At 43.7% G+C, this 72089-nt stretch overlaps 2 protein-coding genes and 1 non-coding gene across 5 annotated transcripts; all 3 read left to right on the top strand.

Moving 5' to 3' along the window:
- The first annotated feature begins 4566 nt into the window (after positions 1-4566).
- LOC120029544 (metastasis-associated protein MTA3-like) lies at positions 4567-13343 on the top strand. Its single transcript, XM_038974812.1, has 14 exons — positions 4567-4829; positions 6347-6414; positions 8021-8114; positions 8293-8431; positions 8603-8666; positions 8767-8884; positions 8970-9072; positions 9159-9258; positions 9386-9574; positions 9769-9843; positions 9986-10044; positions 12244-12362; positions 12537-12694; positions 12855-13343. The coding sequence occupies exons 1-14, from the start codon at positions 4802-4804 to the stop codon at positions 13098-13100; spliced, it is 1560 nt and encodes a 519-aa protein (XP_038830740.1). The 5' UTR covers positions 4567-4801; the 3' UTR covers positions 13101-13343.
- An 11973-nt stretch (positions 13344-25316) lies between these two features.
- trnai-uau lies at positions 25317-25411 on the top strand. Its single transcript has 2 exons — positions 25317-25354; positions 25376-25411. It is a non-coding gene; the product is annotated as a tRNA-Ile (tRNA).
- An 8612-nt stretch (positions 25412-34023) lies between these two features.
- On the top strand, positions 34024-64981 carry LOC120030013 (protein phosphatase 1B-like). Of its 3 annotated transcripts, none has more exons than XM_038975330.1 (8): positions 34024-34356; positions 50810-51301; positions 58387-58560; positions 58690-58863; positions 58957-59074; positions 59308-59419; positions 59597-59654; positions 61856-64981. In XM_038975330.1, exons 2-8 carry the CDS (start codon positions 50819-50821, stop codon positions 61877-61879), a joined length of 1143 nt encoding a protein of 380 aa, XP_038831258.1. In that variant the 5' UTR covers positions 34024-34356; positions 50810-50818; the 3' UTR covers positions 61880-64981. The 3 variants fall into 3 exon arrangements, with proteins under 3 accessions (XP_038831258.1, XP_038831256.1, XP_038831257.1); XM_038975328.1 differs by lacking the exon at positions 61856-64981 and adding an exon at positions 60173-61400; XM_038975329.1 differs by lacking the exon at positions 61856-64981 and adding an exon at positions 60173-61400 and having other exon boundaries at positions 50807-51301.
- Positions 64982-72089: the final 7108 nt, after the last annotated feature.

The raw sequence follows: 72089 nt of genomic DNA, 5'->3' as shown, positions 1-72089 counted from the left end.
TACTAACCTTCTAAAAGTTGCCCGTGTCAAATTCTTGCCAATCCGTTATTCGACTACCAAATATGACTGAGTGTGAGGCATGTTTTCCATAATGTACATTTCATGTATATACCGTACATTCAAACAAAGAACACCATCACATTTAGTGTTTCACCGTTTATTGAGCAAGGGGACAAATAGCAAAGGTGTCTCAGGCAGTGTTTGTGTCTAAATATTGTGTAACCTTCAGAAATTATTCATACCCCTTGACTTATTCCACATGTTGTTGTGTTACAGCCTGAATTCAAAATGGATTACTTTTTTCTTCTCACCCATCTATACACAATAACCCACAATGACATAGGCATTCACACCCCTGAGTCAATACTATGTAGAAGCCTGTTTAGCAGTGATTACAGCTGTGAGTCTATCTGGGTAAGTCACACCTTGCCACACCTGGATTGCGCAACATTTGTCCATTAAACTTTTCATAATTCTTCAAGCTTTGTCAAATTAATTGTTGATCATCTAGACAACCATTTTCATGTCTTGCCATACATTTTCAAGTAGATTTAAGTCAAAACTATAACATAGCCACTCAGGAACATTCACTTCTTCATAAGCAATTCCAGTGTAGATTTGGCGTTGTGTTTTAAGTTATTGTCCTGCTGAAAGGTGAATTCATCTCCAAGTGTCTGGTGGAAAGAAGACTGAAAGAGGTTTTCTTCTAGGACGGGTGTCAAACTCATTCCACGGAGGACCGAGTGTCTGCAGGTTTTTGGATTTTCCTTTCAATTAAGACCTAAACAACCAGGTGAGGGGAGTCACTAATTAGTGACCTTAAATCTTAGTTGAAGAATCTATGGCAGCGTTTTGTATAGGCAAACCTGTAACATCCCGTAATGGATAACAACAATCTTTGGTTATATCACATTATCAGGTGTAGCTACAATCTGTAGCTAACTCCAACTAGGCCTATTGACAGGGATAATGTGGCATTTCTTATTTGTCAGTATAAATACAATTTGTGAGTCCTGTCTTGATGGACACTTGACTATACTTGACTGTATGAGCTATACAATACTTTTCCTATAGATTTTTGCAGTCTTAAATTATTACTTGGAATAATGATAGCTAAAGCTCCCTGTCCCGGAATGACATGCTAATAATAAAGCCAGATAGAACAATGAGCAAGATCTGCTCGGTGTTTCCACTCACTACTAAATATGGTAGTGAGAGGAAGCCCAGTGGCCGGTAGTGGGAAAAGATTGAAGGAGATGGATTTTGGCCGTCATTCTGCAACTTCTCAGCGATGAAACATTTGATCTCAATACAGTTTTCTGTTACCAATAGTAGAATCTGTTATATAAACATAGTGGACTAAGTTTTGTAGACTTTACCCATTGCTCTATATCTTTAATGACGTTGTACTCTTTAAACTCATTTCCTGCATTCCCTTCTCCCTCATACTAGATGTCAGCCTCTCTCTTTCCCTCTGATACTGCCCACACTGTAGCAATACGTGCTCCACGGTCTCTGTTCCCTGGCAATAATCACACTTTCCTGTTGGATGCTTTCCTAACACATTTAAAGTATTACTCAAACGGCTGTGTCTCACCCTCAACCTTGTAAAAATAGCCTCCTCTCTACTGTCCCTTCCTGCCGTACTCCCCTCCCCGACTTTCCTCTGTACTTGAAATAAATGCCTGCCCTTAGTATCTCTATTCCACTGCTCCTGCCCTCTCTGCGCCATCATGGGTCATGTCAGGTGCCTTGCTCATTGAAACTACAACATCAACATCCTCACTACTAAGTGCTTGTTGAGCCAGTATATCAACTGCCGTGTTCCCCTCCACCCCCACATGGCCTGGGATCAAAGTCAATCTTATCTGTATACCCATCTGTCTAATCCTGTCATGGGTTTGTAGCACATCATAAAGGAAGTCTTGTCTGCTACGTGAGCTAAAGGACTGGAGACTCATCAACACTGCACATGAATCAGAGATAATAACTACTCTGTCTGGCTTCCTTCACCCACTGCAAGGCCAACAGTATGGCCATCAGCTCTGCCGTATATACAGTCAGATAATGTGTAAAACGGTTCCTGACTGACACCCCACATTCCTGCACTACAAATACTGACCCAGTACGTCCTGTCCTTGGATCTTTTGAACCATCTGTGTAAATGGCCACAACATCCTGATACACATTATCCAGACGTCTCTTAAACAAATCAGATGGATCAACACCCTCCCAATCTTTCCGTAGTCCCTCCAACACTTCTAGAACAACTAGGGTATTACCCACCCACCCAAAGCTCGTGTTCTGTTCTCGCTCATGTACCCAGCATGCCTGTAAAATTATTTTCGCAGGATGAGACACCCCATGTCCCTGTAGGTTGACCCAATAATTCTTTGCCCGCTGCTGTCTCCTAATATGCAATGGCATATCCCCCATCTCCACCTGTAGTGCAGCCACTGGGGAGGGCCGAAACGCCTCACTACATATTCTGAGTCCTTGCCTCTGTATGACATCTAGCCTTTCCAATAAGGTTGGGGCTGCGGAACCATACGCTATACTGCCATAGTCTATTACAGATCAGATCAATGCAACATACATGGTCCTCAATGAGGAACGCCCAGCCCCCCACTTCTTCCCGTCAGACAGCCCATCACATTTAGCAACTTCTTACACTTTCCCATCACTCTCTCAATGTGTTCTGCCCAGGTCAGTCTAGTGTCAAAGTATACCCTAAGGAACCTGAAGTCCCCCACCCTCTCCAAGTTTCTCCCATATAACCTCAAGCGTACCTCATCTCCCATCTTCCTCCTGGTAAAGAACACTGTCTGAGTTCTCTACAGAGACCTGAATCCCCACCGCTCTACCTCATCAATTGCTTCCTGTACCTTCCTGACTATATATGGCACATTTCTTCCCCTTTTCCCCTCCATTAGGCCCCATCATCTGCAAATAACGACCTTCCAATATCCGGCCGGACCTGAGAGTAAACATCAATGATCATGATTGAGAACAACAGAGGACTAATCACGCTCCCCTGCAGTGTACCGTTATCCACCAGGTAGCTGCCTGATAGAGACTTCCCCACACTCACCTGGATAGACCTTCCAAACAGGAAATCCTTTATCCAGTTGTACATTCTTATTCCAACCACCATAATATCAAGCTTGATTAACAACCCCTCCTTCCATATAATCTCATACGCCTTCTCCACATCAAAAAAGATAGCTACAACAGTCTCCTTCCTGACCTCTGCTTCTGAGCAGAGTGCTGGGTCCATAGTTCCCATCCCCTTTCTGAACCCACTCTGATGTGGCGATACTAGCCCTCTGCTCTCCAGGAAGCAAGTTAGCGTTTCATAATCTTACATATATGTGATATTAAAGCCATTGGCCGATAGCTTGTTAGTCTCGTTGAGTCCTTCCCTGGCTTTCGGATTGGTACCACTACTGCCTCCTTCCAGCTGCCTGGTAGTTTCCCCTCCTCCCACACTCTGTTGTACAACACCAATTCCTTATCTAGTGCCTCATCACTAAGATGGGCCAACATAACATCGCACACCTCATCTTTCCCAGGTGAAGTTAACCCAGCATTACCTATTGCCCTTATCATCTCTGCCATGGTAAATGGCGCATTCAATGCATAATTTACATCCTCCCTCCTATCCAGCACTCCAGGGTGCTCTTCTCTCATTCTCTCTTACCCCCTCTGACATATTTTCCGAGCTATTCCCTTTTACAAATGCCTTGGCCATCATCTCTGCCTTATCATCTGTTGCTGCCACATCCTAACCCACTCGTCAACACTGGATAATCCCACTCCCTTCTGACCCCACTCATCCTCTTAATCATCCCCAACACTTCTCCCACAGGTGTCGCCCTTCCAATGGTGTCACAGAACCGACGCCAACATGACCTCTTTGCCTGACGGATAGTTCTCCACACCAGGGCCTGCTCATACTGAATCAGATGTTGGAAGTTGTAAATGCCCTGTCCGTACTCCTCACCATTGCCCTGCACTCCTCCATCCACCGTCGGACTGCTTTCCTCCTCCTCCCTGGACTTTTAGGTATAGCCTCAGTAGCTGCCCCCACTAAAGTTGTTCTCACCCAGTTATTCATACCATCCGCATCATCCATCACCTGCTCACCCAGCTCCTGAAACTGATCGCTCTTCGCCCGCCCAAACACCCACCTGTTCGCATTCAAAAGTGTCACACAAACTTAAAAATGTAATGCTCAAGGGGGGCCGTTCATGCAGGAACCAATTGGTTGCTGGGAGGGAGGAAGAAGAGGGGATGTTCCTGCAGATAAAATAATGCCCACATGCAGGAACGCCCCTAATTGCGGGCTGCAGTTGCACACTATTGGTCCAGCTAGCGAACATAAAAGTAGTTTGAAAAAATGGGCAAGAATTGACATTGCCAACAAACGGAAATGTGTTCAGAATAAATACATATACACAATATTTAAAAACCAGCTCCTCCCTCGCCAGGGACCGATCATCTCGAAAACTAAAGCAAATACGATGCGTCGGCCCGCAAACAATGTGGTTTCGGGTTGATCCGAGTCTTTTGGCTGTGTGTCAGGCTGTCTGCCTACTGTATTGTACTGTGAGAAGGCAGGCAGATAGGGGGCACCTCACCAAAATCTCCCGCTCAACTCCACATTCAACCCCCCCACCAATTTACCGTCTAACTTCAACGCGTTTTAAAACCGACCACAGGATTTAAACATCTGATTGCTTTATTTATTGTATTTTCGGTTAGTTTATGGTTTGTGTTTTTACACTCCGGGAGGGCAGAAATGGCCGCCAACATGTACCGGGTCGGAGGTATGTCACATTGTTTTTTTTTTATGAAGTCGAAACATGCAGATTTTCTATCAATGCAGCAAATTTGTTATTTTATCTTATATATATATGTACCTGTGGTGTCATTTCTGATATTATACATGCAAACGTGTGCTGTCATTTCCCGGAGAAACGCATGGATTTCCCAATATTTGCGATTCTAATGGGTCAGGCCTCGCGATTATCGTGGCCATACCAGTTAGCCGTTAGCTCGCATGCTACACCATAAACATTTACTATTTTATTATTTAGCTTTATGCAGGTATTTTCACTTTATATCCCATTTAATCCACCCATGCACGGCCATGCATTGCATGATTTGCTGTGTGCGTGTTTGATTTACTTTGTTGTTTGGAATAGGTGCCTTTGTATTTGGCTCCTTTTTGGCACGCATCCATGTATTACGGCTCCTTATTGCGTTAGCTAGGAACTAGCCAACTACCCCCCTGGCTAGAAGTGCAGGCTTTGTTGCCAATGCACTTAATTATCTTAACCGTTATAATAACGCTCTATTGTTTGACAGTGTGAAGGAAATGTCCCATACACTTTTATTTGGTCGTTTTACTGTTGGTCATATTCAGATGGCTACATAACTAGCTATGTGGTTAGCTTTACCAGGTTAGCCACCAAACAGTTAGATAGCTGTTGATGGCATCCGACATTGTCTCATGATGGCGTCGCGTGAATGAATCTTTCACGTTTGCGAGGATAGCCAGTAGCTAGCTACTATTTTATGACACTTATCCCACAACATCTGGGCAACATAGTCGGCGGTAAAGGAAGTTGTATGATAACGTTATATATACACGCGCTGCTGGGTGAAAAGATTTACTGGCAACAATGTAACGATTTTTCCCCTTACTCGACTACAGAATATTGGAATGTGTCACGTGATGTCTAATTTGTTGTCATCTTGAAGCTAGTTCTTGGTGATGTGTTTTCCACCGGATGTCACTGCTGTGTATTTGCATTGCATCAATATGATATACTGTATGATATTATTGCTATGATATTTTATCAACTCTGTTAAATCTGGCTATGGGTTGAGAGTGGTTGTCTGTGTATGGTCTGTCTTTCTGAGTAGAGATGTGAACTGTGTGTGTGCAGTATGGTGGCAAGCCATTTTGATGACTGTTGACAGGCATCTATAGGTAGAGGTGCCATTCCGATCTGCTTGACTTGTTTAACTCTGACCTGAACCACCAACTCTCAGAAGGAATTTGTGTGTGTGACTGTGTACCCTGGCTCTCAGCATTTGACTACTGCAGTCTCTGCCAAGGGTTCTGGCTCTTTATGGCACAGACAGGATACAGTGGCCTGGCCCATTAACTGCAGGGTCACTGGTTTAAGCCCCATTAGTGTTGTTCCACCCTGTTGTTGAATTAGGTGTTAGAACAGGGCTGGAATAAAAGCCTGCACACCCAGTAGTTGTAATGGATATATGTAATGGTTATATGGCAGGCTGTGTGTTAACGTGATGTTATTCTGTTCTCTTCCAGACTATGTATTCTTTGAGAATTCCTCCAGCAACCCTTACCTGATCCGCCGGATAGAAGAACTCAACAAGGTACTGCCCGCCCTGGAGTGTGTGTGTAATTCAAGTACTCTGGCCAATGTGCCTGAGGAGGGAATAGGTGGAATGCCTGTCTGTTTTGTGACTTTCCCTCTCCTGCCCTGCGCTAGTGTGTGTGCGCATGTGAGATTGTGTGTGTAATATGATGTGTAGCAACAGATGTTACCTGCCTACAATTGTCATTTTCAACCGTTAGGTGAGAATGGGCACACTTCCTCCCTTCCCCCTCGCTCTCCATCAGTATTAGAGATGTGACCATCGGAAACATTTTATTAACATTTAAACCTCCATTTTTCTATCGGTTTTCCGCTAAAAATTCATAAAATTCCACGTGAATTCACAATGTAGATGGTCTACATCACGCTTCCCTTAGAGAGAGACAAATTTATAATTTATGCTGCTGGGTGCTCTTGCTTTTAGTGGCGCGTGTAGCCTGTTTGTAATCACAAGTCATCAAACCGGCACTAGGCTACGGTCATAGAGCCTCTGTGTGGCAAGTTATTGGGAGATATCTAGGCTAATCAATGGAAGATGGAATTAAAATGACAGAACTAAAAATTAAACAAGAAGGACAAGCTACAACACCAAGAGCCAACAGGTATGCTGCTATTTAATAATCTGAACTGGGTTATTTGCTGTAGTATTAGGAAGGGGACAAAGTGCACAGTTCAAGTTACAATATGTTGTCTCAATTAGCCTAGCTAACGCTAGCTAGCTTAACTGGCGCCACTCCGTTTGATGCAGACAAGACAGGTACTATGTATTGAGGTGATAAATAACTAGCGATGAATTAGTCTACCAGCGTGAGTCAATTTTGTTGCAATCTTTTTCTCCCCTTCCCTGCTCCCCTCGTCACTCACAATTGAGCTGCTGCTCTGCTTCAAGCCTCTCACTCTACCTTGTGCATTACAGCTCTGGTTAGTAAAGTAGCTAAAAAAATATTATTTTTTCCCCCTCCTACTAACGCCACAGCATTATTGCATTAGGTATTTGTCAAATTGTTATGTTCCCTCTGATGATGATTGGGACCTGTTAGTGGTAGTTTTGTGATAACTGCACTGTGATTTTAATTTGTGAAGGGAAAAAACAGTTTTTCGGTTAGGGAATTTTTCATCATGTTAAGACTCCCAATTTCATTTAAAGTTCACACCCCTAATCCGTACCTCCCTCCCCTCTCTCCTCCTCCATGCTTTTCCTCCAGTGTGTTTAATCTCAGAGGAGACAAAACATCTGTCTGACCAATCAGGCAATCAATCAATGTATAGTATCTTTTTTGTATATAATGTATGTAAACCTTGTGTAAATTCCTCTGTCTGTTTCTGTCTCTGTTGTCTTTTGCTAGTAGCACCGTATTACCGAGTAACATTTTGGGTATATGTAAATGTACTTTGCAAATAAATGATCTTTCAGTCAGTGTCGTGGCTATTGGGCTATTGGGCCAGGGAGCACCTCTCTCTCAGTTCAAATCAAGACACTGTTTTTAAAGTGTTTATACTCTCTCTCCCCCTCCCATAGACAGCCAGTGGTAATGTGGAGGAGTATTATTTAATTGTGATAAATCTGTTTTTTAAGAGTTCACTTTACGTCTCTCTCTCTTCAGACGGCCAGTGGCAATGTGGAGGCCAAGGTGGTGTGTTTCTACAGGAGGAGAGACATCTCACACAGCCTCATACAGTTGGCTGACAAACATGCAAGTAAGTGGCTCTGTGTGTGGGTCGGTCCGTCCGTCCATGTGTGTGCTTTTGTGTATTAGTGTAACAATAGGCGGTAGCTGAATGTCTGGAGAGTTTCCTGATCCTTACAGCAGGGGTCCAGGCTCAGACGGTCGTGTTTAGTGTGTGTGTGTATGTGTGTGTGTGTGTGTGTGCGCAGAGGACTTAGAGGAGGAGAAAGAGGAGGAGAAAGAGGGTCCGTTGGAGGCGGAGCTGACAGACAAACAGAAACATCAGTTACGCCACAGAGAACTGTTCCTCTCCCGTCAGTATGAGAGTCTACCAGCCACACACATCAGGTACACACACACACACTCCCTACTATAACAGGCAGTACCCCTGCATACCCACTCACCCAGCCATAAAACCATGTTAACATAGACAACGGTGCTTGTTTTCTCTCCTTTCACGCCCCCATCTCTGTCTCACCACTCGCCATCTCTCTCCTCTTCCTGTCTCTTTTTTTTCAGGGGGAAGTGTAGTGTGGCGTTATTGAATGAGACTGAAGCTGTCCTCTCCTACCTGGACAAAGAGGTAAGGGGGCTTGTGTGTGTGGACCATGCATCCACATCTGCCATTAAAATGCCTCCCATGCCATTCTAATGTGTCATCTTTGTGTGTGTGTTTTACGTAGGATACGTTCTTCTACTCGCTGGTCTACGACCCTACCCAGAAGACACTTTTGGCTGATAAAGGAGAGATCAGAGTGGGACCACGCTTTCAGGCCGATGTACCTGACATGCTACAGGACGGTAGGCACAGACAGACAGACAGACAGACTTACCATACGTTCTTTACACACACTCACACCCTCTGACTGTATTCATCTCTTTGTAGGGGAATCAGATGAGTGGGACCAGTCAAAGTTAGAGGAGAAGCTGTGGGATCCTGACTGTCCTCTCTCCAGCAAACAGATTGACCAGTTCCTGGTGGTCGCACGGTATGACATTTAACCTCTAACCCCTGACCTCTCAGTTCCTTTGTCTCCTTGATCTCCAGCCTCTGACCTCAAAACTGTGTTTGTAGGGCGGTGGGGACGTTTGCCAGAGCGCTGGACTGTAGCAGCTCAGTCAGACAGCCCAGTCTACATACGAGTGCAGCTGCCGCCTCCCGAGACATCACACTGGTAATACACACACACACCATTTTTAATTGTCCTGAGTTTGGCTGTTCGTCTACGGCTATAACCTTCTCTAACATCCACGGATAAACTCTATAACGTTCGATCTGCCTGTGTGTATGTGTGTGTCTAGTTCCATGCGATGGACACGCTGCATCGTCATGGTTACGACCTGTCCAGTGCGTTGAGTGTGTTGGTGCCGTCCGGTGGGCCGGTGCTGTGTCGGGACGAGATGGAGGAGTGGAGCGCCTCGGAGGCAGCCATGTTTGAGGAGGCTCTGGAGAAATACGGAAAGGACTTCAACGACATAAGACAAGACTTTGTAAGTGTGTGTGTGGTCAGCTGCTCATTAAGAGCCATACATGTGAGATTGCCTGTGTATATAGTAAACTGTGTTTGTGTCTGACACGTTGGGTTCAGAATAATCCTGGTCAGCCTGCTCATCAAAATTCTCGAGGGATCTGACCCACAAATGTCAAAAACATGAAAGTTATTTATACTTTTCCCTCACTTTAGCTACCGTGGAAGTCTTTGACCAGTATAATAGAGTATTATTACATGTGGAAGACAACAGACAGATACGTACAGCAGGTAAGTCTCAGTATCTCTACACCACTCCTGCTAACTAGCTAGCTTGCTTAGCTGTTAGCCACATCGTAGCATCCAGTGCCAAGCTATCCTCTGGTCTTCCCTTGGCTTGCAGTCTAACTCTCCTCTCTGTTTCTCTGAGCAGAAGAGACTGAAGGCAGCAGAGGCAGAAAGCAAACTGAAGCAGGTTTACATCCCCACATAGTAAGTGTATGTTTTAGATGTCGACCGATTATGATTTTTCAACGCTGATACCGATTATTGGAGGACCAAAAAAAGCCGATAACGATTTTTATATATATTTGTAATAAATGACAATTACAACAATACTGAATGAACAATGAACACTTTTATTTTAACTTAATATAATACATAAATACAATCAATTTAGTCTCAAATAAATAATGAAACGTGTTCAATTTGGTTTAAATAATGCAAAAACACAGTGTTGGAGAAGAAAGTAAAAGTGCAATATGTGCCATGTAAAAAAGCTAACGTTTAAGTTCCTTGCTCAGAACATGAGAACATATGAAAGCTGGTGGTTCCTTTTAACATGAGTCTTCAATATTCCCAGGTAAGAAGTTTTAGGTTGTAGTTATTATAGGACTATTTCTCTCTATACCATTTGTATTTCATATACCTTTGACTATTGGATGTTCTTATAGGCACTTTAGTATTGCCAGCCTAATCTCGGGAGTTGATAGGCTTGAAGTCATGAACAGCGCTGTGCTTCAAGCATTGCTAAGAGCTGCTGGCAAACGGAGGAAAGTGCTGTTTGAATGAATGCTTACGAGCCTGCTGCTGCCTACCACAGCTCAGTCAGACTGCTCTATCAAATCATAGACTTAATTATAATATAATAAACACACAGAAATACGAGCCTTAGGTCATTAATATGGTCAAATCCGGAAACTATCATTTCGAAAACAAAACGTTCATTCTTTCAGTGAAATACGGAACCGTTCGGTATTTTATCGAACGGTGGCATCCATAAGTCTAAATATTGCTGTTACATTGCACAACCTTCAATGTTATGTCATAATTATGTACATTTCTGGCAAATTATTTACGGTCTTTGTTAGGAAGAAATGGTCTTCACACAGTTCGCAACGAGCCAGGCGGCCCAAACTGCTGCATATACCCTGACTCTGCTTACACTGAACGCAAGAGAAGTGACACAATTTCAGGCACTGCATTGATTATATGCAACGCAGGACAATCTAGTTAAACTAGTAATATCATCAACCATGTGTATTTAACTAGTGATTATGTGAAGATAGATTGTTTTTTATAAGATAAGTTTAATGCTAGCCATCAACTTACCATGGCTCATTGCTGCCTGCGCAGTTTCCTCGTGGAATGCAATGTAATCGGGCATAATCGGTGACCAAAAATGTCGATTTCCGATTTGTTATGAAAACTTGAAATCGGCCCTAATTAATCAGCCATTCCGATTAATCGGTCGACCTCTAGTATGTGTGGGTGCACAATGTCCATATACACTACATGACCAAAAGTATGTGGACACCTGCTCGTCAAACATCTCATGGGTATTAATATGGAGTTGGTCCCCCCCTTTGCTGCTATAACAGCCTCCACTCTTCTGGGAAGGGTTTCCACTCGATGTCGGAACATTGCTGTGGGGACTTGTTTCCGTTCAGCCACAAGAGCATTAGTGAGGTAGGGCACTGATGTTGAAAGATTAGGTCTGGCTCGCAGTCGGTGTTCCTTTCATCCCAAAGGTGTTGGATGGGGTTGAGGTCAGGGTTCTGTGCAGAACAGTCAAGTTCTAAGATTCCCAGATTCGTCCGTTGGACTGCCAGATAGTGAAGCGTGATTCATCACTCAAGAGAACGTGTTTCCACTGCTCCAGAGTACAGTTGCGGTGAGCTTTACACCACTCCAGCCGACACTTGGCATTGCGCATGGTGATCTTAGGCTTGTGTGCGGCTGCTCGGCCATGGAAACCCATTTCATGAAGCTCCGAACGAGCAGTTCTTGTGCCGAAGTTGCTTCCAGAGGCAGTTTGGAACTCTGTAGTGAGTGTTGCAACCGACAACAGGCGCTTCAGCACTCGGCGGTCCCGTTCTGTGAGATTGTGTTTCCTATTACTTTGCGGCTGAGCCGTTGTTGCTCCTAGACGTTTCCACTTCACAATAACAGCACTTACAGTTGATCGGTGGCAGCTCTAGCAGGGCAGACATGTTTGTCTGTGGAGATTGCATGGCTGTGTGCTCGATTTTATACACCTGTCAGAAATGGGTGTGGCTGAAATAGCCGAATCCACTAATTCGAAGGGGTGTCCACATACTTTTAGTATATGAAGTGTGTATGTGTATCTAGTCGTTACATAGGATTGAGATTGTAAGCTTTGTTGTGTCTCCACCTCCTCTCGTTTCGCAGCAATAAGCCCAACCCTAACCAGATCTCAGTGACCAATGGGAAGATGGCGACGGTGAATGGGGCGGGGCCTGGAGCCTACCATGCAGCGGGGGGAGGACGGGCCTGCGAGAGCTGCTACTGTAAGTACACTTTCCTCCCTTCATCCATCCATCCATCTCTCCATCCCTCATGAGAGACTGATGAACATTGTTTAAGAGGAAACCATATTGATGGACTGTCAGATATTGATCATGTTTATTGATTATGCATTGATGAGGTGTATGAGTCCTTTATATATATGTGTGTGTGTACAGCAATGCAATCAGCCCAGTGGTACTCGTGGGGGCCGCCCAACATGCAATGTCGCCTGTGTGTGTCGTGCTGGATGTACTGGAAGAAGTACGGTGGCCTTAAGATGCCAAGCAGAGCGGAGGCGCCCGAGGAGAAAACCCCACCCAGCCCTGTGCCCAACGTAAGACTTCACCTTTAACTACCCCCACCCGTCCTCTTTAACGTTGTACACCACTCAACATAAAACCAAATTCTGCTTATACAATGTTCCTGAAAGTTCAGAGCAGTTGATCTTCTTGGTCATGGAGAACAGGTATTCACGTGAGCCTTCTCTCCTCTAGGAGCCTCGGTCGCGCGGCCACGGCCCCCGACAGTCCAGTCACATGGTGCCGGTGCGTAACAGCGGCAGCCCCAAGTCCTCCACGAAGACCAAGCAGGCCTTCCTGCTGCAGGCCACCCGCCTCACCAAGCTGGCACGCCACATGTGCCGCGACATCATCAGACTGCGACGCGCTGCGCGGCGCCCCTTTGTGCCCATTAACTGTGGCGCCATAAAGGCAGAGTGTAAGAGCTCCTTCAATTCCTAACTTCTGCCTCATGACACACACACGGACACACACGCACGAACACACACACACACCGCCCCCCCCTTCACCTTGACACCCCCCTTTTCACCCCACCTCGCTGCCTCCGCCCCCCCCCCCCCCCCCTCCCTGTCTGTCTCTCTCTCTGTTTTTGTTATATTGTATTATATTATTATTATTTTGGTTTTTGTATTCTCCCCGGTTTCAATAAAGACTGCCTGTCCTCATGACTTTTGGGTTTCATCATCTGTTCGTTTGTCTGTTTTGGTTTTTTTTTTTTTTAGTCACTGTATCAACCGAACAGCCTTTATTGCCGTTTGGAATCCATACAAGCACACAATCTTCTCCACACATTTCTCAGAAGTCATTTTCTATACATGCATGCCACACACTATACATGTCCACCCATAGACAAACATGGATGCATATATTTGATGCTCTTCCTATTTTCCAGGCCAGAGTACATGATGGTTGTAGAATGTACGTGTATATTTAAGGTTGGTTGGAAGTAGAGGAGACGTATTTTACTAAGAGAAGCTCTATTTTGCACAGCACAGTACGTGTTACATTTAATGAGCCTTTTGTATGTGTGCTTTTCTGCGTGTGTCGGTGCTTTTTCGGCCAGTAATTGTGTGTATGAGTGATTTGCTTGAGAGCAGTTTTATTAGATGGAGCTCAACTGACGACAAGGAGGGCGTTAAAGAGGAATGGACAAATAAGGGAGGGAGGGGGGGTTCAGGCAGTAGTGGCTTCTATGAAGATGGTGGTGGTAATCAGATCTCCATTCTCTGCTTTTCTTTCTGAGTTTGAAGCTTGTTTATTATTTCCTATTTCTGTGTTGCTCTGTCAACCCACTCCCATTCCGCCCTGTAAGCAACTCTCACATGCCCATATCGGGACTTTCCTCTGTCCCAGTCATATGGACTCATCTCTCTTTCTCCTACCTTGTCTTCCTCTCTCTTGCTCTTCATCTGTCTCTCTCTTCCTCTCCAGCTCTCTCTCTGTCTCTGCCTCTCTCCATCTCCCTCTGTGAATGTGACGGTGGTAACTAATAAAAGTCACAGCTGAAACCATCCTCTCTTGAGTCCTCGTGCTTCATGTGTCTGTGTATGTGTCCATCACTACACCGAACATACCGATTGGCCAGAGGACCAGACAAGGCCTGCCCCTACAGCATGGACTCAGCCTCTCTGCCTGCTTCCATCACACCCTCAACATGCTGTGTGTGTGTGCATGTATGTGTTTTTTTCGGTGTTGTGTTTATACTTATATTCAGTTTGTGTGTGAGAGAAAGCTCTGGTACTACGTCTCGCCATAACCATCTCATTCAGAAAGTCGTCTATAAAACACGCGTTTGTCTCAAACTGACTGCTTTCAACTCCGACTGAAGCTAGATAGTTACGTTAGCAGATTAGTAGTTGCACAGCTATTATTAGTGGGTTACAGTTAGTTCCGAAGCCTTCAGATAAATTCCGCCTTAGAGATGAAACAATACAAGGAAACTACACCGCATGCAACAGGTACCGGTAAATAAACCAATGTTCATACCTTTAGTGTCTGAACATGTCTCCATATTCCTACAGCTGCTTTGTTTGTCAGTGGCGGTGTGGTTGGTCAGTAGATTGGTCAGTAGATGAGCTGCTGTTTGGTGATTGGTCTAGATATGTTGCGGGTGTCGGAGGGGCAAGTCGGGCGACCACCTAGAATCCGGACTGCCCAGAGGAGCACCCTGACCAGCGTCTTGCAGTTTCTGGGTAACACACACACCGACACACAATACCTAAATGATGGAGCGAATACGTCCCACGGCATGTTTGTATGACATGAAGTAATCCGTAAGGAATGACGTACTCCTATGATAACAAAAACCTAAAATAAATAGTAATATGGGTGTCAAATGTGTGATGTAATGTGTTCCAGAGTCCCGCCCCGCGATACACGCCCCCCGTTCTCACCGAACCCTCGGCTTGCAAGCCCCTCCCCCACGTCGCCTCCTCTCTTCTCTCCCTTACGGTCCCCATGGCCTTCTGGGTAAACGCAGCTTCCACCACCACACCAGAGCCGAGCCGGAGAAACGCCCAGGTACACACACACTTACACGAACACAAACAATCACACACACTCCTATTCATCTCTATCGTGTCGTCTCCTGTGTCCTTCTGTAGAAAACCCAGGGCAGACAGCGGGACCAATGGTGAGTAACAGTCTTTCTTTTACTTAACACTTTACATACTGTAGGTGGCGCTCCTACTTGACTTGATTGCGGACGCATCCCAGATCTCAAAACACCTAGAAAGGTTTTTAATATATCTGCTAATCACATCACATGACATACCAATCTGCCCAATTGCTGCCAAGTTGATGACGTAGCACACAACCATTGGTTGATGATGCAATGCAACGTCTGCAATGTAGTCGGGCAGCAATTCTACCATAGACTTCAAATACAGACATTTAAGGTTGACTCCGCAATATTACATAATTTAACATGGAAGTTTTTTCTTGGATGATTATGAGGTGCTTGTATTTGATTGGCTCATTCTAATTGTTTATGATTGGCTCTTCCCAGCACAACGGCCGTAGCAGTGGTGGCGGAGGGACCAGGGGCAGTGCTAGGGGCGGAGTCATGATTAGGAAGCGACGCCCAAACTTGATCGATGCCCCTGACGACAGCTTTTTCGTCGTCTCCCGGGAGACCAGGTAGGCATGGCCTCTGATTGGCTGCTGGGCTAATGATACGTTCGACTGTCTCATATGTGATTAGAGTGTGACGGCTGATTATGCCTGGGACTGACAGCTGATTGGGTTGAAGAAGCCATGTCCTGACAAGCTTCGACAACCATGACTCACCGAGCACAGTAATAGAATAATAGAGATCAGGACGTAGAAATGAAATGAATTAACAGGTCACTGCTGAGCGTTGAGATGCATCAGGAGTTGAGTCTGGGTCAAACTGGGTCAAATTGGTCTGTAGATGCACACTAAGAAATGAGGGTTCCTCAAGGGTTCTTTGGGAAGGGTGATGGTTCTATGTGGAACCATACTGACCCAAAGCACCCTTTGAGCTCTTCAATGGTTCTTTGCACTTCAAAAAAGGGTTCTTTCCTCTTTTAGTGATAATTCAAATGTAGGGGTGGCGGCTCATTCAAATATTTTGGGGCGTGGTTTGCGCACACAGCTATTTTTGTGCAACCGTGAGTGAGTGTCATTACAGTTTATCTAATCTGTTGTGTTATGCTATTTCATTTTTATATATGACTATGGCCAATGATGGTGTCGTGTGAAAGACTCACGTAAAACTCACGGTTGACTAAATCAGTAGTTCTCAATTCTCTCCTCAGGGACCCCCAGCTGTTCCAGAGCTAGCTCATCTATTTCAACTTGTTCATACACACAATAATAAAATGTATGGCATTTTAACAATTTAATATGGCTAATAAACCAGAATTAAAACCCTGCATGGTTCTACAAAAAAAGTTTGTATTGACAAAGGTTCTTTATAGAACCGTTCTCCATAAAGGTTTTATAACGAACCATAAAAAGGGTTATTTTTAGCCCCCAAAAGGGTTGTAACCATAGCGGAACCCTTTTTTGGTGCTCTATAGAACCTTTTTTCAATTCTTCTTTATAGAACCTTAGGAAAGGGTTCTTTATGGCACCATACAGGTTCCATTTAGAACCTTATGAGCGTGGTTCTTTTTAGAACCTTCAAAAACCTTCCGCTATGGTTACAAGCCAAAGAACCCTTAGTTGGCACTATATAGAACCATTTGTTTTTAGTGTGTGGTCTATGGATATTGTTTTGCTATGCATCAACTTGCTAGGTTAAGGGATAGTTAGTTGAACATCTTTTATAGGGGATCATAACTGTAGGGTACACAGGGCTGAGACTGAGGCCACTGCCAAGCTGATGAATGGGACTCCACAGGTAACCAAATAGGCTTGTCTCATACAAAACACACTCACATAATGTTATGTATCTTAATGTACACACACACGCACGCACACACACACACACACACACACACACACACACACACACACACACACACACACACACACACACACACACACACACACACACACACACACACACACACACACACACACACACACACACACACACACACACCTGGGCCCGTATGCAAAAAGTGTCTCAGAATAGAAGTTCCATATAACGTTATCACGACCTCAAATGCAAAATCCTACTCTCTTAAGAAGAAAAGGGTTCCAAACGGGTTCTTCGGCTGTCCCCATAGGATAACCCTTTTGGATTTCATGTAGAACCATCTGTGGAAAGGGTTCTACATCGAACCAAAAAGAGTTCTACCTGAAACCAAAAAGGGATCTTCAAAGGGTTCTCCTATGGGGACAGCCAAAGAACCCTTTTAGGTTGTAGATCGCACCTTTTTTCCTAAGAGTGTACATTAGCACTCCTGCTCTGAGACTCTTTGGGAATACAGGCCCTGACCTCTCGTGCCCTGTTGCATCGTGGGTCGGCGTGTGTTTCCCTTCGTGTCAGTGACTGGCTGCTTGTTTCATTTCAGTGCTGCAGCCGTTACACACCTGCTCACGGTAAGCCCCCCACCCCACACACACACACATGCACACTCACGTGCACACGCACGTGCAAGCACACACATACACACATGACCTGGGTTACCTGTGGAGTCTGTTTCTCACTTGTGGATCGTACAGTCCAGTCAACGGGATAATGCACTCACACACAGACAGACACACACACAAACACACACACTCACTGTGTCCATGAAAAATTGCCACTCGCATCACCCCCCTTGTTCCCTGGATGAAGGGTTATTTTAGTCTAACTGTCTGAAATTGACCAGGTTTCAGTTGAAATATCATTACTGCACCACTGGAGCATCCACTTACATGCCACTGTGTGTGTGTGTGTATGTGTATGTGTGTGTGTGTGTGCCAGAATACTTCCTCTTCCCAGAATCACAGCTGGAATATGATAATGAGTCTCATCTGATTGGCTGACACTAACGACAGATGATGGAGATGCTCTATGCTTTATTAGAACCAATTAGAGCTCAGATAGAGTTCAGGCTGGTGGTGTGTGTGTGCATGTGTGTGTGTGTGTGAGAGATTACATATGCACAATATTTCTAAACAGGTAGAGATTGGTCTCCCAAGGGCCGGCAGACAGCTTGTCTCCCACAATGACAATGTTCCAATTTACAGGTGTGCCAAGGTTCATGCGTAGGTTGGGCAAGGTAGAAATGGACATGCAGGAAATCCGTTCTGAGCCTTATGCCTTAAACATCCCCACCGGACACAACATTTGTAACTAGCTAGATGGAGCTTGCAGACAATATTTTTTATTTCCCAAGTAACTAGTTTGCATGCACCATGACAGCTAACGTTAGCGTAACTAGCTTACAACCACTATAATAAGCCTAACTACTGTATGTGCACCCGCATTGTGTCTACCTCTGTCATGTTTCCGAGATGATTATTGTTCAAGAGCAAGAATTACCATTCACATTTTAAGCCCCACCTAGCCAAACTCGTGATTTGTTGGTAGAGTTGTCTGTCTAATATTTTTTTCTTCTCCCCTTTCGAAGTTACCTAGAAAATCCCCCATATTCCCCAGACCTAATGCTGTTGCTCTAGGTCTGGGATTTTCGAGACTATGAAAGAACATATTCAGTAATAGACTGTGTGTGTGGCACACATACATTTTCCATGACTCTGTGACTGGTCCTGCCTCACTAGATGGAGTGATCGATATGACTGATTATATCACAGAGAACTTCTCTAATAAACACTCAGACATTCACCAGACAGCCCTGCCCTCAGGACCCATATCTCTCTTCATCTCCCTCTCTCTTTCCTTGATGCAGTAAAACACAATGGCCAAAACAACACAATATGCACGCACACACTCACACATAGTGTCTATATTAGCCTAATTAAATCCCAGCGTGCCCTGCAACGACAGCCCTTTACTTCATGCACATTTCGATCAGTCTCTCCCAATGTTTTAGCAGAATAAAATGTTAGAGTGAGACGTGTGTTCTAACGTTCTGTTGAGTTCCCCTCTGATGTCATATCCTGTCCTCTCTGATGTCCTGTCCCCTCTGATGTCATGTCCTGTCTCTCCAGGAGGGTCAGGCGGCTGCTGTCACGGTCCCAGCTGAGGCGCGCCTGTCGGCAGCCCTGTGAGCAGATCACCCTGCGCAAGGCCTCCCAGGCACTATCGCAGGGGCCGCTCCTCGCCCCTCCACACCCCCACCCCAGCCTCAGGATGAGGGGACCCATCGTTATCCACGACTGACTACTGACCTCTGACCCTATCTCTCTGCCATGTTTGTCACCTGCCTATGCTCTACATGCAAGACCCCAACCCTAGTTTCACCTGGCCCCCGACCCCCGCCCTCCCTATCGCCCACTTAAAAAAAATATTGTGAATCTCCCCACCCTACGGAGTCTGACCCTTCACCTCGGGAGGAAGTGATGTGCTGTGTTGCCGTGGGGACAGACAGAATGTGGTTCCCACCTGTACAGATTCAACTTCCCTGGGACAGAAACCAGTGTGTGCGTGTGGGAATTTATGTGTTTAAGCACGAGTGTGCAGCGCAAGAGTATGAGCGTGTGCACAAGTGTGTGAACTTGATGTTTTTTCTTCTTCTGTACCTGCTACATGCCAGTGAGTGGGGGTTGTGAGCTATATATATATATACAGTATATATATATATACAGTGCATTCGGAAAGTATTCAGACCCCTCGAGTTTTTCCACATTTTGTTACGTTACAGCCTTATTCTAAAATAGATTAAATAAATAAAAATACTCATCAATCTACACACAATACCCCATAACCATTTTTTTTTAATGTGTACATTTATTACAAATAAAAACAGAACTATCTTATTTACAGAAATACTCAGACCCTTTGCTATGAGAATCGAAATTGAGCTCAGGTGCATCCTGTTTCCATTGATCATCCTTGAGATGTTTCTACAACTTGACTGGAGTCCACCTGTGGTAAATTCAATTGATTGGACATGATTTGGAAAGGCACACACCTGTCTATATAAGGTCCCACAGTTGACAGTGCATGTCAGAGCAAAAACTAAGCCATGAGGTCAAAGGAATTGTCCGTAGAGCTCAGAGGCAAGATTGTGTCGAGGCACAGAACTTGGGAAGGGTGCAAAAACATTTCTGCAGCACTGAATGTCCCCAAGAACACAGTGGTCTCCATCATTCTGAAATGGAAGAAGTTTGGAACCACCAAGACTCTACCTAGAGCTGGCTGCACTGCAAAACTGAGCAATCGGGGTAGAAGGGCCTTGGTCAGGGAGGTGACCAAGAACCCGATGGTCACTCTGACAGAGCTTCAGAGTTCCTCCGTGGAGATGGGACAACCTTCCAGAAGGACAACCATCTCTGCAGCACTCTACCAATCAGGCCTTTATTCACAAATTTGAGTCACATTTCTCAGTAAACGGCACATGACAGCCCGCTCGGAGTTTGCCAAAGGGCATCTAAAGGACTCTCAGACCATGACAAACCAGATTCTCTGGTCTGATTAAACTATGATTGAACTCTTTGGCCTGAATTCCAATTCTTCATGTCTGGAAGAAACCTGGCACCATCCCTACGGTGAAGCATGGTGGTGGCAGGATCATGCTGTGGGGATATTTTTCAGCAGCAGGGACTGGGAGACTAGTCAGGATCAAGGGAACGATGAACAGAGCAAAGTACAGAGAGATCATTGATTATAACCTGCTCCAGAGCGCTCAGGACTTCAGACTGGCGCGGAGGTTCACCTTCCAACAGGACAATGACCCTAAGCACATAGCCAAGGCAACACAGTAGTGGCTTCGGGACAAGTCTGAATATCCTTGAGTGGCCCAGCCAGAGCCCAGACTTGAACCCGATTGAACATCTCTGGAGAGACCTGAAAATAGCTTTGCAGCGACGCTCCCCATCCAACCTGACAGAGCTTGAGAAGATCTGCAGAGAAGAATGGGAGAAACAGGTGTGCCAAGCTTGTAGCGTCATACCCAAGAAGACTTGAGGCTGTAATCGCTGCCAAAGATGCTTCAACAAAGTACTGAGTAAAGGGTCTGAATACTTACGTAAATGTAATATTTGATCAAATATCTAAAAACCTGCTTTTGCTTTGTCATTATGGGGTATTGTGTGTAGATTGATGAGGGGGGAAAAGTATTCAATCCATTTTAGAATAAGGCTGTAATGTAACAAAATGTGGAAATTGTCAAGGGGTCTGAATACTTTCCGAATGCATGTATATATACAGTGCCCTCCGTAATTATTGGGACAGTAAAGCATTTTTTATTCTTGAAATCAAACAAAGACTATGAGGTTAAAGTGCAGACTGTCAGCTTTAATTTGAAAAAGAATTACAAAGAATTACAGCACTTTTTGTACATTTTGTACATCCCCCATTTTAGGGGAGCAAAGGTATTGGGACAAATTCACTTATATGTGTATTAAAATATTCAAAATTTAAGGATTTGGTCCCATACTCATAGCACGCAATGACTATATGAAGCTTGTGACTCTACACATTTGTTGGATGCATTTTCTGTTTGTTTTGGTTGTGTTTCAGAGGATTTTGTTCCTAATATAAATGAATGGTAAATAGTGTATTGTGTCCTTTTGTGTATTGAGTCCCTTTTATTGTAAATAAGAATAGAATATGTATCTAAACATTTCTACATGAATGTGGATGCTACCATAAACTGACTTTCTCACTCATCACTATTCCCGAATGTGTAGAGTCACAAGCTAGATGTAGTGCTATGAATATGGGACCAAATACTTAACTTTTGACTACTTTAATACACATGTAAGTGAATTTGTCCCAATACTTTTGTTACCCTAAAATGGGTGGACTATGTACAAGAAGTGCTGTCATTTCTAAATGGTTAACCCGATATGGATGAAAATACCCTCTAATTAAAGCTCAGTCTGCACTTTAACCTCATAGTCATTGTTTGATTTTTGAGTATAGAGCCAAAAGAAGAAAAAATGCTTCACTGTTCCAATAATTACGGAGGGCACTGTATATACTGTATAGCTCTCCTCAGTGTGTCAGAGAGATCTAACCAGATATCAACTAACCAAATCAGTTCAACTAGATTTAAAGGGATGGTTTGATCACAAACTAAATGGTTACAGGGATTGTTATCATTTAAAAGGATAGCTGCATCATTCTGTAGCCTACAGTTCCATGACACTGCGAACCTCTGAGGCAACAACATAGATATACGCTCCTCTCCCTCAGAGTCATTGTATATTACTATACCCATTGCAACACTGTACAGTCTAGCCACTCTATTTCTATGCTCTACCTAGCCCTGCTCTAGGCAGAACGCTTCCTCTTTGCTCAACAGAACCTGGGACTGTCATGACAGATCTAATCTGATTTGCCACCCTATTCTACTTTTGGCCAGAGCCATCTGGTGCACTAGGGAATAGGGTGACTAGGACATATCTCCTGCAGCAGCATGCCTCTGAGGTCAAACCTCCTGATCATCTGATCTTTGATTACTTCTCCACTATGTTTATGTTGGTGTTCCTGTATGTCACGTGATTAAAAACAAAACACATTACAGATTTTTCTCTACTAGCCTCCTTTATGTTTCCTCGTCTCCTTTCCGTGTCTCCTTTCCTTCAGAGGGACTGACGGTTGAATTAATTCAACTGTTCTATTCCCAGGGGTCAGTGTGTGTATGTGTCTGTTTGTTTATGAAGAATGGGACGGGTTCTCTGGTTTGGATATTTGATATATGAATGATGTTGTAAATATCCCATGGAAACACAGTGCTCCGGACTAATAACCATACCCAGAGAAGAATGACAACTCTGCTCAGAACACCAATCACACTGATGTTTACAGCACACCACAGCTGACTGGTCTCATAGACTAGACGTAACATTGTAAATGTAAATCCGGGCCACTCAAATTAGTAACTTTGCAAACTACTTACTACTTTTTAGCTTCTTTGCTACTACTTACTGTACGCATGTTAGCTAATCCTTCCGCTAACCTTAACCCTTTAAGCTAACACTAACCCCTAGAGCTACCTAACGTTAGCATTAGCCACCTAGCTAACGTTAGCCACAACAAATTGTAATCTGTAACATATCATATGTTTTGGCCAATTTTGGAACATTTTGCAAATTCGTTACATATTGTACAAATTGTAATTCGCAACATATAAAAAATGGATGATAAATTAATACATACTATAAGAAACGTAACATATACTATATATATATATATATATAGAGAGAGAGAGAGAGAGAGAGAGAGAGAGAGAGAGAGAGATAGAGAGAGAGAGAGAGAGCGAGAAATGGGGGGAGGGGAGTGGGGAGAGTGTTTGTGTCTATATGTGAAGAGGATGATATAAAACAAATATTTCTGTGAGTTATGGCTATGCTTGGGTTGCTTTGGTGAGACTATTACATCAAACAAATACACCGCCTTCCTTTCTCCCTCCCCTCCTATTGTTTCATAGTGTGACTTCTCATATTTTGCCTCCCAGCCTTCAAAAACACAGAATTAATGACAGACTGTTCCAGTCTCTTAGTCACACATAAACTAACTCCATTGTGACGGCCAGTGAAAGCTATAGACTACACAATGGGACACAGAGTTGGCCTACAATACAATATCTATTTCTCACAGAGGAATTGCAATAAGAACCTCACAACCACAGATGAATAAGGGAAATATGGTTAGCTATGAGAATAATCTTTGCCCCAGGATACTTGCAAATAAACAATAGCCTAATACAATACACAGAATTCACTCTGTCTCTACAGTCTGTTTAGTGTGTGTTAGCCTTGTGGTGATGGTTGGTCTCAGGGAGGAAGGATCAAGAATCGGCTTTCTATTTCGCAACAAAGCCTCCTTCACTCACGCCGCCAAACTCACCCTAGTAAAACTGACTATCCTACCGATCCTCGACTTCGGCGATGTCATCTACAAAATAGCCTCCAACACTCTACTCAGCAAACTGGATGCAGTCTATCACAGTGCCATCTGTTTTGTTACCAAAGCCCCATATACCACCCACCACTGCGACCTGTATGCTCTAGTCGGCTGGCCCTCACTACATATTCGTCGCCAGACCCACTGGCTCCAGGTCATCTATAAGTCCATGCTAGGTAAAGCTCCGCCTTATCTCAGTTCACTGGTCACGATAACAACACCCACCCGTAGCACGCGCTCCAGCAGGTATATCTCACTGATCATCCCAAAAGCCAACAACTCATTTGGCCGCCTTTCCTTCCAGTTCTCTGCTGCCTGTGACTGGAAAGAATTGCAAAAATCGCTGAAGTTGGAGACTTTTATTTCCCTCACCAACTTTAAACATCTGCTATCTGAGCAGCTAACCGATCGCTGCAGCTGTACATAGTCCATCTGTAAATAGCCCACCCAATTTACCTACCTCATCCCCATACTGTTTTTATTTATTTACTTTTCTGCTCTTTTGCACACCTGTATCTCTACTTGCACATGATCATCTGACAATTTATCACTCCAGTGTTAATCTGCTAAATTGTAATTATTCGCTCCTATGGCCTATTTATTGCCTACCTCATGCCTTTTGCACACAATGTATATAGACTCATTTTGTTTTTTTCCTACTGTGTTATTGACTTGTTTATTGTTTACTCCATGTGTAACTCTGTGTTGTTGTCTGTTCACACTGCTATGCTTTATCTTGGCCAGGTCGCAGTTGTAAATGAGAACTTGTTCTCAACTAGCCTACCTGGTTAAATAAAGGTGAAATAAAAATAAATAAATAAAAAAGGACCAAGGATGGGAGCAATGAGGCCTGATCCAAGTCTGCGCCTCAGGTGTCAAGTTGGTCCCTGTTATTCCACAGACACTGAGATATTTAGGAAGAACATTTAGAATATTATTAGCTAATTGTTCATGTTTGTAACTTTTATTTCCCATTAGCCTCGTATCTTATCTGACCCAGCATTCTCCTGTATCCTCCTCTTTTTTCTTCTCCTCCCTTGTTCCTCCATTCCAGTGATTTCACTGCATAACGTCGCAGTCGGTTATTGTCGGTTATTGTCAGCCACATAATTAGCTGCAAGCTACTCGGTTGGATGTAGAAAATGAAAAAAGAACAGAAAAGTCGTCTACCTAATAAACAAACATGACATTCTTAAACGGAATTCCTAGTCATGAATATCGGAGCTCCAGTGGCGCAATCGGTTAGCGCGCGGTACTTATACAGCAGTATTTCAGTTGAGCTATGCCGAGGTTGTGAGTTCGAGCCTCACCTGGAGCAGAGAATTTTTAACTGATCCCACTTACCGAACTGCGGAGAAGAAAAGTACAACCAATGATTTATATATACACAGGATCAATGACAAGGGTGCTGTTATGAAGTCACCGAGCCTCCATCTTGGAACTCCCCCACCATTGAGAAAAATATTTTGGGAACTATAGAAATGCATTTATTAATGTATACATTCATTTTTGCCACGTTTATGATATTACAGACACTTTAATGCTTACATTTAAAATAATATTATGTGAGCTAAACATAAAAAATATATAAAACAAATTTCCTTCAATTATAATTGTTTTAATGTTACTGTGGCCACTACAACAAAATGATAACTAAATACATGTAATTCTTTCCTTGAAACATTTAATTGCGCAATTTAATTGCATATTTCACTTATATTTATTGCGCAATACTGTAGATTTCCATTCATTCCTATGGAGACTGCTTCTTCTGAGCAGGGCTGTCTAATCCTGTTCCCAGACAGCTAAACACCCTCCTATATGTTTTCGCTCCAACCTCAGCTGTAACTAACCTTGTTCATTTTATCAACCAGCTAATTATTAGAATCAGTTGCGCTAGATACGTTTTGGAATTAAAATCTGTTGGTAACTCTCCAGGAACCGGGTTGGAGAGCCTGAGAAGTGCTAATATGGCCGACCAAGTGGCTTCAAAGTCACTCATTGGCCAATACATCAATACATAGCATCAGCAATTCAGGGTTTATTGGCGCTTTCAAGACAACTGGAAACTCGGGAAAAAAATAAGTCAAATCATGATGTCAGTGATCTTGAGGTCGGAAAGTCGGATCTGAGAAAGATGTTGTTTCCGACTTGAAATTCCGAGTTGGGTGAGGGTTCAAAAATATTTTCCCCAGTCAGGACTATTTTTTCCCCAGTTGTTTTGAACGAGGCATAATACGTGATGTTTTCAATGCCGAGTTCAAAACAACTTGGAACTCGAAAATCTCTGACTTCCGACTTCAGTGCACTCAAGACAACTGTGAACGAGCTGCGACGGTGAAAAATAGTTTTGAACGGTCATCCAAGTCGGAATTCTAACTCGAGAACTCGGGCCTCTAGAGCTCCGACTTCACGACTTGAGGATAACTGACGTCATGATTTGACCTCGTATTTTTCCGAGTTCCCAGTTGTCTTGAACGCACCACAAGACAGCTGGGAACTCCGGCAAAAACGAGGTCAAATCATTACGTCAGTGATCTTCAGGTCGGAAAATTGGAGCTCTAGAAAGATGCCCGAAATTTTGCGTTGTACGTGTTCAAGTAGTGCTTTAATAGCTGCTCAAGAGTACACCCTATTGGTAAACTAGCAGAGGGTCTCGCTACCCGTTGGAAATATGTTAAAAGGTTTACTTAAAAGGTTAAAAGGAAACATTGTTTTGCTGTTGCAGATGTTAGTGACTTTTTCCATTGTGCATTTGTCGTAATGAAAGTACTGTATGAAACGACTGTTTCATAATCATAACAATGCAAACTGCGTGTGATCTGTACTTCTACACCAGAGGGAAGCATATATCACAACCAGCCCCAACCCAGTCTTCCCAAATCTTTGTTCTTTGTCCCATTGCCACAGTATAGTAGCCTACACATCTTATTTTAAATCAAATCACATTTTATTGGTCACATACACGTGATTAGCAGATATTATTGCGGGTGTAGCGAAATGTTTGTGCTTCTAGCTCCAACAGTGCAGTAATATCTAACAAGTAATATCTAACAAATTACACAACATATACCCAATACACACAAATCTAAGTAGGAATGAATTAAGACTATATACATTTATGGACGAGCCTACTCATTCAAGGGTTTTTCTTTATTTTGACTATTTTCTACATTGTAGAATAATAGTGAAGACATCAACACTATGAAATAACACATATGGAATCATGTAGTAACCAAAAAAGTGTTAAACAAATCAAAATATACTTTAGATTTTAGATTCTTCAAAGTAACCACCCTTTGCCTTGATGACAGTTTTGCACACTCTTGGCATTCTCTCAACCAGCTTCATGAGGTAATCACCTGGAATGCATTTCAATTAACAGGTGTGCCTTGTTAATAAAAGTTAATTTGTGGAATTTCTTTCCTTCTTAATGCGTTTGATCCATCAGTTGTGTTGTGAGGGGTGGTGTACCGAAGATAGGCCTATGTGGTAAAAGACCAAGTCCATATTATGGCAAGAACAGCTCAAATAAGCAAAGATAAACGACAGTCCATCATTACTTTAACACATGAAGGTCAGTCAAGGTGGAATATTTCAAGAACTTCTAAAGTTTCTTCAAGTGCAGTTGCAAAAACCATCAAGCTCTATGATGAATCTGGCTCTAATGAGGACCGCCACAGGAAAGGAAGATGCAGAGTTACCTCTGCTGCAGAGGATAAATTCATTAGAGTTAACTGCACCTCAGATTGCAGGCAAAATAAATGCTTTAAAGAGTTCAAGTAACAGACACATCTCAACATCAACTTTTCAGATTAGACTGCGTGAACCAGGCCTTCATTGAATTACTGCAAAGAAACCACTACTAAAGGACACCAATATTAAGAAGAGCCTTGCTTGGGCCAAGAAACACGAGCAATGGACATTAGACTGGTGGAAATCAGTCCTTTGGTCTGATGAGTCGAAATATGATATTTTTGGTTCCAATGGCCGTGTCTAGGTGAGATGCAGAGTAGGTGAATGGATGATTGCCACGTGTGGTTCCCACCGTGAAGCATGGAAGAGGAGGTGGGGTGGTGTGGGGGTGCTTTGCTAGTGACACTGTCTGTGATTTATTAAGAATTCAAGGCCACTTAACCAGCATGACTACCACAGCATTCTTCAACGATATGCCATCTCATCTGGTTTGCGCTTGCTGGGACTATCATTTGTTTTTCAACAGGACAATGACCCAAAACACACCTTCAGGCTGTGTAAGGGCTATTTGACCAAGAAGGAGAGTGATGGAGTGCTGCATCTGATGACCTGGCCTCCATAATCACCCGACCTAAACCAAATTGAGATGGCTTGGGATGAGTTGGACCACAGAGTGAAGGAAAAGCAGCCAACAAGTGTTCAGCATATGTGGGAACTCCTTCAAGACTGTTGGAAAAGCATCCCAGGTGAAACTGGTTGAGAGAATGCCAAGAGTGTGCAAAGCTGTCATCAAGGCAAAGGGTGGCTACTTTGAAGAATCTCAAATATAAAATATATTTTGATTTGTTTAACACTTTATTTGTTACTACATGAGTCCATATGTGTTATTTCATAGTTTTGATGTTATTCTACAATGTAGAAAATAGTAAAAATAAAGAAAAACCCTTGAATGAGTAAGTGTGTCCAAACTTTGGACTGGTACTGTATATATATATATATATTCTTTGTTGTTGTAATTTAACCCCCTTTTTCTCCCCAATTTCATGATATGGTGGTCCAGAATGGCACAGCGGTCTAAGGCACTGCATCTCAGTGCTTAAGGCATCACTCCAGGCACACTGGTTCGGATCCGGCCGTGATTGGGAGTCCCATAGGGCGGCGCACAATTAGCCCAGCATCGTCCGGGTTTGGCCGGTGTAGGCTGTCATTGTAGATAAGAATTTGTTCTTAACTGACTTGCCTAATTAAATGGTTAAAACAAAAAAAATATCCAACTGCGATCCAATTACGAGCTTGTCTCATCGCTGCAACTCCCCAACGGGCTAGGGAGAGGCAAAGGTTGAGTCATGCGTCCTCCGAAACATTACCTGCCAAGCCGTGCGGCTTCTTAACACCCGCTCGCTTAATCCGGAAGCCAGCTGCACCAATATGTCGGAGTTAACACTGTTCAACTGACAACCGGAGTCAGCTTGCAGGCGCCTGGCCCGCCACAAGGAGTCGCTTGAGCGCAATGAGCCAAGTAAAGCCCTCTGGCCAAACCCTCCCCTAAGTAAAGCCCCCTAGCCAAACCATCCCCTAATCCGGACGACGCTGGGCCAATTGTGCGCCACCTAATGGGACTTTCGGCCACTGATAAAATCAAATCAAATGTATTCATAAAGCCCTTCTTACATTAGCTGATATCTCAAAGTGCTGTACAGAAACCCAGCATAAAACCCCAAACAGCAAGCATTACAGGTGTAGAAGCACGGTGGCTAGGAAAAACTCCCTAGAAAGGCCAGAACCTAGGAAGAAATCTAGAGAGGAACCAGGCTATGAGGGGTGGCCAGTCCTCTTCTGGCTGTGCCGAATTAGAGAGAGCATACTTAAATTCACACAGGACACCGGATAAGACAGGACAAATACTCCAGATATAACAGACCGACCCTAGACCCCCGACACATAAACTACTGCAGCATAAATACTGAAGGCTGAGACAGGAGGGGTCGGGAGACACTGTGGCCCCACCCGACGATACCCCCGGAAAGGGCCAAACAGGCAGGATATAACCCCACCCACTTTGCCAAAGCACAGCCCCCACACCACTAGAGGGATAACTTCAACCACCAACTTACCATCCTGAGACAAGGCCGAGTATAGCCCACAAAGATCTTCGCCACGGCACAACCCAACCCCGACTGATTATTTTTTCATTCAGGAAGTTAATTGAAATTCAATTGATGAAATTAAAACTGACCAGTAATTTCTTTGAATACATTTAAATGAATGAATTAAAGACTCAGACTTTTGTGTTTCCATGGCTGAGTCCAGGGCCACCCAAAAAATATTGGAGCCAGGTGGGGGCAGGTTGCAATGTAAAGCTTACAGAACATTGTTTGAAGGGGCTAGCCACCAAGCAACTGTTAGACCTTTTACATATTTGTGACATTTCTATTACCAATGTTTCATTGTGCAATCAAATATGTGTGTAAGAGTGTGTGTGTGTGTGTATGTGTACGCACGTGTGTGTGTGTATAAACTCTGTAAAATGTGTTAACTGGGAATGAACAAGAATAATATTGTAGTAATGATGTGACATAGATATCTGATTTCTGGACTGAAAATGAGAGTGTAAATCTGTGTCCCTTACCTATCCTTCATTCTTCCCTCCCTCCCTCTCTTCCTCTTTCTTTCATCCGGCCAAGGACACAATCACTGATCACAGTTGATCAGTGCTTAGATTTCAGTGTGTGTGTGTGTCACACTATTTTCTCCCTGCAGATTAGACAGGACAGTTTTTAATTTAGGATTCTGATCCTCTGCTATAAGACTCTAAATCCCCTGAAGGGGCCAGAGCAACACAGCCCCTGACCCCCTGCCCCCGGTTTCTTTCACACACACACACACACACACACACACACACACACACACACACACACACACACACACACACACACACACACACACACACACACACACACACACACACACACACACACACACACACACACACACCCCTAACCTCCAAGCTGACCAGAGCCTGCGTGTGTTTGTGTTTGTTCAGGGGGGTAAACTGAGATTGAACATCCTGAGATCAGAGAAAAATGATACAATTCCACCCACGCTAATCCTGCATTTTAGCAAATGAAAATACCCACTCTACTCACTCACTCACTCACTCACTCACTCACTCACTCACTCACTCACTCACTCACTCACTCACTCACTCACTCACTCACTCACTCACTCACTCACTCACTCACTCACTCACTCACTCACTCACTCACTCACTCACTCACTCACTCACTCACTCACTCACTCACTCACTCACTCACTCACTCACTCACTCACTCACTCAGGCCTGTGGCTGTGTGTCATAACACTTGCTGGCCTCTGGGAAAGCTGCTGTGATATCTGATGAGTTGTCCATTAATAAGACTGAGATTAATACTGCTGAAAAACACAAAGAAACACTACATGAAAACAAGCTCCACTGGTCTTACAGGGAGGAGTAATTGCTGATATTCACACTAAAGACCCCAGACTGTCTGTCTGCACTATCTATTGTCGACCTCCCTCATCCTACTCCCCTATAACTCTGCTCTCTCCCTCTCCCTCTCCTTTCTCTTTCTTTGGGGCTCCTGAGTGGTGCAGTGGTCTAAGGCACTGCATTCTGGTGTTAGAGACATCACCACAGACACCCTGGTTCAAATCCAGGCTGTTTTTTATTTATTTTATTTATTTAACCTTTATTTAACCAGGTAGGCAAATTGAGAACACGTTCTCATTTACAATTGCGACCTGGCCAAGATAAAGCAAAGCAGTTCGACACATACAACAACACATAGTTACACATGGAGTAAAAACAAACATATAGTCAATAATACAGTGAAAAAAATAAAAAAATAAGTCTATATACAATGTGAGCAAGTGAGGTGAGATAAGGGAGGTGAAGGCAAACAGATATATGTATAAATAAATAAAAATATAAAAAGGCCATGGAGGCGAAGTGAGTACAACACAGCAAGTAAAATAAAAACTAAAAAAAACACTGGAATGGTTGGTTTGCATTGGAAGAAAGTGCAAAGTAGAGACAGAAATAATGGGGTGCAAAGGAGCAAAATAAATTAATTAATAAATACAGTAGGTAAAGAGGTAGTTGTTTGGGCTAAATTGTAGATGGGTTATGTACAGGTGCAGTAATCTATGAGCTGCTCTGACAGCTGGTGCTTAAAGCTAGTGAGGGAGATAGGTGTTTCCAGTTTCAGAGATTTTTGTAGTTCGTTCCAGTCATTGGCAGCAGAGAACTGGAAGGAGAGGCGTCCAAAGGAAGAATTGGTTTTGGGGGTGACTAGAGAGATATACCTGCTGGAGCGCGTGCTACGGGTAGGTGCTGCTATGGTGACCAGCGAGCTGAGATAAGGGGGGACTTTACCTAGCAGGGTCTTGTAGATGACCTGGAACCAATGGGTTTGGCGACGAGTATGAAGCGAGGGCCAGCCAACGAGAGTGTACAGGTCGCAGTGGTGGGTAGTATATGGGGCTTTGGTGACAAAACGGATGGCACTGTGATAGACTGCATCCAATTTATTGAGTAGGGTTTTGGAGGCTATTTTGTAAATGACATCACCGAAGTCGAGGATTGGTAGGATGGTCAGTTTTACAAGGGTATGTTTGGCAGCATGAGTAAAGGATGCTTTGTTGCGGAATAGGAAGCCAATTCTAGATTTGACTTTGGATTGGAGATGTTTGATGTGGGTCTGGAAGGAGAGTTTACAGTCTAACCAGACACCTAGGTATTTGTAGTTGTCCACATATTCTAAGTCAGAGCCGTCCAAAGTAGTGATGTTGGACAGGCGGGCAGGAGCAGGCAGCGATCGGTTGAAGAGCATGCATTTGGTTTTACTTGTATTTAAGAGCAGTTGGAGGCCACGGAAGGAGAGTTGTATGGCATTGAAGCTCGCCTGGAGGGTTGTTAACACAGTGTCAAAAGAAGGGCCAGAAGTATACAGAATAGTGTCGTCTGCGTAGAGGTGGATCAGAGAATCACCAGCAGCAAGAGCGACATCATTGATGTAAACAGAGAAGAGAGTCGGTCCAAGAATTGAACCCTGTGGCACCCCCATAGAGACTGCCAGAGGCCCGGACAACAGACCCTCCGATTTGACACACTGAACTCTATCAGAGAAGTAGTTGGTGAACCAGGCGAGGCAATCATTAGAGAAACCAAGGCTGTCGAGTCTGCCAATGAGGATGTGGTGATTGACAGAGTCAAAAGCCTTGGCCAGGTCAATGAATACGGCTGCACAGTATTGTTTCCTATCGATGGCGGTTACGATATCGTTTATGACCTTGAGCGTGGCTGAGGTGCACCCATGACCAGCTCTGAAACCAGATTGCATAGCGGAGAAGGTGTGGTGTGATTCGAAATGGTCGGTAATCTGTTTGTTGACTTGGCTTTCGAAGACCTTAGAAAGGCAGGGTAGGATAGATATAGGTCTGTAGCAGTTAGGGTCAAGGGTGTCCCCCCCTTTGAAGAGGGGGATAACCGCAGCTGCTTTCCAATCTTTGGGGATCTCAGACGACACGAAAGAGAGGTTGAAGAGGCTAGTAATAGGGGTGGCAACAATTTCAGCAGATAGTTTTAGAAAGAAAGGGTCCAGATTATCTAGCCCGGCTGATTTGTAAGGGTCCAGATTTTGCAGCTCATTAAGAACATCAGCTGACTGTATTTGGGAGATCATGTATCATGAGCTGTATCAGCTGTATCATGACTGGCTGTGATTGGGAGTCCCATAGAGCAGTAAACAATTGGCCCAGCGCCGTCTGGGTTTGGCTGGTGTTGGCTGTCATTGTAAATAAGATCTTGTTTCTAAACTGACTTTCCAAGATAAATGAAATGTTCTATATTTCTTTACTGTCACTCCCTCTCCTATGTGTGTGTGTGTGTGTCTTAGGTGTTTTGAATCATCAAGTTGTAAATCTCTTGAAGTATGGGAACATCACATCATTGTCTAAAACTAAAAACTCTTTTTTTTGTTGTTGTAACTGACTTTCAATCCCTGAGCTCATCTGCTGATGTCGGGACATGCCATCGGGGAAAACGAGCGCACCTTTGATAAACGTCAGACGGTTACACGTCAACCAATGAAACGGCAGATTTTAACGGGGGCAGAGCTGATTGAAAGCAATTTCAACCAATCAATGTTAGCACCCTCGATATTTCTTGACCAATCACCGAACAAGTACCAAAAATAGCACCTCCTCTTGTTCAGCACCCAAAGGACGAAAGTGCGAGATTCGCCTGTGTTGTCTATTATAACCAATTCTTACTGTCCATATTTGTGTAGAAACGTACTGAACAGTTTATTTTCTTTTGATGTGAGAAACCTATTTGGTGTCAAACATGCGTAAAAACCTACGCCATCCAAGCAGGGAACCGCCGAGAAAGGAATTATCGCCGCTCATCTGAGGCCAAACTCGCATATTTTGTTTTGTCAAGTAAGGAAACAAAACAATATATCACCACGACGATACCCACTACTCAGGGACCTAAAAAATATCTACATTCGTTTTACAGTTGGAAACGTAAGTATAAATGAAGAGGTTTAGCTAGGGGGCAATCGTTGTGTTGGCTAGCTTGCTAACGTTAGCCTAGCATGGCCTATTCGCATTTAACTAGCTTACAACTGTAGCTGACGTTATCGTCACCAGTGATTGATTCTCGCATGAACATGAATTTGTGTGACGTTATTTTGAATAGCAGCTAACGTTTAACGTTAGTTACATGCTTTTGACTGTCAACGTCGTCTAAAAGGTACATCACTTGTTTTCAAATACTGTGCGTGGGCAGGGAAATGTCATTATTTTGCCAACTATTTAGCTAAATAGATAGCCGCTTATTTTTTTTAGGTGACACCTTTCTAACGTCAGCTATCTAGCTAAATGTGGCGTTAGGTTTGTTGTCAGTTTTAACGCAACCAACAAACATCCGCTCGTGCCAGAAATAATCTAATCAATCGTAATATTAGCACAGTTAATTATATAATCCAGTGGTTCCTAACCTTTTTCGTTTACTGTAAATTTACCACCAACTGAATTCTGCTCTACCCGAAGTATCCCCTCATGTTCTTTTTACCCGTAGTAAGCATATTGTCTCATGAGTCTTAAGTACTCCCTGTGGCTAGGCTAAGTACCCCCAGGGGTCCTAGTATCCGGCTATATTGTTGTAGGGTTATTTTCCGTCGCCACACACCAGAACGATGCCCAACGCAGGGAGTCAAACCAAAAGACTCCTGATGTTGTCCCATTCACCTTGCCAGAAGATACTGACCCTACCGGTATACATGCTTGTTTACACTGAGCTGTACTGAGGTCGGAACACAATCATGGTTACATGACGTGGAGCACACACACACAGAGAGTAGTGACACTAGGTGCTATGATGTTAACTTAGACAGAACCTTGTCATTTACACATCCCCTATCTTTATTACTACTAGAAGACTGATAGGTATATTTATTATTTAGAATATTAATGTTTAATTTGATCAATATTCATAATGTACATATTTTTTTTTATTGACATTAAAATACTACTCATACTACAGAGCAAGCAGACAAGCTTAATATGACAGCAATTTTTGCTTTGTAGCATCTATAGATGAAACATGGAGTCTTAAAGGAGGCCTGGGTAAGGCCAACTTTGATTAATTTTTTCTCAATTATGCTTTTAGATACAGTGCCCTCCTTATATTGGCACCCTCGGTAAATATGAGCAAAACAGGCTGTTAAAAAAAATTATTTGCTGTTTATCCTCTTTCATTCAAAATATTCACAAAAAATCTAACTTTTTAATTGAAGTAAAATTATAGATTTTTTAAAAATGTGAAATAAATATTTTTCTCAAACATGTGTGCCACAATTACTGACACCCCTAGAAATTCTTATGAGTAAACTCTAACTGAAGTATATTCCCATTCATATTTTACATTTTTAAGGTCACCTGAGGGATTAGGAATACTTAAGTGGTATGCCATGACTTCCTGTTTCACTGGGGTATAAATATAAGGTGACATACAGGCCAAGTTCATCCATCACTATGGGAAAGACCCGAGAAGACAGTAATGATGTGCGACAAAAGGTTGTTGAGTTGCACAAATCAGGAAATGGCTATGGAAAAAATAGCTCAACATTTGAAAATGCCCATTTCCACTATCAGGGCAATAATTAAGAAGTTTAAAGCACCTGGAGATGTTAACAATCAGCCTGGAAGAGGATGTGTGTCTATATTGACCCCACGCACAGTGAGGAGGATAGTTAGTGGCCAGAAAATCTCCAAGGATCACAGCTGGAGAATTGCAGATGTTAGATGGGTCTTGGGGTCAGAAAGTCTCCAAAACTACGATCAGACGCCACCTGCGTAACCACAAGTTGTTTGGGAGGGTTGCCATAAAAAAGCCTGGGCTGTCATCAAACAACACTCAAGCGCCTACAGTTTGCCGAACGTTACTGGAACTTTCAATGGGACCGGTTCTATGGTCAGATGAGACCAAAATTTAGCATTTTGGAAACAAACACAGTAGTGGGTTTGGCATAGACAGAAAGATATCCATGCAGAAAAGTACCCTCATCCCCACTGAAGTATGGTGGTTTATCTTTGCTGTGGGCCTGTTTTTCTTCCAAAGGACCTGGAAAACTTGTTAGGATACATAATATCATGGACTCCAAGTACCAGCAAATATTAAATCAAAACCTGACTGCCTCTGCTAAGAAGCTTTAACTGGGCTTTGGTTGGATCTTCCAGCAGGACAACGAACCAAAGCACACCTCAACATAAACATAAAAATGGTTCACTGACCACCGAATCAAGGTTTTGCCATCCCAGTCCCCTGACCTAAACCCCATAGAAAACCTGTGGGATGAGCTGAAGAGGAGAGTTCACAAGCGTGGACCTCGGAATCTGGAGAGATTCTCTATGGAGGAATAGTCTCATCGTAGTCCAACCTCCTTACCCATTACAGGAGAAAACAGCTCTGAGTTATCTTGGCAAAGGCAGGTTGCACAAAGTATTGAATGAAGGGATGCCAATAATTGTGGCGCACATATATTTGAGAAATATTTGTTTAATGTTAATTTATTTGTTTAAATTATTTTACTTTAATTGAAAGTTAGATTTTTGTGAATATTTTTTATGAAAGATCAAGAGGACGAACAAAGATTTGTATTATATATATATTCAGACTTCAACTGTATGAGCAAACCAGGCTGTAATTTTTTATATATATATATATATAAATTACAGCCTGGTTTGCTCATACAGTTGAAGTCTGAAGTTTACATGCACTTAGGTTGGGGTCAATAAAACTCACTTTTTAACCACTTCACAAATTTCTTGTTAACAAACTATAGTTTGGCAAGTCGGTTAGGACATCTACTTTGTGCATGACACAAGTAATGTTTTCCAACAATTGTTACAGACAGGGTTATATCACTTATAATTCACTGTATCACAATTCCAGTGGGTCAGAAGTTTACATACACTAAGTTGACACTGCCTTTTAAACAGCTTGGAAAATTCCAGAAAATGATGTCATGGCTTTAGAAGCTTCTGATAGGCTAATTGACATCATTTGTGTCAATTGTAGGTGTACCTGTGGATGTATTTCAAGGCCTACCTTCAAACTATGTGCCTCTTTGTTTGACATCATGGGAAATTCAAAAGAAATCAGCCAAGGCCACAGAAAAAAAATTGTAGACCTCCACAAGTCTGGTTCATCTTTGGGAGCAATTTCCAAATGCCTGAAGGTACCACGTTGATCTGTACAAACAATAGTATGAACACCATGGGACCACGCAGCCGTCATACCGCTCAGGAAGGAGATGCGTTCTGTTTCCTAGAGATGAACGTACTTTGCTGCGAAAAGTGCAAATCAATCCCAGTACAACAGCAAAGGACCTTGTGAAGATGCTGGAGGAAAACGGGTACAATAGTATCTATATCCACAGTAAAACGAGTCCTATATCGACATAACCTGAAAGGCCGCTTCACAAGGAAGAAGCCACTGCTCCAAAACCGCCATAAAAAAGCCTGACTACGGTTTGCAACTGCACACGGGGACAAAGATCGTACTTTTTGGAGAAATGTCCTATGGTCTGATGAAAGAAAAATCTAACAGTTTGGCCACAATGACCATCGTTATGTTTGGAGGAAAAAGGGGGAGGCTTGCATGCCGAAGAACTCCATCCCAACCGTGAAGCACGGGGGTGGCAGCATCATGTAGGGGTGCTTTGCTGCAGGAGGGACTGGTGCACTTCACAAAATATATGGCATCATTGAGGGAGGAAAATTATGTGGATATGTTGAAGCAACGTCTCAAGACATCAGGCAGGAAGTTAAAGCTTGGTCACAAATGGGTCTTCCAAATGGACAATGACCCCAAGCATACTTCCAAAGTTGTGGCAAAAGGGCTTAAGGACAACAAAGTCAAGGTGTTGGAGTGGCCATCACAAATCCCTAACCTCAATCCTATAGAAAATGTGTGGGCAGAACTGAAAAAGCGTGTGCGAGCAAGGAGGCCTTCAACCTGACTAAGTTACTCCAGCTCTGTCAGGAGGAATGGGCCAAAATTCACCCAACTTATTGTGGGAAGCTTGTGGAAGGCTGCCAGAAACATTTGACAAGTTAAACAATTTAAAGGCAATGCTACCAAATACTAATTGAGTGTATGTAAACTTCTGACCCACTGGGTCAGTAAAGCTGAAATAAATCACTATTATTCTGACATTTCACATTCTTCAAATAAAGTGGTGATCCTATCTGACCTAAGACAGGGCATTTTTACTAGGATTAGATGTCAGAAATTGTGAAAAACTGAGTTTAAATGTATTTGCCTAAGGTGTATGTATACTTCCGACTTCAACTGTATTTACCAAGGGTGCCAATATTAGTGGAGAGCACTGTACAAATGTCAAAATATGTCAACAATCCTTCCTCCAAAGGACTATTGTATGGATTACGTTTTGTGAAAGTCCCCTTGATCATGGTATTTTGTTGTCTGGGTTTCATGAGGAATCACTCGTAGTTAGAAGACGGACCGAGAGAGTAGGGCTGTGAATTGCCAGGGACCTCATGATATGATCATGATACTTTAGTGCATTTTGTTTTTACATCTATTGCGATTCTCACGATTTTACACTGAACAAAACTAAACACAACATGCAACATTTCTAAGATTTTATACTGAGTTACAGTTCATATAAGGAAATCAGTCATTTTAAATTAATTCAATATGCCCAATATGCTCAATCTATGGATTTCACATGACTGGGAATACAGATATGCATCTGTTGGTCATAGAATACCACGAAGTATGGGCGTGGATCAGAAAACCAGTCAGTGTCTTGTGTGACCACTGTTTGCCTCATGCAACGTGACACATCTCATGTGTATAGAGTTGATCAGGCTGTTGATTGTGGCCTGTAGAATATCGTCCCACTCTTCAATGGCTGTGCAAAGTTGCTGGATATTGGCAGGAACTGGGACATGCTGTCGTACATGTCAATCCAGAGCATCCCAAACATTCTCAATGTGTGACATGTCTGGTGAGTATGCAGGCCATGGAAGAACTGGGACATTTTCACATTCCAGGAGTTGTGTACAGATCCTTGTGACATGTTTGTGCATTATCATGCTGAAACATGAGGTGATGGTGGTGGATGAATGGCACGACAATGGGCCTCAGGTTTTCGTCATGGCATCTCTGTGGCCATCGAAGGTGAGCATTTTCCCACTGATCCCGCAGGGGAAGAAGCTGGATGCGTTTCGCTACACCCGCAGTAACATCTGCTAAATATGTGGCCAATAAAATTAGATTTGATGTGGAGGCCCTGGGCTGGCGTGGTGACACGTGGTCTGCGGCTGTGAGGCCGGTTGGACGTACTGCCAAATTCTCTAAACCGCGTGATCATTACACAGGTGCGCCTTGTGCTGGTGACAATAAAAGGTCACCAAAATGTGCAGTTGTGTCACAACATAATGCCACAGATGTCTCAAGTTGAGGGAGCGGGCATTTGGCATGCTGACTGCAGGAATGTCCACCAGAGGTGTTGTCAGAGAATTTTATGTTAATTTCTGTACCATAAACTTAATCAGTTTCTTGATATGCCACACCTGTCAGGTTATTTAGGATTATCTTGGCAGAGGAGAAATGCTCACAGGGATGTAAACGAATTTGAGCAAAATAAGCTTTTTGTGCATATGGAACACTTCTGGATCTTATGTTTCAGCTCATGAAACATGGGACCAACACTACATGTTGCGTTTTCTATTTTTGTTCAGTGTATGTGTTGCGATTCGATGTTCCAAAGATATCTCTGCTGCTGATGGATGAGGGAGCCATGAGAAAAATAGTTTTGATCAGTCATGGAAAAAAAGTGCTAAAAACAAATTGTCTCCCTATTTTAAAAAGATGGAGAACAAGATATGACAGTTGATGCAGTTAAAACTAGATTTCTTTCTCCCATCACTATGAGGGAAGTGGAGTGCGAGGCTGAGGTTCAGTACAGGGTCGTGTTCAGATGGTGTGACAGGCTTGCTTCTGTCCCTCTCCTTGCCCCAATAGTCACCCACGACGCATCGTTACCTATTGCTCCACAAAACCCGTGGCCCTTGCATAGCAAAGGAAACAACTACTTCAAGTTTTCAGAGCGGGTGACGTCACAGATTTAAATGCTACTCGCGCGCACCGCTTACTAGCTAGTCATTTCATACCGGTTACATCCGCACAAAAAATATTTTGGAATAAGACTTTGTATTTATTATTGGACAGGTAACAATACTTGTTTCCTCCCCTGGTCCTGGAGAGCTACAGTTCCAGCAGGCTTTAGTTCCAGCCCAGCACTAACAGGCGTGATTTTAAACTAATCAATTCATCAAGATCTCTGTTAGCTATGTCAGGTGTGCTGGGATGTAGATCTGAATGGACTGGCACCTTTCCAACAAGTTAGTTAATCAAATGTCTCCACTGCTAGAGCTGCCCCGGTCAACTGTAAGTGCTGTTATTTTGAAGTGGAAACGTCTAGAAGCAAAAACGTCTCGGCCACGAAGTGGTAGGCCGCACAAGCTCACAGAATGGGACCGGTGAGTGCTGAAGCGCGTAGCTCATAAAAATCGCCTGTCCTCGGTTCTAACACCCACTACCAAGTTTCAAACTGCCTCTGGAAGCAACGTCAGCATAAGAACCGCCAAAGAACACAAATCAAATCAAGTTTATTTTATATAGCCCTTCGTACATCAGCTAATATCTCGAAGTGCTGTACAGAAACCCAGCCTAAAACCCCAAACAGCAAGCAATGCAGGTGTAGAAGCACGGTGGCTAGGAAAAACTCCCTAGAAAGGCCAAAACCTAGGAAGAAACCTAGAGAGGAACCAGGCTATGAGGGGTGGCCAGTCCTCTTCTGGCTGTGCCGGGTGGAGATTATAACAGAACTATGCCAAGATGTTCAAAATGTTCATAAGTGACAAGCATGGTCAAATAATAATCAGGAATAAATGTCAGTTGGCGTTTCATAGCCGATCATTAAGAGTTGAAAACAGCATGTCTGGGACAGGTAGGGGTTCCATAACCGCAGGCAGAACAGTTGAAACTGGGACAGCAGCAAGGCCAGGTGGACTGGGGACAGCAAGGAGTCATCATGCCCGGTAGTCCTGACGTATGGTCCTAGGGCTCAGGTCCTCCGAGAGAGAGAAAGAAAGAGAGAAGGAGAGAATTAGAGAGAGCCAAGATTTTCAAAATGTTCATAAATGACAAGCATGGTCAAATAATAATCAGGAATAAATGTCAGTTGGCGTTTCATAGCCGATCATTAAGAGTTGAAAACAGCATGTCTGGGACAGGTAGGGGTTCCATAACCGCAGGCAGAACAGTTGAAACTGGAATAGCAGCAAGGCCAGGTGGACTGGGGAGAGCAAGGAGTCATCATGCCCGGTTTGCCGTGACATATGGTCCTAGGGCTCAGGTTCTCCGAAAGAGAGAACGAGAGAATTAGAGAGAGCATACTTAAATTCACACAGGACACTGGATAAGACAGGAGAAGTACTCCAGGTATAACCAACTGACCCTAGCCCCCCGACACATAAACTACTGCAGCATAAATACTGGAGGCTGAGACAGGAGGGGTCAGGAGACACTGTGGCCCCATCCGATGATACCCCCGGACAGGGCCAAACAGGAAGGATGGAAACGATGGAAACACAAGCCTAAGATCACCATGCGCAATGTCATGTGTCGGCTGGGGTGGTGTAAAGCTCGCCGCCATTGGACTCTGGAGCAGTGGGAACGCTTTCTCTGAAGTGATGAATCACGCTTCACCATCAGGTAGTCCGATGGACGAATCTGGGTTTGGCGGATGCCAGGAGAACGCTACCTGCCGCAATGCATAGTTCCAACTGTAAAGTTTGGTGGAGGAGGAATAATGGTCTGGGGCTGTTTTTCATGGTTCGGGCTAGGCCCCTTAGTTCCAGTGAAGGGCAATCTTAATGCTACAGCATACAATGACATTCTAGATTAATCTGTGCTTCAAACTTTTGCAACAGTTTGGGTTTCAGCATGACAATGCCCCTGTGCACAAAGCAAGCTCAATACGGAAATGGTTTGTCGAGAACGGTGTGGAAGAACTTGACTGGCCTGCACAGAGCCCTGACCTCAACCCCATCGAACACCTTTGGGATGAATCAGAATGCCATTTGCGAGCCAGGCCTAATAGCCCAACATCAGCGCCCGACCTCACTAATGCTCTTGTGTTTGAATGGAAGCAGGTCCCCGCAGCAATGTTCCGACATCTAGTGGAAAGCCTTCCCAGAAGAGTGGAGGCTGTTATAGCAGCAAACGGGGGGACCAACTCCAGATTAATACCCATAATTTTGGAATGAGATGTTCGACAAGCAGGTGTCCACATACTTTTGGTCATGTAGTGTAATTAGCACATGTTATCGCAGGTGCAGCGAAATGCTTATGTTTCTAGCGCCAACAGTGCACTATATACCTACCAATACACACAAATCCCCAAAAATGGTTTAAGAAATATCAGAAAGAGCAATCTCCAGAAATTATCAAATGACAACCCTGTTTGTAAACTTTTAAATAACAATCTCAACTGTTTATCTTTTCCAGTGATGAAGACATGACTGTCTCATGGTGGGGTATGCAAAAAGTCACTTTCTGAGCACTTATACAATGGGGAAATATTTATGGAAGGTTTTGATCAAGTCAAAAGGGGTTCTGTCAAAAAATTATTGAATTCAAATAGGTTGTAATGTCACGTGCACAAGTACAGAGAAATTCCTTTCTCGCAAGCCTAATGGAATACTCTAAATGGATCTGTGAACAGTTGGAAAAGTGACGTATGTGTGTGACCACAGAGCTATACTCTGCGCTCATTAGAGTTATGTAATCACTGGCCTCCACTTCCCTCTGCAGAGCCAGTGGTTCTTGACAACCATGTGTGGCTGTGGGAGATCTGAGACCTGGTTTCGGCTTGTGGTTTTAAGTTGGGCGACATCAGTTTCGAGGGTTGAGTGGTCGAGAGTCTGTGGTTTCGTCCCTAAGCTGGGATGTATGTGTTGCAATAACACCTATGTCACTTTTTGTGTGTGTGTGTGTGTGTGTGGCAGTCCATCCAAATGCCACAAGAGAATAAAGGGGATACTAAGAAGGAAGCTGGAGCTTTGTGATTCCCTGCCGTTTCAGGCTGGGCAATGTAACTAGTTCCTCCTCTCTAACGCACGCGCACACACACACACACACACACACACACACACACACACACACACACACACACACACACTGCTCCCATTTTTTTGAGATAGTGTGTGAGGTAGCTGAATGAAGCCTAGACTGCATGTTTGGTTGCTAGGCAACAGTAGTGAGTTTGTTTTATTTTAGAGTTGTACTGCCTAACATGACAGACGTTCTGTACAAACACACACACACACATTGATATAGACCCAGTCGGTATTAGATAGAATATCGCTGCCTGCCTGTGGGGAAAACAACCTGTGGTTTCCTAGGTTACCCCATTGGCTAGCAGCCAATTGAGTGAATGCTAGCTAGCTACCAACAACACGAACAAACAGACTGTACAGCTACAAGTAGAGAGTGGTGTTACAAACGGACTGTGCTAAACAAGTTAAATGTCTTACATGTGATGAAATGTTTTCCACACACATAGCTACGTGTCGCCTACTTAGACACCGTGTTCCCACTTTCCCACGCCTAATAGCCTGAAGCCACAGGGCTCTTCTCACGGGCTCTATTTCCCTACCTGGGAGCATTGTGAACCAGAAGTCAGGATTTTTGACCTGGCTACATGTACAGTACCACTCAAGTTTGGACACGCCTACTCATTCAAGGGTTTTTCTTTATTTTTACTATTCATTGTAGAATAGTAGTGCAGACATCAAAACTATGAAATAATACCCATGAATATATATATATATATTTTCGAAACCCTTGAATGAGTAGGTGTGTCCAAACTTTTAACTGTTCATTGAACAACACATCAGCTTTTCGGCATGTTTTGTTGTTTCTGTATAACAAAAAATGTACGTCAAAGTTGGCTCCTTTTTAAATGGGGCTCAATTGGAAATAATGTTTTTATCCAATTTGTGGGCGTAGTTGGAATTCTTTATTAGGTGGATATCGACTGAGTATAGGGATGAAGGGGTAGCCTAGTCTTAGAGGGAGTGATGGGGGGTACAGTAACCAATGTAGTGTTAGGGGGATTGTAGAGGCTGAGAGGGAGTGATAGGGGGCTAGTAGCGGGATAGGGGGATAGTTGAGGGAGTGATGGGGAATAGGGGGCTAGTAGTAGAGGTCGACCGATTATGATTTTTCAACGCCGATACTGATACCGATTTATTGGAGGACCAAAAAAGCCGATACCGATTAATCGGCCAATTCTTAAAAAAAAAAAAAAGTAATTTTTTAAAAAAAAATTAAAATTTGTAATAGTGACAATTACAACAATACTGAATGAACACTTATTTTAACTTAATATAATACATCAATAAAATCAATTTAGCCTCAAGTAAATAATGAAACATGTTCAATTTGGTTTAAATAATGCAAAAACAAAGTGTTGGAGAAGAAAGTAAAAGTGCAATATGTGCTGTGTAAGAAAGCTAACGTTTAAGTTCCTTGCTCAGAACATGAGAACATATGAAAGCTGGTGGTTCCTTTTAACATGAGTCTTCAATATTCCCAGGTAAGAAGTTTTAGGTTGTAGTTATAGGACTATTTCCCTCTATACCATTTGTATTTCATTAACCTTTGATTATTGGATGTTCTGATAGGCACTTTAGTATTGCAAGTGTAACAGTATAGCTTCCGTCCCTCTCCTCGCTCCTCCCTGGGCTCGAACCAGCAACACAACGACAACGGCCACCATCGAAGCAGCGTTACCCATGCAGAGCAAGGGGAACAACTACTAGAAGGCTCAGAGCGAGTGACGTTTGAAACGCTATTAGCGCGTGCTAACTAGCTAGCCATTTCACATCGGTTACACCAGCCTAATCTCGGGAGTTGATAGGCTTGAAGTCATAAACAGCGCAATGCTTGACGCACAACGAAGAGCTGCTGGCAAAATGCACGAAAGTGCTGTTTGAATGAATGTTTACGCGCCTGCTTCTGCCTACCACTGCTCAGTCAGATACTTAGATACTTGCTTGTATGCTTAGTCAGATTATATGCAACGCAGGACAAGCTAGATAATATCTAGTAATATCATCAACCTTGTGTAGTTAACAAGTGGTTGTGATTGATTGTTTTTTATAAGATAAGTTTAATGCTAGCTAGCAACTTACCTTGGCTTACTGCATTTGCGTAACAGGCAGTCTTCTTGTGGAGTGTAACGAGAGAGAGGCAGGTCGTTATTGCGTTGGACTAGTTTACTGTAAGGTTGCAAGATTGGATCCCCCGAGCTGACAATGTGAAAATCTGTCGTTCTGCCCCTGAACAAGGCAGTTAATCCACCGTCCCTAGGCCGTCATTGAAAATAAGAATGTGTTCTTAACTGACTTGCCTAGTTAAATAAAGGTGTGTATATATATATATCTTTTTTTTTTAAACGGCAAATCGGCGCCCCCAAAAATTGAAATCGGCCCTAATTAATCGGCCATTCCGATTAATCGGTTGACCTCTAGCTAGTAGTGGGATAGTTGAGGGAGTGATGGGGAATAGGGGGATAGTTGAGGGATAGAGGGAGTGATGGGGGCTAGTAGAGGTATGAATGGGGTGTCTTCCCCACATTGAGCCTGAAACTCAAACCACACACTATTAATAGACTGTGTTTTTACAGAGCATCATGGCTTGTGTGCTCCCCACTGGCTCACACACACACACACACACACACTCTCTCATTCTTCCGAGGCCAGCTGGGGAGTCATTCTTTGTGCCTACCAACCTTTTTTGGGCACATGCCTGTCGTGCCGAGTTTGTGTGCGCACTCGCGCGATTTAGGGCTGGTCGATATGGCATATAAATCTTTTTGTTATTTTTAACTTAATATCTTAGTTTTATTTTTCTCTATGAGCTTTGTTGCACAATTTTCAAAGGTCAATAGACTGCATTTTCAAGCAGTCAGCAATAATCTAATGAATTCAGGGCTTGTGTAATTATACCTAGGCTACATATAGGCCTTCCACAACCATAAGACCCACTAATAATTGTATCAAAATGGGTTTATCTGCTTTTTTTTAAATCACTGATCTGGCTTTCAAGTCTCTATGAAAATGCCCCTTTTTTGTTACAAATTTAACCAGAACCATGCATAATTCACTAATAATGACCACCTTCTTATAGTAGGCGTTTAGAGAATTAACAAACATCTCATAAACAAGCACAAGCCCATGTTCTAGTGATTAGTCAACTAATCTTTATTTCAAGTCGAGCCAACTTGGATCTATTTGCTAGCTAACAAGGCAAAACAGTTGAACTGTTATGAGCACACCCTCCTGTCTGACTCTAGCTGTTTGAAATTTGAACAGCATGCTAGCCTGTCCACTTGGCTTAGATGGTGAAATCAATAAATGCATATTTTTATATTCATTGCAAATGTATAACACACAAAGTAGAAAGCTAGCAAATAAGTCTATGGCTATAATCCTGCTGGCGATACGTGGCACTGCACTGCCGCGCTTTTCCAGAATCAATGTTCATGGATACTCCAGCGTTAGTAGGGTCTGCTCTGCGTTAACATTCTCATCTATTACAGTAAAATAATATCTCATTGTCCATATGACCTATTCTGTTGGTATTTGCATTTGAGGTTTGGTCCGAGATGAAATGGCTTTCCAGAGAAGAAGAAGTGATCTTTTATCTCTGTTGTGAGTGGCAGGGGAAGTGGCTTGGTGTGTGTGAGAATGGGAAAGTACACACAGCACAGGACGAGCGAATGAGGAGTCAAAAAATACATATGGTCCATGAAAAACATTTTTTTTTTTCATGTGATACAGGCATTTGGAATTTCGTGCTAAAACAAAAATTTGATTTAATCAAATTAATTCAATACAGTGCCTTCAGAAAGTGTTCATACCCCACACATTTTGTTGTTACAGCCTGAATTTTTAAAATGGATTAAATAGATTTCTTTATCTCGCCCCTATACACAATACCCAATAATGACAAAGTGAAAACTTGTATTTCGTATATATTTTTTTAAAGAAAATGCTTATCTAATTTACATAAGTATGCACACCCCTGAGTCAATACTTTGTAGAAGCATCTTTGGCAGCGATTACAGCTGTGAGTCTATCTGGGTAAGTCTGTAAGAGCTTTCTGTAAGAGCTTTTGGTAAGCAACTCCAGTGTTGACTAGCTAGCCCCACATATTTTTCTTTTGGGGTAATCGGCAGTTGGCATCCAACTTTCTGATGACCACTCTTGAGGGCTCGGAACAATCAAACACATTTTTGGGGGAGTGTGTATTTGCCCTTTTATTCAATTGTTCATTTCAATTTCAATTCTCCTACCAGGAGAATGTTGTTAGGCTAGAGGTATTTTTGTATGATGTAGGCTACATGTAATGGCAGAATGCCCTGTGATTTGATACAAATGATCATGATATCATTCTGGGGGATAAAATGGCACCGGAAGAAGTGGCAGCAGTCTTACGGGCGCCCAACCAATTGTGCTATTATGTGTTTTTTTTCTCGTGTTATTTGTAACTTATTTTGTACATGATGTTTCTGCAACCGTATCTTACGTCAGAAAAGAGCTTCTGGATATCAGGACAGCGATCACTCACCTCGGATTAGACAAAGATTTTTTCTACAACAAAGACGACGCGCAAGACATTCTCCAAACACCCCACAGGACCGACATCCCCGGTATTTGTGTGCCCCCCCCCCCCCAAACCCTCTTTTCACGCTGCTGCTACTCTCTGTTTATCATATATGCATTAGAGGTCGACCGATTAATCAGAATGGCCGATTAATTAGGGCCGATTTCAAGTTTTCATAACAATCGGAAATCTGTATTTTTGGACACCGATTTGGCTTTTTTCCCCCACCTTTATTTAACTAGGCAAGTCAGTTAAGAACACATTCTTATTTTCAATGATGGCCTAGGAACGGTGGGTTAACTGCCTTGTTCAGGGGCAGAACGACAGATTTTTACCTTGTCAGCTCGGGGATTCAATCTTGCAACCTTACGGTCAACTAGTCCCAACGCTCTAACCACCTGCCTCTCATTGCACTCCACGAGGAGCCTGTCTGTTACGTGAATGCAGTAAGAAGCCACGGTAAGTTGCTAGCTAGCATTAAACTTATCTTATTAAACAATCAATCATAATCACTAGTTAACTACACATGGTTGACGATATTACTAGTTTATCTAGCGTGTCCTGCGTTGCATATAATCGGTGCGCATTCGTGAAAAAGATACCTAAACATCAATGCCTTTCTTAAAATCAATACACAAGTATATATTTTTAAACCTGCATATTTAAGTAATATTGCCTGCTAACATGAATTTCTTTGTCACTTCTCTTGCAACAGAGTCAGCAGTTTGGGCCGCCTGGTTCGTTGCGAACTGTGTGAAGACTATTTCTTCCTAACAAAGACAGCCAACTTCGCCAAACGGGATGATTTAACAAAAGCGCATTTGTGAAAAAAGCACAATCGTTGCACGACTGTACCTAACCATAAACATCAATGCCTTTCTTAAAATCAATACACAGAAGTATATATTTTTAAACCTGCATATTTAGCTAAAAGAAATCCAGGTTAGCAGGCAATATTAACCGGGTGAAATTGTGTCACTTCTGTTGCGTTCATTGCACGCAGAGGCATGGTATATGCAACAGTTTGGGCCACCTGGCTCGTTGCGAACTAATTTGCCAGAATTTTGCGTAATTATGACATAACATTGAAGGTTGTGCAATGTAACAGGAATATTTAGACTAATGGATGCCACCCGTTAGATAAAATACGGAACGGTTCCGTATTTCACTGAAAGAATAAATGTTTTGTTTTCGAGATGATAGTTTCCGGATTCGGCCATATTGATGACCTATGGCTCCTATTTCTGTGTGTTATTATGTTATAATTAAGTCTATGATTTGATAGATGTGTTCCTGGTTCGAGCCCAGGTAGCGGCGAGGAGAGGGATGGAAGCTATACTGTTACACTGGCAATATTAAAGTGCCTATAAGAACATCCAATAGTCAAAGGTATATGAAATACAAATCGTATAGCGAGAAATAGTCCTATAATTCCTATAATAACTACAACCTAAAACTTCTTACCTGGGAATATTGAAGACTCATGTTAAAAGGAACCACCAGCTTTCATATGTTCTCATGTTCTGAGCAAGGAACTTAAACGTTAGCTTTCTTACATGGCACATATTGCACTTTTACTTTCTTCTCCAACCCTTTGTTTTTGCATTATTTAAACCAAATTGAACATGTTTCATTATTTATGAGGTTAAATTGATTTTATTGATGGATTAAGTTAAAATATGTGTTCATTCAGTATTACAAATACACTTCAAAAATCGTCCGAATAATCGGTATCGGCCTTTTTTTGGTCCTCCAATAATCGGTATCGGCGTTGGAAAATCACAATTGGTCGACCTCTAATATGCATAGTCACTTTTAACTATACATTCATGTACATACTACCTCAATTGGGCCGACCAACCAGTGCTCCCGCACATTGGCTAACTGGGCCATCTGCATTGTGTCCCACCGCCCGCCAACCCCCTCTTTTTTATGATACTGCCACTCTCTGTTCATCATATATGCATAGTCACTTTAACCATATCTGCATGTACATACTACCTCAATCAGCCTGACTAACTGGTGTCTGTATGTAGCCTCGCTACTGTATATAGCCTGTCTTTTTACTGTTTTATTTCTATACCTACCTATTGTTCACCTAATACCTTTTTTGCACTATTGGTTAGAGCCTGGAAGTAAGCATTTCACTGTAAGGTACCCCTGTTGTATTCGGCGCACGTGACAAATAAACTTTGATTTGATTTGCCAGGTAGGGCCTACTTTGCAGTCGACATCTTAATTGGGAAGGTTTTTGGGAAAGCAATTAGAAATTGTTATTCAAACAGCGCATAACTGAATTGTGTATTGCGAAGATTCAACCAAGACTTCAAACCATCATTTTTGAATACCTTGTCTGCATACCCAAATCGTGATGATGATAATAATACAATAGTGAACCAAAAACTAACATGACCAGCTGAAAAACATTTCAGTGGCACCCTAGCCACCAATAAAACATTTGGGTTCACACTGCAAAGTCAAAGGGTTGCAAATGCGAGTGTTTTGATCACAGTTTTGAGCCTGTAATACTGCAGCTTGTGAATTGCATTGCATTGCCTACAATTGCTACATAATGGGCATGGTTAAAAGAGAAGTGTCAGGACCTCCTGAAGGGAACATTGGCCTATTGAAATATGACTGTTGATAATGTAGCTTAATGTATGTTTTCTCTCCTCTCTGTACTCCCCCTCTCTCTGTCAGCAGTTTGTAGGTATGGGGGCGTTCCTGGACAAGCCTAAGACAGAGAAGCATACGGCCCATGGTGAGGGCAATGGGCTGCATTACGGCCTGAGCTCCATGCAGGGCTGGCGGGTGGAGATGGAGGATGCCCACACCGCCATGGTGGGCCTGCCCCACGGCCTCACCGACTGGTCCTTCTTCGCCGTCTACGACGGGCATGCCGGCTCTCGCGTTGCCAACTACTGCTCCGCCCACCTACTGGAGCACATCCTATCAGGGGGGGCGGAGTTCACCCCGGGTACTGGCTCAGTGGAAGGTGTAAAGGATGGGATCCGCACGGGCTTCCTGAAGATCGACGAATACATGCGCAGCTTCACGGACCTGCGACAAGGGCTGGACCGCAGCGGCTCCACGGCGGTGGGTGTGCTGCTAAGCCCCTTCCACCTCTACTTCATAAACTGTGGCGACTCCCGGGCCGTGCTGAGCCGAGATGGACGAGTTGGATTCTCTACACAGGTACAATATAATACACTAGATTAGGGACGCAAATTAGGGATGCAAGCTATGATCCCTTATTGATGTCAGTCTAGATGAAGGGGAGGAGACTGGTTTAAAGAAGGATTTTTTTTAGCCTTGAGACAATTGAGACATGGATTGTGTATGCGTGCTATTGATGGTGAATGGGCGAGACAAAAGATTTAAGTGCCTTTGAACGGGGTATGGTAGTAGGTGCCAGGCGCACCGGTTTGTGTGTGTCAAGAACTGCAATGCTGTTGGTTTTTTATGCTCAATAGTTTCCCGTGTGTATGAAGAATGGTCCACCACCCAAAGGACATCCAGTCAACTTGACACAACTGTGGGAAGCATTGGAGTCAACATGGGCCGGCATCCCTGTGGAACGCCTTTGACATCTTTTATAGTCCATTCCCTGATCAATTGAGGCTGTTCTGAGGGCCAAAGGGGATATAACTCAATATTAGGAAGGTGTTCCTACGGTTTTGTGCACTCGGTGTATACATTTCCACACTGAGGTTGGAATAATACTGTGAAATTGTTAAAATTAGGATAATGCCTTTAGTGTGAGAGCTGTTTGAAATACTGCCTGAAATTTCAGCCTGTTTTGGTGAGATGGAATGTGGAGTTTTGGCCTGCCTGGTGACATCACCAGCCGGTAAATTAGTTAATATACCAATAAGAGCTTCTAACCTCTGCCCATGAAAGGTCATTTTCAGTTTTCCCCTACCCACTCAGACCACTCCCACACAGTCCTAGCTAAGTTCTTGCTTGAGTAATTGCTCATGGCTAATAAGATTTTGACAATTTTAAGTGGAAACAGTCAGTGGCGGTTCTAGACCATTTCAACTGGGGGGGGGGCTTAGCTTGGGCCAGTTGTAATGTTAGAGGGGCCAGTTACATTAGACGTTGTTGTTGTCATCGTTTTCTTCACTGCATTGCAGGCATTAGCAGGCAAAAGACCATGTTCATAATCATCATCGTTGCCACTGTCTAATAACGGATGTAAAAAAAGAACGATAGCAAAATTTAGTTATGTAAACATTATTTCATAATCTCCACATTTAGGGGGGCTACAAGGGGGTCTGAAATTGTTGTCACAGGGGCACTGCCCCCCCCCCCCCCCCCCGGAAACAGTCACAGTAATGTACTTCATCTGGGATCTTGGGACTACATAAGGTTATATTTGTATGTTTCTCAAAATGTAGTTATTGACAATGACAGCCTTGTTCTGTTCAATCAGGGCATAACATGAACTTTTCTGGTCCACCAGCCACTGTCTCAGATTTTTTTTTTTTAAGTCTACCAGCCATTCAGATTTTTTACCACCCAAAATAGTATTTTTAGACTAAAATGACACTAACAAAAGAGAAAAAAATGGATGAGCATGCTTTGTAACGTTTCTAAAATAATATATGTTTTACACATATTTTTAAAATTTCATTTCATTTTTTGTGACCTGAGTCTTTTAATGAAAATATCACCGATTAGACAAACGTTTTCACCTGCCCCTTTAAGTGTGGGAGGTTACGGAGGTTGCGCAACTCGTCATGTTTGTGCCTGTGGAATTGAGAATCTGACTAGCATCTGCGTTGCTTCTCTTCCTTAGCAGGATGGAATGGTGAAATAGACATCTTATCCGCCAATGCATGTGGCGGCGGGTGTTAGGCCCTAAAATTATGTTCAATGTTCTCTACCTATATAGTACTTTAAATATCCCAATTCATGTTATAAGTTCAAAAGAATACAAGATAAAAAAATTGCTGACTTGGTGTATTGATACACCATCCAAAGTGTAATTAATAACTTCACCATGCTCAGAGGAAAATTCAGTGTCTGCTTTAAAAATTAAAAATACATTGATCTAGCAATAGGTGCTCTTTGCGAGGCATTGGAAAACCTCCCTGGTATCTGTTTGAAAATCACTGCTCGACTGAGGGGCCTTAACAGATAAATGTGTGTGTGGGGTACAGAGACGATGCAGTCGTGTTAAACACTGTTATTAACCCCCTAATGCAGTCGTGTTAAACATTGTTATTAACCCCCTAGAGTCAATTGACGCACCGGTGCGTTCATCTAAGTTACATGACCAAACAATCCCCATCAAAATCAGTTAGTTTAAGCTAGAGATCCGCATTGGATGCATCTCTATCCACCTCATCTGCCAGTGTCGCACTTCCGCATCTGCGGTGAAAGGTGGCAGAGCTAGAGCGTTGTTTGTCACACCATGAGACATCTGAAAATTGGTCTTCTAACGAAATTGTTTGTAGCGTCCTAAGGGGGAGCTTCTCACAAACACGATGGTGTTCTCCGTTTTGCTCCACGACCCCCACAAGTGTCACGTGACTCGTCTGAAGGTAACCGATACCGGTAAAGAAAAAGGGTTAAATGTGTAAACAAAATATATATTTCTATTTCCCAAGTTTTTTTTTATATCCTAGCCTAAATACAGCTACTGTAATGAAGCAGTCAATGCAAAAAAAAAAATCAAACATTTGGCCAAAAGCATTCGGCTGGAAAACACTGTTCTCAAAAGCTCACCTGATGTGAGCAGTTCATGTAACTGAGATTAAAATCTCTGTTAATAAAGTAGAGAGGTGAGTTCTGAAGATGCAAGAATTAAGATGGGTTGCTAATATGACTATGATTGTGCCTTTAGTTTCTGGAAGAGAATTGAAAACCAGTAGAACAAGAGATAAGTGCTGGTTTCAATGGCATATGAGGAAGTCTTTATAAAATAATTCCCTCAAAGTTTATATGGTTGGATTTTGGCTCGATTACTTTGAAGCAAGGTTCATAAGGTCATATTTCCAGTTCTCCAAAAAATGAGTACAGTGCATTTGTAAAGTATTCAGACCCTTTAACTTTTTCCACATTTTGTTACGTTACAGCCTTATTCTAAAATTGATTAAATCGTTTTTTCCCCCTCAATCTACACACATGTATTACGAATAAAAAATGATCCTATTTACATAAGTATTCAGACACTTTACTCAGTACTTTGTTTACGCTACAAGCTTGGCACACCTGTAATTGTTCGAGTTTATCATTCTCTTCAGATCCTCTCAAGCTCTGTCAGGTTGAATGGGGAGCGTCGCTGCACAGCTATTTTCACATCTCTCCAGAGATGTTAGATTGGGCTCAAGTCCGGGCTCTGGCTGGACCACTCAAGGATATTCAGAGACTTGTCCCAAAGTCACTACTGCGTTGCTTTGGCTATGTGCTTAGGGTCATTGTCCTGTTGGAAGGGGAACCTTCGCCGCAGTCTCAGGTCCTGCGCGCTCCGGAGCATGTTTTCATCAAGGATCGCTGTGTACTCCGTTCATCTTTCCCTCCATCCTGTCTCTCAGTCCCTGCCGCTGAAAAACATCCCCACAGCATGATTCTGCCACCACCATGCTTCACCATAGGGATGGTACCAGGTTTCATCCAGGTGTGACACTTGGCATTCAGGCCAAATAGTTCAGTCTTGGTTTCATCAGACCAGAAAATCTTGTTTCTCATGGTCTGAGAGTCCTTCAGGTGCATTTTGGTGGAGTGCTGCAGAGATGGATGCACCTGAGCTCAATTTTTAGTCTCATAGCAAAGGGTCTGAATACTGATGTAAATATGTGTTTTTAATTTTTAAAATATGTTTTAAAAAACGTATCACGCAGTGCGTACTCTAATGGCGATTTGAGGATGTTTCCAACGGTCCCTTTTTAGCCATGGGCTACTCCGCTTGTAAAAAGTGCAGTTGCTTTAATATAAGGAGGGAAGAAAGATATGTGTAGCAATAGAAAGCGGTTTTAATAGGCTGGTGGCCAACATTGTTTTCACTCAAATTGCATTTAGAATTGTTGTGCGACGACTGGGTTTATATGTTTCACTTCAAGCAGCAACCAGCTGCTTGAGGCGCTCGCCCGACAGGTGATATTCCGCTCAAACTAAGCTCTGTATACGTTGCTTGTGTGCTAAATAAGATACATTATTTCGTAAATACACACAGGCCAATTTCATTCCACGAAATTATGCAAATTAGCCTATAGACCAATAAGCACAATCGGTCAACTGTGTTTTCGGCGGCTAACCGATTTTAACGGTTAACACCTCTGCACTGGATATACACTGGTACAATATGCAGTGCCTTGCAGAAGTATTCATCAAGGCACTTTCTTCACGTTTTGTGTTAAAGTGGGATTACAATGGGTTTGTTTTTGTCAACAATATACACAAAATACTCTTGTCCAAGTGGATTTATTTTTTTATTTTTTAGATGAATAAAAAATGTCAACTAAAATAGTCATTTCATAAGTGTTCAGCCCCTTTGTTTAGGCAAACCTAAATTAGTTCAGGGGTCAAATGACCAAATCACAAAAGTTATGTGTACTCTGGGAAATAATAGGGGTTGACATGATTGAATGACTAACCCTTCCTCTGTCCCCCACACACCAACACCTGTAAGGTCTCTCAGTCAAGTATTGCATTTCACACACACATTCATCTACAAAGACAAGGGAGCTTTTCAAAAGCCTCAAAGGGCAGTGATTGGTCACAATAACAAATCTGACATTGAATATCTCCTTAAGCATGGTCTAGTTTATAATGACGCTGAGGATTATGTGTTAAACCACCCAGACACCTCGGATACAGTCATCCTTTTGAACTGCGCATTAGGACAGGAATGAAACTGCTCAGGGATGTTACCATGGGGCAATTTGGTGATTTTTAAAACGGCTACTAAGTTCAATGGCTGAGATGGGAGAGGATGAATTAACATTGTAGTGACTCCACATTAATGGCCAAGTGAAAATATTCCAAAACATGCATCTTGTATTTAATTTTTTATTTATTTAACTAGGCAAGTCAGTTAATAACAAATTCTTATTTACAATGACTGCTTACCGGGGAACAATGGGTTAACTTCCTTGTTCAGGGGCAGAACGACAGATTTTTACCTTGTCAGCTCTGGGATTCGTTCCAGCAACCTTTCGGTTACTGGCCCATGATCCCCAACATCTTGACAGAGTTTGAAGACTCACAGCTGTAATTGCTGCCCACAGTGTTTCTAACATGTATGAACTCAGGGAGCTGAATACTTATGCAACAACTATTTTATTTATTACATTTTTATTAATAAGAAATATATGTAACACACACACACAGTCGGAAGTTTACATACACTTAGGTTGGAGTCATTAAAACTAGTTTTTCAACCACTCCAAAAATTTCTTGTTAACAAACTATAGTTTTGTTAAGTCGGTTAGGACATCTAGTTTGTGCATGACACCTAGTTTGCGCATGACACAAGTAATTTTTCCATCAATTGTTTACAGACAGATTATTTCACCTATAATTCACTGTATCACAATTCCAGTTGGTCAGAAGTTTACATACACTAAGTTGACACTGCCTTTTAAACAGCTTGGAAAATTCCAGAAAATGATGTCATGGCTTTAGAAGCTTCTGATAGGCTAATTGACATAATTTGAGTCAATTGGAGGTGTACCTGTGGATGTATTTCAAGGCCTACCTTCAAAGTCAGTGCCTCTTTGCTTGACATCATGGGAAAATTAAGAAATCAGCCAAGACCCCAGAAAAAAAAAATTGTAGACCTCCAAGTCTGGTTCATCCTTGGGAGTATTTTCCAAACGCCTGAAGGTACTGCAAACATGCTGGAAGACACAGCCACGACCCATCTTCAATGCTCTTACTGAGGGAAGGAGGTTGTTGGCCAAGATCTCGCGATACATGGCCCCATCATCCTCCCCTCAATACGGTGCAGTCGTCCTGTCCCCTTTGCAGAAAAGCATCCCCAAAGAATGATGTTTCCACCTCCATGCTTCACAGTTGGGGTGGTGTTCTTGGGGTTGTACTCATCCTTCTTCTTCCTCCAAACACGGCGAGCGGAGTTTAGACCAAAAAGCTATTTGTCTCATCAGACCACATGACCTCCCATTCCTCCTCTGGATCATCCAGATGGTCATTGGCAAACTTCAGACGGGCCTGGACATGCGCTGGCTTGAGCAGGGGGACCTTGCGTGCGCTGCAGGATTTTAGTCCATGACGGGGTAGTGTGTTACTAATGGTTTTCTTTGAGACTGTGGTCCCAGCTCTCTTCAGGTCATTGACCAGGTCCTGCCGTGTAGTTCTTGGCTGATCCCTCACCTTCCTCATGATCATTGATGCCCCACGAGGTGAGATCTTGCATGGAGCCCCAGACCGAGGGTGATTGACCGTCATCTTGAACTTCTTCCATTTTCTAATAATTGCGCCAACAGTTGTTGCCTTCTCACCAAGCTGCTTGCCTATTGTCCTGTAGCCCATCCCAGCCTTGTGCAGGTCTACAATTTTATCCCTGATGTCCTTACACAGCTCTCTGGTCTTGGCCATTGTGGAGAGGTTGGAGTCTGTTTGATTGAGTGTGTGGACAGGTGTCTTTTATACAGGTAACGAGTTCAAACAGGTGCAGTTAATAGAGATAATGAGTGGAGAACAGGAGGGCTTCTTAAAGAAAAACTAACAGGTCTGTGAGAGCCGGAATTCTTACTGGTTGGTAGGTGATCAAATACTTATGTCATGCAATAAAATGCAAATTAATTACTTAAAAATCATACAATGTGATTTTCTGGATTTTTAGATTCCGTCTCTCACAGTTGAAGTGTACCTATGATAAAAATTACAGACCTCTACATGCTTTGTAAGTAGAAAAACCTGCAAAATCGGCAGTGTATCAAATACTTGTTCTCCCCACTGTATATATAAATAAAATATCTTATTTTATGTAGATTGACAAATCCACCTTCATCCCACTTTGTAACTCAAAATGTTAAGTCCAAGGGGTCTATAATACATTTGCAAGGTGTTATTTTTGAAAGGGGGGATGGGGAGAGAAGGAGGAAGGTTGGGAGACCTGGTGCATTCTACTCAGGTACAATATACTGAGTGAGAGGGAGGAAGTGATGGCGAGAGACAGCAGGGGATCAGTTTGAGCTTGGCAAGACGCATGATCTCTGACCCTGATCATGTAATGAGTAGTTATTTAGAATGCAAGGTCATTTTGTAGATCAGCAGCCTCTATCTCAAACGCTTTCTATTTCTCACTGCAGGACCATAAGCCGTGCAACCCCAGAGAGAAGGAGCGTATCCAGAACGCAGGGGGGTCAGTGATGATCCAGCGGGTCAACGGTTCCCTGGCCGTGTCCAGAGCCCTGGGGGACTATGACTACAAGTGTGTGGATGGGAAGGGTCCCACAGAACAACTGGTCAGCCCAGAGCCAGAGGTGTGTGTGTGTGTGTGTGTGTGTGTGTATTTAAAATGCCTTTATTACTGTGCACAGCTTATACTAAACTCTTTCTCCTACTTGAGGTGTGTGTGATCTCTCCAGCTGAGGTGTGTGTTCTTCCCCCAGGTGTGTGTGTTGGAGCGTGCTGCGGAGGGGGATGAGTTTGTGGTGCTGGCGTGCGACGGGATCTGGGACGTGATGTCCAACGAGGAGCTGTGCGATTTTGTCAGGTCCCGGCTACAAGTGTTTGACGACCTGGAAAGAGTCTGTACTGCCGTGGTGGACACCTGTCTGCACAAGGTACATACACACTTTAACCCACACTCTTAACTAACCCACACCCTTAACTAACCCACACTCTAAGTCCCGGTCTCTTTATGTGTCTCTCTCCAGGGCAGCAGAGATAACATGAGTGTGGTGTTGGTGACTTTACCGGGAGCTCCCAAGGTGTCTGAGGAAGCCCTGAAGAGAGAGGAGGACCTGGACAAATACCTGGAGACACGTGTAGAGGGTGAGGACACACACACACACCCCTATCCTTTCTAAGAGCTTGGACACACGACGCTGACGAACCGCTAATAGCATAGAGAAGCTGTCGCCGCTGTGTGTTATAGTGACCACCTGCTGGGTGTCGACGAGCAGTGGCTCTTTCAACGTGGATATGACGGCCAATATTCTGGTCAGAGGCAACTGTCCGTCTTTTATTCTGTTGCGTTTCCACTCTAACCCTGTGTCTGTCTCTAGATTTGCTGGGTGGCTGTGGAGAGGAGGGGGTTCCTGACCTGGTGTCTGTTCTGAGGAACATCGCCTCTGAGAACATCCCCAACCTTCCGCCTGGAGGAGGCCTGGCCTGCAAGTAAATACTACACACACTGAAGACCGCTGCTTTATTGCCCATTTTCTTTTCACATCACTAAAATGTCTCTCCCTTCTTTCTTCATGAAAGTATGAGAGACTGTCATGATTTATTTATCCAACTTCTCAATCAAGCTCACAAATAAGAATGTCTAATTGTGTGTGTGTGTGGGGTCAGGCGCAGTGTGATCGAGGCGGTGTACAGCAGGCTGAACCCACAAAGAGAAGAGGAAGGGGTGAGTAACTCTTCTTTGACCGCTCACCCCTGACCTCCCACTTCCACAATGACCCCACTCCAGCCCAGTCACAACAGCACCACTCTTCTGGCGTGTGAATGGGCTTCGAGGACCGTCAAAATACCAAACATGATCAAAATTGAATATTTCATCTAGAGTCAAGACTTGGTTTCACATCACATGAATACTGCTCCCTGATGTTCCTTCCTACCGTGTCCCAGCCTTTTATCACACAAAAGTCCGGGATGTCTTTTGAACATGAACTATTTGGCCTAGTCTAGTCTGTGTTTATTGTGTTGTGTTTGGGGTGTTGGGAGTTGTAGTGGGGAACGGGAAGGCACTGTTGTATTCTCCTCTCCCTCACTGGACAAAGACAATGTCACTACGGGTAGCTGGCCTCAGGGGTAGGGGTAGTATGGTGTGAGACAGTGTGTGTGCCTGTGTGTGTGTTTGATGCTGGTGTGTGTCTGACACTAGCTTGTGTGTGTGTGTGTGTGGCGTGGTGTTGCCCCGGCCAGGCCTGTGCTGGAGGTGGAGGAGAGGAGGAGAGTGAGGAGGGAGGAGGCAGCAGTACGGCGACCAACCTCTTGGAGGCGCTGCGTCAGTTCCGCCTGCACCACCGGGGGCAGTATCGCTCGGTGCTGGAGGAAGCCCTGGCAGTCTACCGTCTGCCTGGGGAGAATACAGCTGACACGGGGGAGGAATCCTCCTCCTTTACCGCTGACGACCTCCCTGATTCCCCCCGGCCCTCACCCCCCTCTCCCCCTCCCTCACCCGTCGTCATCGAGACGCCCTCATCCCCGGAAGCAGAGAAACGCAAAGACACGCCCTCTCCAGACATCGACCAACAACCACCTCCGGCTGCAGACATCGACCAATCAGAACCTCCAGCGGTAGACACTGACCAACCTGAACCTCCGGCGGCAGACCTCGTCCCACTAAATCCTCCAGCTGCTGAGCTTCGCCAACCAGATCCTCCCCCCTCCTAATTCACCTCTGATCTCTGTTGTTGTTGTTGACCCCCCCCCCCCCCCCCCCCCCCAAATCTAGTCTAGTCCATGCGTGCTCTCACAGCGTCTAGTCCATCCGTGCTCTCACAGACGCCATAATGGGTAGATATAAAGATGAGTGGTCTAAGTCAATGGGCCGATCATGTCTGGACCTCTACCTGACTGAGAGAGAGAGAAGACCTACTGGACTGTCCATATAAAAACACAAGTTCCCATAAACCACCTATACTTGTTCTCACAGTACCCACACACGCACAACACACTCACTCTCTGTGTCTCTTTGTGTCGGTCTCTGTCTGTGTCTGTCTGTCTGCCTGTCTGCGTCTGTCTGTCTGTCTGCCTGCCTGCGTGTCTTTGTCTGCGTTTCTCTGTCTGCCTGCGTGTCTCTATGCCCGTCCGAGAGAGACAGGTCTTAGCAGCCAGCTGAGGTGTGTGTGTGTGTTTGGTAGAATTTGTTAAGGTGTGTGTCCACTACAGTACTGTAACTACTTCAAAATTCTGGAACAGTATACAAAGTTCTAAAAAGTTCAAAATACCAAAGTAAAAAAGTGTGTGTGTCATTGTATTTCTAAAGACTGAGTTGTATTTCTCTCTGATGAATGGTGGCACTTACTGTATGCAACAAGAAACAATATGATAACTGTGTGTGTGTGTGTGTGTGTGGGCTGAATCTGTTCCATACAGCAATATGTGAATGAATAAAATAATCAATAAAAGTTATTTGAATTAATAATAATTATAAGATCTGTCCATCTGATTTGGTTTGTCTCTTGACTGTCAGATTTGGTCAGTGTCTGACTGTTATGGTATATGATCACTTTTTCCTGTGAACATTCCATTGTGGGTCTGATTGCTCTTCATGTCCTGAATAGTGCACAGTGAATTCCTACTACATGGCACCATGGCATTTATAGCATCATCTGCAAATGTTTATTTCTTGACAAAAAGCCTATTACATAGGCTGTAGGCTAGTATAAGAATTGGGACACAGCCGGTCTTTCAGTAGGCCACCATCAGGTGAGTCCAAGAACGACTCATCCCACAGATTGACCCACATACCAACCCCTCACATTCTCAGCTCCTGATCCACTTGCACGCCCGCTTTTCAACATCAGTACATTAATAACATCAGTTTTATATTGTATGTACTATGGCGCCTCATAAACATTTCTCTCTCTCGTTCTCTCTCAGTGTGATCTGGAGGACCCCTGGTAGTCGTGGTAACTGCGACCCCGGTCTCCTCCTGTGATTGGTCTAGCCACCCAGAGGGAGAGTTGCCTCCTCCACGTGCCCAGTGGACGACGTGTGTGTGTGCGTGTGAGGATGAACACACCCACACACACACTCTGCTTTTCCTCGGGAGGAGTGTGTTTTTGGAGGTGTTGCGGTTGTTTTAAGGACTGATGAAGCGCCTGGATGGTAGAAGTTTTTTACCATCCAGGTTTTCTGGTGTTTTATTTTGTTGTTGTTGTTGACATTGATCACCTGACTACACATGGACATGAGGACCTGGGGTGGATTTATATATATATGTGTGTGTGTGTGTGTGTGTGTGTGTGTGTGTGTGTGTGTGTGTGTGTGAGAAAGGAAGTTTGGAGGTGGGGAATTGGGACCCAGACTGGTTCAGTCAGGTACTTGTCTTGGACTCTGTACTGCCTGAAAACCCCAACCGCCCGAACACACACACACACCCTAAAACCTTACACACCACGCCCTGCAAATGCATGTATCTCTCTCTCTCTCTCTCTCTCTCACACACAGAGGGTGGGGGGGTCCACGTGCTACATGTTGCCGGTTATACAACCCCCCATCCCTCACAACCCTCTCTGCTCCACGCCACAGCTACTGAACAGGTATTGGTTAAAACTGATCCCACCTGACCCCCTATGTGCCACGCCACAGCTACAGGATGGGTATTGGTTCAAACTGATCCCACCTGACCGCCTCTGATTGGTTCCTCCTGATGGATGGAGATTTCTGATAATTTTTATTTTCTGTTTGCTGTCGGATAAACGAAGGAGAAGAGCGGTAAAAAGGAGAGGGAGAGGAGTGCTGAATCCCAAACCAGTCCCTTCCACTCGCTCCAATGCCCTCGATTTGTGCATTCATGTGAGCCCGCCATATGCACGTGTCCCAAAGCTGAGGGAGTGAAAATATTGAGGGGTTTAGGTCTAATTAGTCTCTCCGATAGACACTTCAACCTGGCTTCACAGCAACCTGGTGTGTGTTGGAATACTACGAAGTGCAATTTCATAAATAACATTGAAAAGTTGTGCTTAATGATAAGGCACTTGCATTTATTTTGTGAAGCAGTGAAATGCATCCCAAATTAAATGTTCAACTGTTAGTGTGGTTTAAATCTTGTTAAACAATGGGGAATTTCTCAATTTGAATTACATGTCCATTTTTATTTAATTTATGAACTTGAAATGAATCGTTCAAGTCATGACTGTCCCGAAGTTGGTCGGGGTTATTGACTTGACACGCCGGAAATCAGTTTTGTCAGGAAGTGTGACAGTGGAGTGATTTCCGAGAGAGTTGGTAGAGGCGAGGGACTGGTTTGGGATTCGGCAGAGGACTACAGCGTTTTCTGTTCTCTCTGGTAGGGGTGGGCTCACAATGGTGGACTCTGGGCGTGGTGGCGTTCTGTGTGACCAGCTGAACTGAGGGAGGGGAGAGATCAGGGGTTAGGGTAGAGTTTCTCAAACTCTGTCCTGGGGACCCCAAGGAGTGCAAGTAATAATAAAGAAAATGCCCTAACACTACACAGCTGATTCAAGCAATCAAAGCTTGATGATGAGTTCATTATATAAATCAGTGGTGTTGGTGCATGGGCAAAAAACTAAACGTGGACCGAGTTTGGAAAACACTGGGTTAGGGTGTCACGGTTGGACCTGCTGCATCAAAAACAGACCGCTCACCTACTCCCCTCCGCTCTCCTGATCAGAGGCTCAATAGTTAACCTGATCACTTTGATCAAAAACAGACATCTCCTGGACCCCACCGTCTCACCTATTCCCCTCTGCTCTGCCCACCTGAGTAAAGCAGGATCAATGGTTTCCCAAAAGCATTTTAAGGCTAAGCTCATCGTTAGAAACGTTGTAGGAGCGTCGTTAAATCTCTGAGCCGTTTCCCAAAATCATTGTTATTAACGTTGCATTTGAAGATGCTCGTAATCTAACGCCTGCATTAGATCACCTCAGAACAGCTGAGTTGGATGGATTGTTTTTGCCCTCCCACGTCACTTTATACACAGATCTCCGCTAAACATAATCACATGGTTTATCAGTCTCTGTGACCACCGATAACTTCAGAACAAAGTTGACTACAAATACAAAGTTGCCAATGTCTTTGCCATTGAAACAGTGGGAAGCGACATATAAAAAGATGCTTCAAAATGTACTGTACTGTAGGATGCTGTCTGTAATTTGTATCAATATATTTCATGACGTGTAGCCTAACAAATCAGTGATATAGTGCATTTGTTATTGAGTAAGCATTCAAAAATAAGCCGTCTCAATATTTGCAGCTGTAGGTGGTAATATCTCTCTAGAAGCTGATCCTTCGTCAGTTTTGTGAAATAATGATAATGTAAAGATGTAAATGGAGTAAGCTGATCCGAGAGCAGCACTCCATTTCGATCCTATCAGTATCAACACATGCTCCAACGATGCACTTAGTTCTCTACGCGTGTTTTTTTGGGGGGAAACATGTTATATCTTCAGGCGGTTGTAGGAAATATGCATCGTTAAGACACTTGTATGCCTAAGGTCCATCGCTATCGTGAAACCGGGCCCAGATCACATTGAGCAACATTCACGCGTAGCTGTTGATTTTACGGAGTATTACGAAAGCTAAAGTTGAATTCAAATCAGTCTCCGTAAACTAGGAAATATGGAGTTGTTTAAGAATATTTAGGAGCTTTAGCTAAGTCTTTGATCCTGCTTTGTGACATCATCCTCTGGTTGGCCGCCAGAAGCCCTACTCCACAATGTGGTGTCATCATAGACTGCAGGGCAACTTCCTGGTTACGGAAATCACCAACACACTGCCAAAACTGACACTTGACTCTTCCCAATGTGATCAGTCTTCTTGGCAGATAAAAATGTTGCGGTTGTCTGTAAAGCAGAGTGCTGCCCCATTTGTGTATGATGTCATATTGTGGAGTGTACCTTTTTAACCCAGGTAGAGTCCCAGTGTTAATCCTGTGTACCTGGTTCAGACTACATCGGTAATGTTTGTATTTGCTGTTGTTTGATTGCACTCACATTTGATTACAGAAAGCGTCTATATATGAAATAAAATACCTGCCAAGGACCAGTGGTCAGTGTCTCTGGGTTGTGTATACATGTTTCTGTGTCTGCCTTAGCATATGAAAGTGGGCACCCTGTTTGCTTATTTCATACACAAGTCCATTCCATTTAAATCCACGAGGGACAGTGAATGAGTGTACACTTCAGGGAGAATCAGACTGCTGCCCCTCTCCCTTCTTCCCCTCATACCCTTGTCTAATCCCCCTCTCTCAGTCTCTCATCACTTCATCATAATCTCCAATCACAATCATGTTCTCAATAGACATTATGGGCATTATGGGTCATAGGTGGGTGTTTAATTTGGTGATGGGTTACTTCTGCTATTGATGACTGCTTTTATACATCCTCCTTTCAATGTATCTGCTTCTCATGAAGACAGGTACAGTGCATTCGGAAAGTATTCCGACCACTTGACTATTTCCATATTTTATGTTACATCCTTATTCTAAAATAGATTAAAACAATATATCCTCATCAATCTACACACAATACCCCATAATGACAAAGTAAAAACAGGTTTTTAGAAATGTTAGCAAACTGAAATATCACATTTACATAAGTATTCAGACCCTTTACTCAGTACTTTGTTGAAGCACCTTTGGCAGTGATTACAGCCTCGAGTCTTCGAGTATGACGCTACAAGCATGGCACACCTGTATTTAGGGAGTTTCTCACATTCTTCTCTGCAGATCCTCTCAAGCTCTGTCAGGTTGGATGGGGAGCGCCGCTGCACATACATTTTCAGGTCTCCAGAGATGTTCCATCGGGTTCAAGTCCGGGCTCTGGCTGGGCCACTCGACATTCAGAGACTTGTCCCGAAGCCACTCCTGTGTTGTCTTGGCTGTGTGCTTTAGGGTCATGCTTCACCGTAGGGTTGATGCCAGGTTTCCTCTAGATGTAAAACTTAGCATTTAGGCCAAAGAGTTCCATCTTGGTTTCATCAGACCAGAGAATCTTGTTTCTCATGGTCAAGAGTCCTTTAGGTGACTTTTGGCAAACTCCAAGCGGGCTGTGATATGCCTTTTATTGAGGAGTGGTTTCCGTCTGGCCACTCTACCATAAAGGCCTGATTGGTGGAGTGCAGCTGCGATTGTTGTCCTTCTGGAAGGTTCTCCCATATCTACAGTGGAACTCTGGAGCTCTGTCAGAGTGACCATCGGGTTCTTGGTCACCTCCCTGACCAAGGCCCTTCTCCCCCGATTTGCTCCAGGCAACCAGCTCTAGGAAGAGTCTTTGTGGTTCTAAACTTCTTCCATTTCAGAATGATGGAGGCCACTGTGTTCTTGATGTCCTTCAATGCTGTATCATTTTTTGTTGTTGTACCCTTCCGTAGATCTGTGCCTCAACACAATCCTGCCTCGGAGCTCTCCTGACAATTCCTTTGACCTCATGGCTTGGTTTTTCTCTGACATGTACTGTCAACGGTGGGATCTTATATAGACAGGTGTGTGCCTTTCCAAATCATGTCCAATCATTTGAATTTACCACAGTTGACAGTGCATGTCAGAGCAAAAACCAAGCCATGAGGTCGAAGGAGTTGTGAATTTGTAGAAACATCTCAAGGATGATCAATGTAAACAGGCTGCACCTGAGCTCAATGTCGAGTCTCATAGCAAAGGGTCTGAATACTTATGTAAATAAGGTATTAACTGACTAGGCAAGTCAGTTAATTAAGAACAAATTCTTATTTACAATGACGGCCTGTCCCGGCCAAACCCGGATGACGCTGGGCCAGTTGTGCGCTGCCCTATGGGACTCACAATCACGGCCGGATGTGATTTATTTTTTTAGGGCCTGACTCCAGCCACCCTAGTCATAGACTGTTCTCTCTGCTACCGCACGGCAAGCGGTACCGGAGCACTAAGTCTAGGTCCAAAAGGCTTCTCAACAGCTTCTACCTCAAGCCGTAAGACTCCTTAATAACAGCTAATCAAATGGCTAACCAGACTATTTGCATTGCCCCCCCCCTCCTCTTTTACTCTGCTACTATTCTCTGTTTATTATCTATGCATAGTCACTTTAACTCTACATGTACATTTTACTTCGACTAACCGGTGCCCCCGCATATTGACTCTGTACCGGTACCCCTGTATATAGCCTCACTATTGTTATTTTAATTGTTACTTTTATGTCTTATTTTTTACTTAACACGTCTTAACTGCATTGTTGGTTATGGGGCTTGTAACTAAGCATTTCGCTGTAAAGTCTACCTCAATCAAATTTGATTTGATTGAGGGGAATAAACTATTTTTATCTGTTTTAGAATAAAGCTGTAATGTAACAAAATGTGGAAAAAGTCAAGGGGTCTGAATACTTTCTGAATGCACTGTATTAGGTGACATTGTCCTGCAGTTCTTTGTGTTCTGGAGGGTCCTTCTACGTATAGATGGTGTTTCTCACTGACAGCATGTGATTTCGAGTGGGGTCATTTAGCAGATGAGGGCAGGCCATTGTTAGAGGGATAATTTGCTCTGACTGCTCAGATGGGTTAACACGCTCCCGATTAGTGCAGATTATTATATGTGCACTCACACACACCCCATGCCCCCATCTGGCCTCTCTCCTCTCTCTAACCCTAGTCCCCTCCCTCCGAAGCTCCCTTTTCCTGTGCCTCTCTCGGTCCCTACCTCCTGTCTCACTCCTTTTGTATAGGTCCTGTACTTTTTCCCCTGTACATTTCTCTCCTCTCTCTCTCCTTCCCTTTCTCCTTTCCTCTGTTTTCTCTTGCTTTTGCCAATTTGTGAATACTGAAAACAGACAGCTGTAGACCGCTGTGTGTGTGTGTGTGTGTGTTCCTCCAGCTGTTTGTGTTTTTGGCTGCTGGTGTCTTTGTCAGGTCAGTTGTATGTGTTTGTCTCCACATACACCTACACACACTTAACCATTTTAAAAACAACCTGGTTAATGTCACCACATTTACTGGATAACGATTTAAATACAGAGTTGACATCTGCCCAGCTCATCCTATCTCTCTCAGACACAAACAACAGAGTTTGGATCAGAGACGAGGGCTTGTTTGGGAGGAAATATTATCTTATAATAATCTTGTGATTTTGTTTATAGGTGAGTGTTTTGTGCTTTTGGGTGTGTGACAGGTGTTTGTGTGTAATTGAGGGGTAAGACACCTCCTCCGCTCTTTTTCCTCTTCATATTTATGTATTTAACCCTTTCATTTACCAGGTAAGTTGACTGACAACACATTCTTATTTACAGCAATGACCTGGGGAATAGTTACAGGGAAGAAGAGACGGTGGGAAAGATTAGGTGACCATGATGGAATGAGGGCCCAGATTGGACATTTAGTCAGGACACCCATCCGAAAGACTGCGCCTTACACAGGGCAATGTCCCCAATCACTGCCCTGGGGCATTGGATGCCTTGTTTTTTTCACCAGAGTGTGCCTCTTTTTGGACCTCCAACACCACTTTCAAGAGACCAGAGCTGGCAGAATGGAGTGCACAGGTTGGGGTGTAAGGTTTGAGCATAGCCTGAAAGTAGGGAAGGGCAGTTCCTCATGCTGCTCTGTAGGCAAGTACCATGGTATTGTAATGGAGGCGAGCTTTGACTAGAAGCCATTGGAGTTTGTGGAGGAGTGGGGTGACATGGGAGAACTTGGGAAGGTTGAACGCCAGGCGGTTTGCGGCGTTCCGGGTAAGTTGCAGAGGTTTGATGGCACAAGAGGGGAGCCCAGCACATTGCACTAGTCCAGATGGGAGATAAGTGCCTGGATTAGGACCTGTGCCACTACCTGTCTGCGGTAGGGTCGTACTCTACGGATGTTGCAGAGCATGAACCTGCAGGAGCGAGTCACTGCTTTGATGTTTGCAGAGAACGACAGGGTGTTGTCCAGGGTCATGCCAAGGTTCTTTGCGAACAGAACTACCCATTGTCTACACTGGCAAGGCAAGACAGTGAACTTGGGGCTTGTATTCCCTGAAAACTGAGACCCTATTATGACAAAATGTTATTATTCAGTATACCAATACCAGAGATTTGTCTCTACCATTCATTCTGACTGCTGTTTGGTTCTCCTGTGCTGGTGATTTATATAAGGAGTTTAATAAAAGGTGAAGTTATAATGTCCTTTCAAGAATGTAATCGTCTAACAGTCGAGGACGAGGTCAGAGTATATTAGAGTATATTATACTGCTCCGAATGGCATCTCCCATAATAGCCTTTATAGTTGACGAGTTTCATGCGAAATGACTATTCAAGGCAGTGCAGAACCTTTGCTCTATAAACGTAATTCATCTACACTGAACAAAAATTTAAACGCAACATGTAAAGTGTTGGTCCCATGTTTCATGAGCTGAAATAAAAGAGCCCAGAAATGTTCCATACTCACAAAAAGCTGAATTTTTCTCATGTTGTGCACAAATATGTTTACATCCCTGTTAGTGAGCATTTCTCCTTTGCCAAGATAATCCATCCACCTGATAGGTGTGGCATATCAAGAAGCTGATTAAACAGCTGGAGACAATAAAAGGCCAGACTAAAATGTGCAGTTTTGTCACACAACACAATGCCACAGATGTCTCAAGTTTTGAGGAAGCGTGCAATTGGCATGCTGACTGCAGGAATGTCCACCAGAGCTTTTGCCATAGAATTTAATGTTCATTTATTTACAATAAGAGAACATAGTTTTAGAGAATTTGGCAGTACATCCAACCGACCTCACAACCGCAGACCACGTACGTGTATGGTGTAGTGTGAGTGGGCGGTTTGCTGATATCAACGTTGATGGCAAAAAAAAAATATGTAAAAAAAAAAAAATTTAATGTTATTTTTTTACCCCCTTTTTTGTGATATCCAATTACAATCTTGTCTCATCGCTGCAACTCACCAGCGGCCTCGGGAGAAGCAAAGGTCAAGTCATGCGTCCTCTGAAACATGACCCGCCAAACCGACGCTCCTTAACACCCACCTGCTTTACCCAGAAGCCAGCTGCACCAATGTGTCAGAGAAAACATTGTTCAACTGACAACCAAAGTCAGCCTGCAGGCACCTAGCCCACCACAAGGAGTCACTAGAGCGCAATGAGCTAAGTAAAGCCCCCCCCTGGCCAAACATTCCCCTAACCCGGACGATGCTGGGCCAATTGTGCACCGCCCTTTGGGACTCTCGGTCACAGCCGGTTGTGACACAGCCTGGGATAGAACCCAGGTCTGTAGAGACACCTCAAGCACTGCAATGCAGTGCCTTAGACCGCTGCGCCACTTGGGAGGCCCTTATCGATGTCAATTTGAATGCACAGAGATACCGTGACGTCATCCTGAGGCCCACTGTCGTCCCCTTCATCCGCCGCCATCACCTCATGTTTCAGCATGGTAATGCACAGCCCCATGTCGCAAGGATCTGTACACTCTTCCTGGAAGCTGAAAATGTCCCAGTTCTTCCATAGCATGCATACTAACCAGACATGTCACCCATTGAGCATGTTTGGGATGCTCTGGATCAATGTGTATGACAGCACATTCGCAAAGCCATTGAAGAGGAGTGGGACAACATTCCACAGGTCACAATCAACAGCCTGATCAACTCTATGCAAAGAAGATGTGTCGTGCTGCATGAGGCAAATGGTGGTCACACCAGATACTGACTGGTTTTCTGATCCATGACCCTACTTTTTTAAAAAGGTATCTATATTCCCAGTCATGTGAAATCCATAGATTAGGGCCTAATGAATTTATTTAAATTGACTGATTTCCTTATATGAACTGTAACTCAGTAAAATCTTTTAAATTGTTGCATGTTGTGTTTATATTTTTGTTCAGTATGTATATTCCATGAACTGAGAACCACCTCTGCAGGTTACATGTTTACAGTAAAGTCATGAATAAGGCATGTTTGCACCTCTTTTCAAGTCCATGCTTGCCCTTGTGCGTAGACCCATGTCTGTTCATTCACTTTGTATGATCAGTATGGTGTGTTCAACATAAAATCAAGTAGAAGGAGGTGATAGTAGTTTCTAATAAATGGCAAAGGTGTGAAAGGTCAGTGGAGCATACATGTAAAGCTGGATACTACCCAGTGACAGCTTTAATGGATGACCCATATAGGCATTTCATTATTCAGTCCTTTGGAGTATTGCTCAGTACAGAAGTGGTTGGACGAAGCAGACGCTAAGCCACAACACTGCTTCGTAAGCACAAACTAGAATATGTTTAGGGATTCAGCCAATAACTTTGAGGCGTTTACCACCATAGTCCCCTCCATGCTCATCACCAAACTCGGGACCCTGGGGCTGAACAACTCCCTCTGCAACTGGATCGTGGACTTTATGACAGAACGCCCCTAAATGGTGAGGGTAGGTAACAACACATCTGCCACGCTGACCCTCAATACGGGGGCCCCTCAGGGGTGTGTGCTTAGTCCCGTCCTGTACTCCCTGTTCACCCACAACTGTGCAGCCACGCACAACTCCAACACCATCATCAAGTTTGCTGACGGCAGTAGGCCTGATCACCGACGACAATAATACAGCCGACAGAGACCTGGCAGTTTGGTGCCAGGACAACAAATTTCCCTCAACATCAGCAAGACAAATGAGCTGATCGTGGACTACAGGAAACAGAGGGGCAAGCACACCCCCCATCAACATCGACAGAGCTAAGGACTTAACATGGTCCTCTCACACCAGCTCTGTCGTGAAGAAGGTGCTGCAGTGCCTCTTCCCCCTCAAAAGGTTGAAAAGATTTGGCATGGCCCCTCAGATCCTCAAACAGTTCTACAGCTGCACCATTAATATGGCAACTGCACCGCCCTCGATCGCAAGGAACTACAGAGGGCGGTGCATCACTGGGGCCGAGCTCCCTGCCATCCAGGACCTCTAAACCAGGCGGTGTCAGAGGAAGGCTCAGGAAATTGCCCAAGACCGTAGCGGCCCAAGCTATAGACTGTTCACTCTTCTACCGCATGGCAAGCGGTACCGGAGCACCAAGTCTGGGACCAAAAGGCACCTGTACAGCTTCTACCCCCCAAGCCATAAGACCAGGTCTCGAATTTCCCGGTGGCATGGCCGTCGATGCCCCCTTGTGTGGCCGTAATGCCCCCTAGAAAAAATCCATGCCTTGCAGCTAAAGTGGCCGTTGTGCCCTTGGGCTGAATATAAT

This window comes from Salvelinus namaycush, chromosome 35, assembly GCF_016432855.1.
Source record: "Salvelinus namaycush isolate Seneca chromosome 35, SaNama_1.0, whole genome shotgun sequence".
Lineage (NCBI taxonomy): Eukaryota > Metazoa > Chordata > Actinopteri > Salmoniformes > Salmonidae > Salvelinus > Salvelinus namaycush.
This window is presented reverse-complemented; position numbering and strand designations above follow the sequence as displayed.

Coding starts and splice junctions, on each gene's coding strand:
- LOC120029544 (XM_038974812.1), top strand. CDS start 4,802: ATGGCCGCCAACATGTACCGGGTCGGAG. Junction 9,073..9,158: donor CAGTTCCTGGTGGTCGCACG/GTATGACATTTA, acceptor CTGTGTTTGTAG/GGCGGTGGGGACGTTTGCCA. Junction 9,259..9,385: donor CCTCCCGAGACATCACACTG/GTAATACACACA, acceptor GTGTGTGTCTAG/TTCCATGCGATGGACACGCT.
- LOC120030013 (XM_038975328.1), top strand. CDS start 50,819: ATGGGGGCGTTCCTGGACAAGCCTAAGACAGAGAAGCATACGGCCCAT. Junction 51,302..58,386: donor GAGTTGGATTCTCTACACAG/GTACAATATAAT, acceptor TTCTCACTGCAG/GACCATAAGCCGTGCAACCC. Junction 59,655..60,172: donor CACAAAGAGAAGAGGAAGGG/GTGAGTAACTCT, acceptor TGCCCCGGCCAG/GCCTGTGCTGGAGGTGGAGG.